The following is a 72089-nucleotide window of genomic DNA, read 5'->3' as shown; positions in this document are numbered from 1 at the left end:
ATGATAGCGTTTTTATCATATTAGTCTTTATTAAATCATGTATTTGCATATATAATAAAAAAGTTGTTATCCATAAAGTATTACACCTTTCCCATTATTTAACAGTGACTGATGAAGACATGCCCAAGCTCTACCACTGTACTCTGCTCTAGTGAGATGTGGATTTGGTAACCTTTTAGTGAATTGTTGCCTCATTTTGCTGGTTCCAGTGGCAATCCCCTGCAGTTAGCTTTTTCACATTAGCAATGACAATGGTGCTTCATGTATATTTCTGTTTGCACTGATTATGGTCTGGGTATTCATTCAGTCGGCTATCACGACAAGCAGAGATTCAACGAAGATTCACCACTGTAGTGGACTGTGACAATTCAGGGAGTCATTGCTATTAGATAATGATTCATAAACATATGCTTCTGTCTGAGGCGTAGGGCTCTGTTTTTAGTGGTGCTTCTAGTGATGATGGAAATGGTTGTTTTCGCGTGTCCTTAGATGGAATATCGATTGCCGGAACCAAACAAGCATTCACATTGTTACTATTGAAGGGAATATACCAACTCAATTAAATGATCAGAATGATAATTAATACAAGCAACATGCATTCAAAAACATGTCAGTTGTTTTTGGTTTACCCGAAAACAAAATCACAGGGGAACATGCGGTCAAAGTAGAAAAAATTGGACATCATTTTTGTCATCGATGCGTTAACACTGCCACTTAGAAAGAGGTCAAATGTAACATGTCATATATTTACGGTTACTCTGTCTCAGTAAAGTGTAGATTCTAGTACTTTTGTTAAGCCGGATTCGAGCACGAAATGTCAGCAAAGGGTGAAGCTGGAATATTTCTCTGTACAAAGTGAAATTGTATATTTGAAAGTTTAAGACCTTCCGCTTGCAATGCTGTCTAGTTTTTATTTGTCACTAACCGTCAACATGTATGGATCACAGGCAAACTGTAGCGCAAATGGGGTTGCGCAGCATAGAGAATATGACAAGTCGTCATGTATGCGAGCAAAGCCAGCAAAGGTTGGCAACGTGCTTTCCTCGCTTCGGATCGCAAAATATTTTTCATCGCCACCATCAAATTTACACTTCTATTTCCTCATTTGGTTGTGTTATCACATTTCCTACCCACTGTTTATTAATTCCTCATTAATATAATTACTGAAATCTTGTTTTATTTTAAGCGCCACTCGTGGTATTCAGATCGTTCTTCGCCTCCATTACCCTTGCCAGCTTCCGGTTCAAAGGGGTGACGGAACAAGAATAAGCAGAGATTAAAAGGAATACCATATTGCCTAATTTTATCATGAACCTGATGGGGTTTATTTGTCGTATCTGTTGTCGCAATTGTTCGAATTTTTGTAACATTTATTCCACATAAAAACACTTCTGGCGTAATGGGCGAATAAAGCAGGGGAGGTAACTGTACGTATTCCATATGGAATAATACCCCCTTCTCTTTCACTCCTGGAACCGGAAGTTCGAAGGGGGAATAGAGGCGAAGCACGGTCTGATCTGCCACGAGGTGCGCTTAAAATGTTGAATATAAAACGTTTCACGTGAGTAATTGTTCAACATGGGTTTGAAAATGTGAGAGCACAACCGAGTGAAGAAACAGGTGCATACTTTTGATGGTGGCGATATTTTATTTTGACATGAAAAATATTTTTCGAACTGAAGCGAGGAAAGTACGTTGGCAACCTTTGCTCGCTTCGCTCGCATGTAAGAAACTGGACATTTTCTCTATGCTGCGCAACCCATTTGCGCTATAGTTTGCTTGTGCATGGACCTAAATACATATACATGATATAGTAAGCACATAAAGCCTTTCTTCTATCTATGGTGCATAAATGTGAGAAAGGTAAGGGGCTTTTTAACCTTTACTGTACAAAATCAGACCATACACTTGCAGCTGTCGATATACCTGAAAGTTTCTTTCAAACACGTCCTTGTTATTTTGATATCTGAGAAGAGGATATGACTCGTAGGCATGAAGACCTGACCAGGAAGATATGGGAGAAGAAAAGATATGGTCAGGCAATATACTACTTCTAGCTGAAAGAGAAACTACTTCTTGCTGAAATCACAAATCTACGTCAATGTTATCTGCGAGGAAGCATATCATCCACATAGTGTTTTCTCATTAAATTTGATTTTCATATCTTCTGAATCTTTAAGGTCAGACGTGCAACTGTGCCAATGATCACTGTCGTTAGTGACAAGAAACAACAGCTTACTGCTGTATTACTCAGTCTTCACCTCAGGTTCGAGGACATATAGTGTCCATGAAGATCCGGGTTAGAACTGATCTTCAGTAACTCATGCTTGTCGTAAGAGGCAAGCAACCGGTTCGGGGAATCAAGCTCGTTGACTTCTTTGACACATGACATCGGTTCCCAATCGCGTAGATCGATGATCACGCTGATGATCACTAGACTGTATGACCCAGACTCGATTGTTTACAGAAGCCGCTATATAACGGCGTAAAACTATACTTACTCAACTTCCCTGCATAAAGAGTTTTCGATTTAATCACTAGGCAGCCTAGAGAAAATTATAAATGTCTTAACATTTGATGAGCTAGCTCTTGTTTGTTGTAATGCATCATTTTATCGACGCTGTAACGTTTGTACTATATATTGAATGCTAAATATTTATGTTGTTTTTCATGTTATCAGTGAGGATTTTACCACGTAGGAACACAATCTTGAACAATAGCTGAGTGTACACCCGCTCACTCCAGGAGAAGTAGTTTATGGTTTAATTTAACTTGACGAATTAAGGATGTTCATGACGATGATGAATGGCGGATGTTTCAAATCACATTATCGCGCAATGTGTAATGAGGTAACTGTATTCATAAATGTTTCATCACTTTCGAGGCGTTAAATGATGGATCTCGCTATGATAGGTACCCTCGAGGTCTCCTGCATATTCTAGTTTTAATTAGAACCAACAAACGGGCACTTATTCAAATTAAACAGGTTTACGTTATAAAAAACACCAATCAGGAGATTTTGGAGAGGACATGTAAAGACACCTGACCTAAGTCTCTGCATTCTCATTACCAAAGGCAACAAAGAGATCGCATCCACTGCACTGAGTAATATGATCAATCTTTTACGCTGCATTCGGTCGTCAGGCTTGCTGAATTGGTTGACACATGTCGTCGTATCCTAAATTCGTAGATCAGCGCTCATGATATTGATTAATGGATTGTGTGGTCCAGACTCGATTATTTTCTGATCGCCGCCATACAGCTGAAATATTGCTGAGCTAAAGATCTGTAATTTAGGAGAAGACTTCAACAATGCATATATTGACCTTAGATAACTCGCTCTAACTGATAATCTCTAAATTGAATAAAACTAACAACAAAAAGGAATAAAATGGACAAGGAAACCTAAAGAAATTCAATTCATGTTTGGTCCGTAAATTTCATTTCCAATGAATTCTGCTCAAACCGCGTCAACCAAGAGACGTCTCGTACAGTCAATATAAATGTCATTTTAACCACGTGCTTTGCAGCAAATACTCTTTTTCGTTCCTATTTGAAAGAGCTTTTCTGAAACAATAGTTGCGCATGACCAAATCGATGGACATGATTTGGTCACAGCAAGTTGCAATGGCCGGATGTCATACATTTTCTTCTCTTAGACTGAAGAGTTCCACAGAGGAAATGACGCCAGCCACACGCCCCTGACTTGGTGTGAGCTTCCCACGACTGGCGAGTCTATCAGTTGACTATGGTGGGTCTGCGTGTTACCAGGGAACCCAGAAAGTATCAAGTGTCATGGTGTTAAACTGTTCTTTTAATATCAAGTGGAGCTTGTTCGAGTTGTCGCATTGTGAAGGGATCTGTACATTGCAAAAGGGAATCTGACTTAAAGGTAAGTATGTATTTTTGATGTCACAATGTTTGAATTGTGTTCTGTCACTGTAAGACATTTGTTACAGATGTTTTGACGAATGTGTGAAAAGCTGACAGGAAGGCATGCCAACAAATCTCATAAAATCGCCGGATAAAGATGAGGGTGTAAATGATTTGAGTTGACGTACTTCAAAGATAACACCATCACCAGATATCATAAACGCCTAAAGTGTTATTGATGGATAACATGTGTTATCTTTGAACATGATCTGTAACAAAGTATAAAGTTATTTACGCAACATCCTCGACATTTGAAAGAGGTTTATTGTGTGTGAATTATTATGCATGAAATCAGTAGTTGCTCTGTTGTTTTAATGTCTCTTTAATGCCAACAAGTTTATATTGGCTTTAATTCTTGTAAAATGAAATCTCAATATTTTTTTTAAACATAGGGACGAATCGCTAAAAAATCACTGAAACTTTTCTATATATGACTATCCGCGCTGTATTTTTCAAAAGAGCAAACGCACGGATGGGTTTTGAATATATTATTTATTTGGATAAAAACACCCGTACCATACTGAACCAGGTATTTGAGCTGAAGAGAAGAACTCCTGCCACTTTCGAGAACAAAAGGATGGAGTGTGTGTACGTGCGTGTGTGTAAGTTTGCGTTTTAAGACTCAACATGATTAACAAATGCAACTGCAATATTTGCCATCAACCAATCTTTCATAACATTTTTGTGGGTTAACACTGAAAACAATGCGTGTTTTCTGCAGTGACACATGCAATGCATACAGTATCTGACCAGACTATCATTCCTCTACTGGAAATACTCACTCATCAATGTAATAACGGCATTCGTTAGTCGTAACCATAGTTATATGAAGTTTGTAAATAACCGAGTCTGGACTAGACTCAGAGTGAGACCATTAAAACCTATTCTAATCAGGATCTTCACGCCACCACAACACCCATATTATAATGCCATGTTAAGCAAGTTTTCATTTTTTACAAAACCGGAATAACAACGCCTATGCTACAATGAATCTTGTCTTCTTTTGTTAGATACTTTGTGAATAGTACCTTCTGTAAAACTGACAGATTGCTTTCATGGTAGAAGTGTCGTAACTATTACACGTATAGCAATGAATCACTTTAGCCAATTTTCCTGAGCTTATATCCAACTGTCATTACAAAAGCAGGAAAACATATTGCATGTTAGAGATCAGTTTGCTTTCAAAACATACTTATGTGCTAAGTTTGGCCAAAGGCATTAATGAATTCATGCCAGGGAGATGTTACTAATCTACAGAGGGGGGAATCAATTGAACAAACATACCCTTTGGACCGACTGACAATAGACATCGGGTCGCAACAGACATAAGCTTGGCTGAGTCTCGGTTGATCTTTACTGATTAGTTGTAAGCACATCAGTTTCTCACTTCTCTGCAGTTGACATTTTGCAGGGTCTTTGGGAATCCAGCGTTTATGATCAATCGGCCTTGCAGCGCCAGTGTTTAATAGGTGGAGTATGTTTTCATTTATCGTGTTATATTTCTATATCTTTGCCGTAAGTTTATGACGGTCATAACCTAAGTCATTTCATATTCAACAGATGTACACTTTCCATTGACAAGCTATTAGCATATTAGAAATGCTTGTAAACTTGTAAAGTTGAAGCGAAAACATATGAGCTATTGCTTGATTCTGAATATGAATCACACAGCCCCACAAGGAGATACAGTTTCGTCAGTGAATATTTGCCCACTTAACACACATCTCTACTTCCTAAAATATCTCTGGGAATTTGACATAGCATCCTCTCAATGGAAATGTGTTTGACAAATAAAGTCATGTGTGTATTTAGTCGCCATGGTGATGTGGAGGCGAAGTGATTTTAACTATTACAAAGCAGACAGTCGGACGGACAAATTAAGCAGAGATGATCTATTGAGTGTCTGTATTCAAAACAAGTATTCTAAACGATTTTACACCGTTACTTTCAAATCCCGTAAGCTCTATCGTTCACACACACACACACACACACACACACACAAACGCACAGAGAGAGAGAGAGAGAGAGGGAGGGAGAGAGAGAAAGAGGGAGGGAGACACAGAGAGAGGGAGATAGAGGGAGGGAGAGGTACAGACTCAGATGGATATTCCGACATCATTGTGTGTATGATCTTATCGTTTTCTTTCTTTTAAAGGGGTTATCTAATGTGATAAAATCTATCAACCACATTGACTTGATGAAGGAGTAAGAATAAACTACGAACCGTCGTGTCCATCAAAATGTTTATGTGGCAATGTATTGGTCAAACGTTGGGCACGTTACAGAGTTTATTTTAACGCGGCAGGCAAGTGACGTCTCGGGAAGCATTATGGCGTCATTGCATTATCACACTGTTAAGCTTGCGTGCCGACTTTGAGGGCTTTATTCTAAAACGTCGATCAGCATTTCAGTTTCCTTGAATGCACGAGCATGGCTTTAGGTATGTTCAAGCAACATCAAGACGGGGACCAGAAATGGGATTCACAGACTACCCACGTGGGGAATCGAAGCCGGATTTCGGCGTGACGGGCGAACGCTCTGACCATTAGGCTACCCACAGTAGATCTGGTCTAACAGCTCACATTTATCAGAGAGAGGGGTAGGAGCGCCATAAACAACAACCTAGTTGTGACACCAGCTCCACAAGCTCCACCTCGTCATCTTCATGCTACAGCAACTCAAGAAACACCACGAAACCTCAAGAACCCAAAGGAGCAATCTATAAGACTCACAGTAACTAGGGGCAAACCTCGTTGGTAAAACATCCCGTACTAACTAAACGGGAACCAAGCAACACAACACTTCTACGATCAGACAGTGAATCAGTCATCTTGGATCGTATCATTAATGGTCCCAACATCAAACTGGAAGCAGGCGCGGAGTTAGCCATTTTTCTTGTAAAACAGACAGGCTATGAAGCTGTATATTTAAATAGTATTGAGGGTTTGCCCAACCGTTTTAGCAACAATCATTAGTAAACCCAGGCTTTTTTCATTATGGTTGCTCTTGGGAAACGGGCAAATATTCTGAAGAACCGCCTCGGCTTGACTAAACTAAAAACTAAACGTGTTTGATTCCTGCCTTCGGTGAATTCATCAAGGAAGAATTGTTTGTAACCGCTTAAATAATTTAATCCGTTTAATTGTTTTCCTCATCGTTTTGATGTACGACATACCAGACTCCTCAGACCTTTTTCAGCTTCGGAAGAGATGACTTTCCGTTGGGGGGAACACTGGAATCGTTTCATCTTTACGTCAGCCCGGTTTGAGAATGAGATAATAACTTTAACTTTTAGACAAAATGAGTGTTCCACATACATTCCATGGCGACAAGCATACGGTGTCCTCTTAAATAAAATGGCCAGGTGGTAAAGAAATTGTGACTGACATATAATTTGATGCGGCTGAGTGTTTATCATATTAACGATCATTAAGTGTCTGCATCTAATGTCCCTCATCACGACTTCTCGAGATGAAGATCGCTACACAGAAAGACACGGGTATATCACGCCAAGAGAAGTGAGGGCTTGCTGAAGTTGTGTTACAGTGAATAAACTAATAAACTATAAACTTAAACTAATTCCCACCTAATTTCTATGTATTCCATCACACAGCACAGTACCTTTTGTGGCAATCCAGTGATCGACATCATGAGCATCGATCTACGCATTTGGGAGACGATGGCATGTGTCAACAAAGTCAGCGAACCTGGATTTGTCTGGTCCAGACTCGATTATTTACAGACCATCCCATACAGCTGGAATATTGCTGAGTGCGGCGTTTAACCACAGACCAACCAACCAAACTCAATTATTTACAAATCGTAATTTCTTGTAGTATGCCCTGAAACAAGGGCTCGATTTTCCCGCTCGCTGTTAATTAGGCACTTATAAAAAAATCAACATTCCTCAACAACTCAAGTTAAGGAAAACGATGTGAATTCATCAGTAAATGAACCGTCAGGGGCTTGACGTTAATCATTTCGTTAAATTTTAACACAAGATTCCGGCCTGCTTTTATTTCGTGAAGTCTAAAGGTAATACCGTCATATAGATGAAACATTGCTGAACGGCGTAAAACTAAACCCACTCACTCTAAGGTAATTATTTACAGAGAACCACTGCCCCAGGTCCCCTCAGTCATTTAGTATTTCAGGTTGTAAGCGTGTATCGTGTATGGTAGCCATTAGTTATTACACGTATATGGGATTAAACACTGCTTAGAAAGCGTACATGTGTTATTGTTATTAGTAATTTCATTTTCATTCTACACGGAACTTGCACGCCTCGAAATAACTAAAATAATACTTAATGAAAACGTCCTTCTTAGCAAAAAAATCCGTTTAGTCCACATATACAGAGTCTAGGTCCATGTGGTATCAGTGCATTATTACCTTGAATTAGAAATCAAATTAGAAACCTTGACGGTTCATTTACTGATGAATGCACACTCGTTTTGCCTTGGCGTTTACTGGTTCGTTTAGTCCTGAGTTGTTGAGGAATGTTGAAAAACATGCTTTTTCTTATTAACGTCGAACGGGAAAATCGAGCTCATGAAAAATCTGTGTCCGGGTGTGGCGTAATTTAAAGAAATCGTACAAAACACTTAATCGTTTGCCGGAACACTTCATAGCTTCACGGGTACTCCAGACATTTTACATCTTTTTTTCCAATTAAAATACTTTACAATCGCCCCCACTGGTGTCAGTTCTCAAAAACAAAACATAAGACAAGACACGAGGAATGTGAATCGCTTCAGGTGCCGCAATTCGCTGTGCCCTTGGGCACGCCGTTAACCGGGTGGGTGGGTTGGTTGGTTTGTTTGTTGTTTAACGCCGGTCTCGGAAACACGTGCGCGTGCGTGCGTGCGTGCGTGTGTGTGTGACTCCCATGACTGGTCTGATGCAATATACATTTGTCATCGTTCGCATGTTGATACGTAAACCAGTAAGCATTGACTCAAATTATGTTATGCTGTAGTTGAAAGGAACCTTTGTGAAACACGTCATGTGTTTCCAACGAAACTTAACATGAATTAACCAAATTGTAAAATTGATGGCTACTTTGGAACAAATGTGCTCTGCATGCCTTTTATAGTATATAAGTGACGTGTAACGTTTTTCCAGTGTGCTTTAAACGAATGAAGATTCAGAGGCTGGTGTCCCCACGACAACCCTTTCTCTGTATCTGCAATCGAAAAAACGTTTTCTTGATGTTAGGGGAGTAGCAAGTCCATTTTAAAAAAAAATTTGGCTACGCCCATGGATGTAATTTTGTTGTTTTGTCGTTATGTTTTAACATATGAATGAAGATCACGTGATCACGAGTCGATAAACCAATGACTGTATCGATACGGTATCGATCTTAGATGTTATAGATTGTAAAAGCAATGCCGCCTACGTGTGTAAACGTCATGGTTAGTGCGTTCTGGTGCTTCACCCACTCAGATCGATTGGATTTGATTTCCGTTTCTTGAATGAACTCGTCAGATGAGCAATAATAATGTTATCAATGGAACAAGGTTCAATCACGCTGATTGCGACAACTGTTGTACCACAGTCAAAGTCGTACACCTGCTTAGTTTAGCCCGACAAGAGATTTCCTCAAATGCTGACGTTATGGTATGAGAGTTGACATCGATTAATGGTGTTTTATACAAAGAGGCTGTTGTCCTTTTAGCAAGATAACAATCGATTACTCCGGTAGGTGTCCTTGGACCACTGAGTTTCAAACGTCTTTCTCTGTCATTCCTTTATACAGACTCCAAGATGTTGTTACACTCCTTTAAAAGGTTACCGGCAATTTGTAGAGAATGAAAGCAAATGTTTGGTGAAGTTTCCTGAAAAAAGGAAGTGTTTTTTAATCAATGCACTTCTATGTGCAATCGACTCTACGTTTAGCAGGGATGTGGAAAGGGTTGTGAGGCTTCTATGATGTATGAAAAGTTTGAGGTTAGAACACTTATTAGGCACGGTACCATCCGTTCTGCCCGTCTTGCTGATCCATGCATATATGCACATAAACCGGAATTTCAGTTGTACCGCAAATGAAATCAAAGCTAATTTAGCCAGTGAATTGAACTTAAGCGTTAGATAAAGGGATAAACCGATGGTGTGCTATATTGTCAAATAGGAACATTCCTCAATCGATTTGCCAAGCTGGGCTAGAAATTTAAGAGAACAGTGATATCACCCATCTGTTTCATAGTAAAATCCTTTCACATATCTAAAAATTCAGAATATTTATATCCTTATGTCCTATATATGTTTCCAGTAGTCAACGCGTTTTGCTACGGATCTCTTTCATTTCGTGTCCAAGTTGTTGATTATTTTACCAATGTTATTTTATGGAGGTGTAAATGAAACTTCCACAGGATCCTTTGATTTTGACTGTAGCAAAGATGGTTCCTCACACCACTACGTTGGCCATGGTTTACCACTAGGCTCTCACTGATGTGGGCGATGGTATTATGTGTACCAGTTACCACCAATACCTTGTCATTTGTAGCAATCATTAATGCATCGCGCAGGCTGTCCAGTGTCACGATAATAGTGTTGGCAATGGTTTGTTATTAACATTCCTCGGGCGATCTTTAGCACTTAAATTGTTACGATGTCAGAGCTTCCGAAATATTTGAGACGATTCGTGATCTGAACTGTTAGAAATCTGGACTGATTTCAGCAAATGAAATCCAATGGTACGCCTACACAGTGGCGTGTAGGTTCCGTGAAGAGGAACCAAATTCACATTAACCGTCACATTAACAATATATGAATTTAAAGCAGTTAGGTTAAAACAATGAATTCAGTGTGGTAGCAAACTCAGTGGGCTTTAACTGAAGAGAATGATGAAACAACCACAAAGCGATAGTTACTGGAAGCGATTGTCCGAATTCGACGTGGGAGACGAAACAACAGAATGATTAGGAATTGCAGGAAAAAAGTGTGAATGATATCCACGGACTGAAAAATACTCAGTCTAAATTAAATAGAATGGAAGGACACACAACCAAGCTCATACGGAGAATATCAATATTCATAGAATACAATAACAACAGTCATATAAGATTTATTACTCGTTATACGACTAAGTACAAATAAAACAATAATAAAAATATATATACTGAGATTGAAAAGTGTCAGTATTGTCTCACTAGAAATTTTAAATTTGAAAATAAAGAAACTTTGAAACTTTGGTTTGAAAATGAACCAGTGTCGAAGAAGTGACTTTCAGTTTAACGTCTGTACTTTTCTTTTATATCCCTCAGGATAAACTTCAAACCTAAGGTTCCATGAAGTGAGTATGGCCAACGTTCCGGACAAACAATCTAAAAATAATAAGACTTTTATCCGGAAGGACTGATTTACCGTATGTTTATTCTGCCCTAACCACCAATGCTTATGCTGTGTTAAGGCTTGCCAAAGTGCTGGAATTTTGCTGAGTGCAGCGCTAAACAACAAAACTGCCACTGACAGTCCACGTATTTAAAAACTAAGTTCTTGAAAATAGTCAACATTTCCTAGTATTGCATTGTTAAAAGTCAAATTCATGAAAATAATCGATTATCTGGTCCAGTGAAGACGTTTGCTGTGAAGTGATTAAAACCAAAGTCGCTTTATTTTGTATGAACACATTTAAAAAATACCATGATTGTTATTTCCAAATGTTGCCTCCAGTGGGTGTATGTAAGTCCCAAAACATTCAAGATAAATCTATACTTACCATAGGTTTAAACGTAGTATGTTGAGTTGGCATACATCCAACTAGGGTTCAAGCAGATAGCAAAGAAACTGTACGTACCCTTGGTCCCCTGTATGGTGAACTACCTTTAGTGGCTGGTGATTTCCAAATCGGTTTTATATATATTGTTTATATAAAGTTTGGTTGATCTTAAAGTTAAATAATAGTTTTACTTCTCTATCTGTGATAATCTAGATATTTTACTGTCATTCGTCACCATTTTATTATTTGCATTACGAATATACAATTTGTTAAAGTCACGATATGCCTGAAATATTGCTGATGTGACCGTAAGTCTTAGCTCACTCACTCACTCTAAATGTTGCCAGAAAATGACTACAATGTTTTGTTTTTCTCGTTGTTTACCACCGCACTCGACAATATTCGCACTACATGGCGGTTCAAGATCCATACAGTTCTCCTCTAAGTTATTTTCTAAACTAGCACAAATATGAGAGATATGAATATTGTATCTATAACACTATACCTAAACTTTAGAATATTTAGTTAGGCACTCGATCGTCAGATCTACATGTCTTGATATGATTTCAAAGTTTCAGACAGTCGATTCTTAAGGGCTGTAGTATTGTCTGCGGCTATATCGAAATCAACCTCTTTTTCCTTCTTTCATGGTGCAAAAATTATTTTGATAGTAATCAATCATGCGGGTATAGACACGCAGCCTTTAGCTTGCGAATGATTAAAAACGTGCACAGCATTACAGCGTTCATCACCAATTCCCCAGACGCTGTGCCTGTCATCCGAAAGTATATAGATGTATGTGTTAATTTCCAAACATATCAACACGTCACGTTGTATTTACAGATGAACGAATGAGATTGATCCAAATGCTTCTCAGATGGTTTTATTAGCATAGTTAGACATGAGATGCTTTAGGGATAGTTGTCATGCTTGTTATCATGTAAGAAGTGGCATGTCTCATTTTGGGACATCGGTTTCCTTTGCAGGATGTTTTGCTTGCTTGATATTTTTGTATGTTTGTTGTTTAACACCCCCTTAACCAATATTCCAGCTGTATATGGGTGGTCTGTAAATAATCGAGTCTGGACCCGATAATCAAGTGATCAACAGCACGTGCACCAACCTACGCAATTGGGATACGATAACATGTATCAACGGAGTCAGCGATCCAGACACCAGATCCACCAGCAGTTTCTTCTTACGACAAGCATGGGTTGGTGAAGACCAGTTTTAACACGGATCTTCACGGGTTCGTAAATATACTACCCATAAAAGGTTTAGACTCACTAGTGTAAATGTAGCCACTTACTTCACTCCAAATGTCCCATACTGATTTCAGATATTGCTTACACATGAACATACATTGTGGAACAAATTCATTATGTTGAAACGATTATGGTCATGACTTCAATAAAAGATGAAATAGAAACAGATTTTTCACCAGCCTTTACACCAAAGCTCAGCTGGTAGCATGTACGCTATTTACATGTACGTTTTAGCAATTTGATGCATAATCCTAGTGCAATTCATCTGCATAAAGTTTGCATTTTGTTCGTGGACGTTAGTAGAAAAATGCATCTTCGATGTAACACAGTGAGCGTAAATAAAGTCAGCTAAGAACTTTACGCATCACCCTCTGTTAACATTTCTTTTGACACCCGTATTGATCTATATTGCTATAGCGCATGTAGTGCATGGCATGTTTACAGATTTGTTTGAGGAACTGCCATTGTAACAAGGTGTTTCAAAGTAAATCTCTTCGTGTCTGAGTGAAACTGCATACTTCTCACGTATTACAAAATATATATGCTGTAATCTTTTATGAGAGACATATCCTACGCATGATAATTCATATGGCAAAGGTGGTATGTATGTTTTTTCACTCTGAAAAAAACATAGTCCTCCCATTGCAAAGTTTATTTTAAATGACCAGGTATTTTCGGCCAAGTCAAGCAAAATGATCTAGACACAACAATTACAGACATTTCACCTCGACAGATAATACGTTGTCTGGTAAGTCTGACGTTGTCTCATCGATGATGTAAGAGCATACATTGTTTGATCGTGGTATTTTAACGTATGGTCTTTCATTAGCTTCCTACTCGTGTCGAGATGCTATTCTAGTCCACGTATCAGCGTTTGTATTTCTGGGATTGTCGCACTCACGAAAAGTTTCAAATCAATCAACGAAAGAATGTAAGAATGCGATAAAATAATGGATACTTAAAACTGTCCCGTTGTCGCATTATCGATCTGTTGTAAAAGAAATAGTATGTTATTAAAGGCGCGACAAATCGACAACGTGACGTATTGTAACTCAGGCTCGATTTCTCGAAAGAAACTTAAGGTTTTACTCCAATCTCAAATTGAGTTTCGCAATTTGAAACAGCTGAATTTTTAACTCAACTGCATTTTTGAAACATAAAAGCCGAAACAGCTTAAGAAATCTATCCACCAAACTCAAATTGTCCCCTATAGTTTGAGATTTTTGTCGGTTTCAGTTCATTCTGTGAAATACGTTTTCCCAAATTTGAGTAAAAACTCAGACTTAAGTCAAAACTCATACTTAAGTTTGTTTCGAGAAATCGGGGCTAGACGTGTTTGTAAGTTTTGACACTTCTTGCTCCTTATACGAGAGACAACACCCATTCTTGGATTCCATAAAACTGCTATTCGTAGGTGCTCGCTTATGGTGCCTGTGAAGATCCTTGGTTAGAATTAGTCCTCAGTAATCCATGCTTATCATGATAGACAACTAGCAGGTTCCATGGATCGGACTTGCTGATAGATCGATGTTCATGCTGTTGATCATTACTCTCGATTGTCTGGTCCAGACTCGATTATTTACAGCCCGCTGCCTTACAGCAGTAATATTACTGATTGATGCAACCACAACATCCAACAAACACTCCTCTGTAAAATACCTTTTGATCATGTACTGATACGTTAGTGTGTCTGTTTTATGCAGAGTTGTAGTATTTGATCTTCTAGAACTGTTCTTGTAAGCGACAGTGTACCAACAGATTGTGAAAAGTCCAACATTCCCGGTCCTGCATTCTTAACGTATTGACAGCAAATGCTTAGGTTTAATGACCATGACAAGCAAGAGTAATAATTAAGTATAATTAAGTATAATTAAGTATAATTAAGTATAATTAAGACTCTATACCGGAACGTCGTTCTAGCCAATAAACAAGAAGTTATTATCCATAAGGTCGTAACGCTTCATTATTAACTTGTTAAATTAGTAAGTAACGAATTAGTAAGTTTTCATATTTCATGTTCCTTAGACTGACTGAGGATAGTTTTACGCCGCTTTCATTAATATTCCAGCAATATCACGGCGAGGTCCATTGTATATACCTTAGATGTGTGAAGTTCAGGTAACGAAGAAACCAGAATTTAACAGACCACGCGTCACGTCTGTTATTAACAGATCTTGATTAATGATGTAATGAGGTGAGGGTGCGGTGTTGTGTTAAACTGTCGCTTTGATGCACATGCCATTTTAATTGCTGAGACATCACACCGGCTCCGATCCGACCTCTTCTTGCTTTTATCTTAAGAGTGGAAAATCTGGCAGGATTATAACCTGGGATCTCCAAAGGATCTCCTGACGTCATTTAACACAGGGCTACAACACATAGAGAATTGGTTAAGGTTGTACATTTAACTCTTTTAAGAATTACTTTCTCTGCAGTGCAAATGTAAAATACATTTTATTGATTGATGGATCATGCTTAATCGATTTCCACGTGACTTGAGGAGGTCAGCGTGATGCTCCGTGTGCCAAGAATACACATGCTCAATCTCAACGCATTTACACCTAAATTCCTTTCAAAAAGTGTTTGATTGTAATCATAGACAATGGAGACAAACGGTGACGAGGACAACACACAAGGTTTTGTCTGTGGAGAGTACTTAACTCAGAGCTGGAGAGCTGAAGTGACAGCGTTTGTCTTAACTATCACAGCGTGGTGTATCTTCACTGATTAATGGACAGTGAATGGTTGTCCAAGCCACATCAATACTGGAAAGGTGGATGTTTGTTTCGGATTAAACAAGGAGTCACAGACATAAAGAGATAAAGACACACAGAGGCAAGGAATCACAGACACAACTAGACACAGGAAACGTAGACAAAGACGCAAGTAGACTAAGACACAAGGAGACACAGGCACAAGAAGACTCAGAGACACAAACACAAGGAGACACAGAGGAAGGGAGACACAAACACATACACAAGGAGATACAGACACGAGTAGGCACAGGCACATATAAAAGGAGACACAGACACAAGGAAACAGACACAAGTAGATACAGGCACATACACAAGAAGATATAGATACACGGACACATATTAAGGAGACATGAGCAGACACAGACATAAGGAGACACGGACACAAGGAGAGTCAAACACTGATCGACACACGTAGACACAAACAAACGGAGACACAGAGAAAGGGAGATAAAGGCACAAGCAGACTCGGACATACACAAACATGCACAAGGAGACACATGCACACATACACAAAGAGACACAGTCCACACGCACACACGGACAAAGGGAGTCAGACACGAGCAGAGAGAAGAAGACATAGACACACACAGACACAAGGAGACACAGACACACGGAGACTCAGCCAAACAGAGACAGAAAAATAAGTAGACGCATTGATAGTAGAGATATTTTAAGTCTGCTGAAGATACATTTTCGCGTTTATATGTATGTTAATCTTTCTCTAAAATGTTCCCAATGAAATCAGTTCCTAAACAATAGATTCATTTATTGCTGTTGATTCCTGATTATGGTGCTCTTTTAGATCACCCTCAAATAGTTCATAAAACGTATCCGTCCTTCGATGAAACAAGACTACAACGTCGCAACGTTAGACGTATGTTCGTTCCCAAGACGTACGTTTCATTTACTAATAAAGGAGAACATCACACACGAGATATCATTCACGCTTTAATTTAACTGTTACTTTATTGTGGCGTCTTAATGAAATAATGGTTATACTTTGACTATTTGTAAAATCTCCCCCTTGATCTTTCTCTCCCAGTACTTTGAAATCGTTCATATGGGCCATTCTTAACGGTTTAGTGACTCTATCGTTAATGTAAAATTGACGTTTATTGAAAATATTGAAAATGTACGTTTATTCAAAGGAAGAAAATATCTTAATTCTGCATGGAAAATAATTCCTTTGGGCATTAATGGTTAAATTGTGAAAATATGATGAATGGAAAATTGAATGTCAGAAATGACACCAGGTGAAAACCAGACACGAAAACAGTAATACCTGCCCTATTTGGAGTACTCGTACTTCAAATACTTCGCGAAAATCAGTAAGTATTTAATCTTTGACGGCGCACAGTAGTACACGGTCCTGTGACGACTATATATATATATATATATATATATATATATATATATATATATATATATATATATATATATATATATATATACATACATACATACATACATACATACATACATACATACATACATACATACATACATACATACATACATACATACATATATATATATATATATATATATATATATATACACCAGAAACGTGAGTGAGTGAGGTTTGACGCCATTTGCTCCAGCAATGTCACGGCGGGGGACACCAGAAATGGGCTTCACACATTGTACCCATGTGGGAAATCGAACCCTGGTCTCCGGCGTGACGGGCCAACGCTTTAACCACCAGACTACTCCACCGCCCCTAAATCATACGACAATACAATGATATGACGGTATCTGGCGTTGTTTGGCACGCGAAGTTCAGTGTCCAACAAAAAATAGAGAGTGCTTTATATAGGAGTCAAACTCAACTCGAGAGAATAAAGTCATTACGCGTCCCTGGAAAATCTAGAGAGGACACTAAACTAAACTCAAATCTTGGGAATAAATTATTAAAAAATCAAACTCAGATCTAGAGCATGAAGTAAAGAGGATCCCGTCCAAGCCAAGAGAAAATATTAAACAGGCGTCCAACTCAAGGCTTAGGAATAAGTTAATTGAGAATCCAGCTCAGATCTAGAGCATGAAGTAACGAGGATCACGCTCAAACCTAGTAGAAAAAAAATTAAATATGCGTCCATCTCAAGTCTTGGGAATAAGAAAAGTAAGAAGGAATCCAACTCAAGTATAGAGCATAAAATAATGAGGAGTTCCATGCAAGTCTAGAGCATGCATTGATAAGGATATCAGCCCACGTTTAGAGCACAAGTTAATACGGAGTTCAACTCAGGTCTAGAATAAATCAAAAGTGCAGGCTGACTCATTTCTAAAATTTATGAACTTGTCTGGGCTCCTTCTGGATTCTGTTTCAATTGTTTTAGCGTTTTGGTTACTGAATACTGACTACATGAGGATGGAAGGATGTCAACTGTAATACGCTTCACGTGTAGAGAGATATCAGCACTTGCCAATACCATACCCGGTGTCATGGGTTTAGCTGCGTGGAAAGCGTAAATGAAAGTCATGCAATACCATGACTGATAATGCTGATAACATTGAGTTTTGACACATCTTCTATTTCGGAATAACCGTTTATCATCCTGGATTTCATTCGTCATTTTGAAATGTTGAAATACCACGGAAATAACCTTAAAGTGAGATGTTAAGGGATTCTTATCGCCTTCGTATGAGATTAATCAACAATGTTTCGGATACTAAAACCCACGCATATTCTTTCATTCCAATTTCATGCAAAACAAAACCGGTTACATGTCGCTAAGATGCTTCCGGAGGCTATGGACGAGACAAAAAACCGCTGTCCTTTAAGCCGTCACATCGCATTCGGTAACTGTACAAAACACAATAAAAAGATTATACAATAAAACATAATCCATTTGCAAATTGATCCTTGACGAATGACAACTTGGAAATCCTTTCAAACATCCACCACTCAATGAAAACCTTTTGAAATTGTTCTCCCCATATCACAATATTATTTTCATGTTGAATTACATAAAACTGCATTCATTGTACAACCAGGGTGATGGGATATTGACATACCTATCAATCTATACCCATGGGTGGATCATTCGTCTTCATACATGTAGCCTTGTATACAATGGTATCAACGCATGAGGCCAGATTAGAAGACAAACGATGTCGCGGTTATGACAGTCTTATAGCTATATATTTCTCCACAGGCGCATCAATCGTTGCAATACATTCAATTGTATTCCTATATTTTCTGTGGAACATCGTTTTGTTTTCCAGTCATGATCACAACTGACTGAGTGTCCATTTATTTTGTCCTCCAGTCTGTTTCAATTGCTGCATTCACGTCCTTCGTTACATATTGAAACGCATATCAATCATGATTATATACCCGGTCTGTGATGAATTGATGCCCAGTGTTAAGTGTTTCCACCGTGTTATCTTAGTTATCTATCTGCATATTGACAAAACATTTCAGTCTACATATGCACACAGGCCGGAGCCACATGATGACAATGGGTTAAAGTCACGTTTCCTGAAAGAGGTAACCCATTTCCGTTGCATCTCAGCTCTTACTGATTGAGGGATTATCGTGTTACGGTGCGGTGTTTCAGAGAGATCTTGAGTTAGTAATCTGGTTTGTAGGGGAAAGAGTGGCTTACGAATAGGGGTTGGGGAATGGGGTGGGGGATGGGAAGGGGTGGTGGCTGTGTTGGGGGTGTTTGATTGGTGGTTGATGCCCGTCACGAATGTGTTTCAATTCCTAAGCATGACTCGTTATGGGCAGCCATCTTGCTACAAGCCCTCAAACGCGTGGTCTGTCGAACCTCTTAAACATCAGTAAGTGAGTGAGTCAGTGAGTTATGTTTTACACTGTACTCAGTATTCCAGTTATATGATGGGAGTCTGTAAATACGGTGATCAACAGCATGAGCATCGATTTACACAATTGGGATATGATAACATGTGTCAACCAGATCAGCGAACCTGACCACCCGATCTCGTTAGTCGCCTCTTACGACATACATAGGCTGCCGAAAACTAATTATAACCTGAATCTCCACGAGTATTTTATACATCAAGACTATGATTAAATGCCAGTCGTGGGATAAATGGGGTAACTGAATGGTTTGATTTGAAAGAAGCAAGGCCCAGTTCCCCGAAGCTACAGCTACCGTAAGTCTAAGTAAAACATGGGAGTTACGGTCACCTAAGTGCTAAGGTCGCTTTGTGCAATCAAAAACTGCTACTCCATAGTGAGACCCGTGAAGGTCCCGGGGTAGAACAGGCCTTCAGCAACCCATGCTTGCCATAAAAGGTGACTGTGCTTGTCGTAAGAGGCGACTAACAGGATCGGGTGGTCAGGCTCGCTGATTTGGTTGACACAGGTCATCGGTTCCCAATTGCACAGATCGATGTTCATGTTGTTATCACTGGATTGTCTGGTCCAGACTCGATTATTTACAGACCGCCGCCATATAGCTGGAATATTGCTGAGTGTGGCGTAAAACTAAACTCACTCACTACTCCATAGTGAACGGTACGTAAATTTCGCATGTCCCTTCAAAATAATTAAATGACATATCCGGACCTAGGGCATCGTTTCAGCACCAATATTGAAATCATCATATTTTTAAAAAATGAAATAGTTCATTGAACACAACAAAACTATGAGGCTACATACTTTTCATAATCACAAGAGACCGTTGCGGAAAGCATGCCACTGTAGGATTCCGACCATATCAAGAGCATCCGTCTACTAAAATATCTTTATGAGACTCACGAAAACGTCACAAATACATGCAAAGACAAGTCAATTTTCCATCCAAATGGCAGGAGAATGCAGGGTGGTAGACTCAGAAAAGAACCAGTCATCGTCTTTGTCACTGATGTCACAGAACTGTTCTTACACTCAGGCCTGGATACTCGTCGTAAGAGGTACAAATATACAGTCGTGAATACACTAGATGGTGGGACGTCCTCACAGTGATATACACTGAAACTCACCACTTACTAGTACGTTTACAATAGATGGCAAAACCTTTGTCACAAAACCTTCAGGTAGACAAATTCTATCCAGATTTCACTCACGATATGTCGGCTAGGATTTTCGTGATGAAATATAGACAGTCTGAACGAGATTCTTTTCCCCTTTCTAAAAGCAGACATCACTTATCAGATGACTGGATACTTCCTAATGTTAATCGTTTCAAAATTGTGTAATCGTGAGTAACACTGAAATCATGTTGTTAAATTATCAGATCTCATCTGTGAGTCAGATTTAAATCTTGCGACTTGAACAGCGATATACTTTTGCAAAGAGGATCATGATAACTGTTTCGACATTATTGCTGAAAGAAATGATAAGCCCTTTCATGTATTATCTAATGTCACTAAATATATTATTATCATTCAGATTCCGAATGACTCAGTATCATTGTATTAAACATACCTTCTAGAACTTTAAACGTCCGTTTGTTTAAAATCTCAAATTTGGGAATAGTCCATTAAATCGCAGCCGCCCCAACATATTTGCTGTCTGTTATTTCCAGACCAACCACCTGAAAAACTTGTAAAGTTGAAATATGTTCAGGCCGATATCATTAACGGCGAACAGGAGTGGGTAACAACAGTAAGAGGAACAGTTGCAACTAGCGACAACTTTACTGGCAATGACAGTATAAGAGCGGGCGTGTCAAGATATGAAGGGTCGTTTCATGATACTTTTAGCTGTAGTACTGTCAAAGCCCTAGATATTGTCAGCCTGACACCACACCTTCCAAACCACTACACTCTGATATGTATGTGAGTGTGTGATTTTATTGAAACAAATATGTCATGGGTCTTTTTAAACAAATTGTGCTTTATACTAACAGAAAAAAAGAATGTCAAATATCTGCCAGAGAAATTACGCCGTGCTTATGCTGTTGATCACGGGATTGTTTGGTCCACATTAAATTATTTACAAGCCGCCGCCATATAGATGAATTTTGCTGTTAAACAACAACAACAAAAAAAACTACACCTTAATCTACTTCCCAGGTTGCATTCAGACTTTGGTTCAACGTTGGCCCAGTGTTTACAAATGTCTGCCAATGTTGGCCCATCTATGAATGCTATCTGAATTCATTCAGCGGAAAAGGGCGGTGGGGTGGTCTAGTGGTTAAAGCGTTCGCTCGTCACGCCGAAGACCCGGGTTAAATTCCCCACATGAGTACAATGTGTGAAACCCATTTTCTGATGTCCCCCACCGTGATATTGCTGGAATATTGCAAACAGCGGCGTAAAATTAAACTCACTCTCTCACTTATTCAGCCAAAGATGGTATGACGACTGTGCATGGTTGTACACGTTTGACACTGGATACGTTTTCTGCTGGAAACTAAGTCTTCCGCTGTCATGTTGTTTTACAGATAGTTTTTTTCTAACTCTAAATATTCAGCACAGATCGACAGATGAGACGGTTTCGCCGGCCCCGTCTATTCCTAATTCAGTTTGGTAAATCAGCGTGTAACCTTACCTACATCATCGTTTATAAAATGCTGCATTATTTTTTCTACATATCGTTAACGGAAAAGGGACGTCTTCGTCAAATTTCTCTGTTTGATTTTGCCAATCTGAGCAGAAATTCTGATCCACATGCATTAGGTAATGGATGGGCCAGACGGGGAGTACAGCTGATGCTGTGTGTGTTTAAATTTCTCTCTGTATTATTATTACGTGTATCTCAGACACAGTATCTGATACTGCATCACGCGGCACGTACTGCAATGGTCACCATTTGTGACGAGCACATACTGATCCTCAAATCTTGTGCTAGTACATATTTCAACGTTAGTTGTTATTTTACAACGTGATTGATAAACGGCATTAGCATGCATTTGACACTAAGCCACTTACATAATGATGTTATTCTTAAAGAGGTATAAAACTAAATATTACGTTGATATTGGCTATAAGTATAGCTATAAAGTATGGCGGAAAGTGCCTCCAAGCATGTCCATAAGAAAGCTCACGAATATTAAGTCGTTTGTGCACCTTCCCCTGTCAAAATTAAATCTGCTGTGGTTACATTGTTCAATCAGGTTTCTGCCACTATTGTACGAAGAATATGAGAGGGCGAGAGATGGCTAATTATTGGCATGACTGACTTTGGTATTTGCTGTAAAGGAATTGGTTGAGACATGAATGTCCAGTGCACAGTTTTTGTCATTTGGTCACAAAAATACAGGGAAACCAGTGAGGTAAAGGATCGCATGCGTTATGGACGACCAAGGTGAGCGTCTGATCAATGTAACAGATCTGCCGAAGTTATTTTATAAGGCGTTAAAGATATGTATAGTCAGACCTGGAATTCTTCGTTAATGCAGTCGTTCCAAACCACTTTTTACAGACTGAGTAGTTTTAAATCTGTTTAAACTATAGAGCAATACCTCTACTATATTAATCTCAGAAAATTCTTTGTTTCATTATCCATATTTAGATGCTCTTCGACTGATCTTATGACCAAGAAGGGCACATATAATAATATGCTAAGAGAAAACAGATGGCGCAAATTTTGTATGTTAAATGTAATGGAAGACGAGTTTCACTATTTGCTGGTATGTCCTTTCTACCGAAGCGTATTAGGGCCAGTGTGAAAAAAAATATTAATCTCATTATTTCCAACGTAGGAGATACTATCATCTACGTAGGAGTTAATAAGTCCTACTTAGGTGATAGTATCTCCTACATAGGACTTACTATCTCCTACGTAGGAGTTACTAAGTTAAGTCGTAGGACTTAGTATCTCCTGTTGGAGATGCTCGATAAATGTTACTATACATTATTCTGAAATGGTCAACTTAGTTCCCCAGACACGGAAACTATGACTGTTTCAGTCACAGTTTTAGAGTTTACAGCCATGTGTTTCATTTACGTTTAGAGTCTACAGTTATATGTTATATTTACCATTGGAGTCTACTATCATGTGTTTCATTTACTCTAAGAGTCTACTGTTTCCTTCACCATTAGACTCTTTCGTTCAACTATACTACCCATCAAACGTTTAGGCTCACTAGTGTAAATGTAGCCGCATACTTCAATCAACTGTTTTAAACTAGATTTTGCAAAATTTTCCATACTGTTTAGAGGTACTGTTTACACATGAACCGGTGTAAAATAAAACAAATTCGTAACGTTCACAAATTATTGTCACGCGTTAAAACAAATAATTAAACTCGGTGAAAAATGACAAATTCAAAACTTTACACCAAATGCACCAGTTCACATGCACGATATTTGCACATGCTTTTCAGCAATTTGATGAATCATCCTTGTGCAATTAATCTGCATAAGGTTTGCAGTTGTTTCCCCCAAGTTGGTGGAGAAATTCATCTTCGTTCTAACGATGTACACATATATAACATATAGTGGGTGTTTTAAGTGAGTCTAGACTTTTGATGGGTAGTATAATTGTTGCATATTACTTTCATGTGTTGGACCGACTGTTGTACTTTACTGCCTCGCGTTCAGTTTGCCCTATTGTTACGCGTTGCAGTTAGTTCAATGTTACATGTTGCACTTCGTTACATTTTTCTATTATGTGGTGGATATTTCAGAGGTCGTTGCACATTAGTCATAATGTGCCTGCAGAGATGAGTCTATCTTTGGCAATCTATGCATACTTATCTCCTTATCCTTATACAAGTAGCTAGAATGACAATCTTTTGCCTTTTGTAATTCCGTATTGCTTTACGCCGCATTCAACACTTTTCCACCCGAGTCAAGTCAACATGTAAACATTTACGAAAACAAACGAGCGTTTAACTCATCCAGCCTAGCCTCATATGAAGACAAGCAAAACTTTCGGAGGACGTATCATAACGAGAATTTCATATCAGAAACTTTTACCCCCTCCTCTGTGTGTGTGCGTGCGTGCGTGCGTGCGTGCGTGCGTGCGTGCGTGCGTGAGTTCATGTGTTCATCTGAGAGAGTGAGAGAGAATACCTATAGTTGCAATTAGATCAAGGTCCACGTCACCCAAACGTAACGCCCCTGTGTGTGTCTCATAAATATGCATTGACGTGCATTTCTAACTATCTAACCAAACATTTCTCAAACATTTCAAAATAACCACACTTCATAATCCGAACCTGTAAAAGGTTATATTAAGTACTACGTGGCAGACAGTATGTCCTACGTAGGAGATACTAAGTCCTACGTAGGAGATACTAAGTCCTACGTAGGAGATAATAAGTCCTAAGTAGGAGATATTAAGTCTTACGTAGGAGATAGTAAGTCCCACATAGGAGATACTAAGTCCTACGTAGTAGATACTAAGTCCTACGTAGGAGATACTAAGTCCTACGTAGTAGATACTAAGTCCTACGTAGGAGATACTAAGTTCCACATAGGAGATACTAAGTCCTACGTAGTAGATACTAAGTCCGACATAGTAGATACTAAGTCCTACGTTGGAGATATTAAGTCCTACGTGACACCAAAAACATTTTTCGCCGTGGCCCAAATACACTTCCGTACCTTTCTACCCTGATTTAAGGACAAAATATGTACCACAATATTACCATTCTATCCTACCATGTATAAATATAATTTTAATAAACTCAGTAATACAAATTGTATTAACTCGGTATGTATATCCACCATGCTTTGAACATAGAAAACAACGTTTCCAAACACCTTGATTGTATGCCAAACTTGTTACCATACTTTGTACTACAGACCAGTGGCGTGTTCAGTACTGGAATAATGAGAGACTGATAACAGGGCCAACCATTCACCATAAGCACCGTTCTGAGGCACCTCTGACTACCAGTTCGCCGAGTCACAACGAGAACAGTTTGGAAAAACCTAATGAGAGCCGTGTATAACTCTAGAAGTGTTATCAAACGCCCTCTACAGAGCGATCTCCACCAACAAACGAGTCTGGCTTTGTGTTTACCATGGCAACGCTATAATCTGAATTTACGAAGAATACAATGGTCTTATGAAAGAAGATCGATCCTTCTTAAAGTAACTGCTAGACCTTTGAGACCTTTGGGGAAGTGAAATATAGCAAAACACGTTTAACCAAGTGTTACTTTTGCCATCATGAGGTGGGGATGTGTTTCTCATGTGCGTGAACGTGACTTGGTAACACAAAGTGTTAATTTGCACCCAACATTCTCGTAATAATTCATGAACTGAATTATAAACTTCGTTCATCCAGACACTAACCCTTGCAATCTAGAATATTTTCATATTTACAAAAATGTATACTTGATATCACCTTTGTTGTGACTCAAAGTGGAATGCACCGCTTGTTTCATTTCATCTGATACTTAGATGTACAGCGAGGTCATTTCAGGAGCTACAAATTACCATACAGAGCTACGTCTTTTTAGTCTGTAGTTCTCATTAGGGTTTTAGGGTTAGACTTGATCTTCGGTACCATATGCTTGTCGTAAGAGACGACTGACAGAATCAGGTGGTCAGATTTGCTGAGTTGGTTGACACATGTCATCGTATCCCCATTTGTTTCGATGATCATCCTGTTGATCACTGGATTGACTGGTCCATTTTTGCCTATTTGCAGGTCATCGTCATTTAGTATTTCATTGGTTTAAATTAGATCATATTAGATCACAAGGAATCATAAAAAGTTAAGTGTTTTGTTACATTATTGAAATTATATTTTAATAATAAAAAAGCCCACTCATTCCTGAAATACAAATGTAAATATCGTGAATAGAAAGCCACCAGTCTCAACATCCGTCTCTGTCTTTGCGCTGTTCGGTCAGGGTTGTTGTAAAGTGAATAATGTATATATTTAAGCCGATTACCTATTTTCTGCTGGTTCCTGTACCTTCAAAGCAATAATCTATCATGATTCATGCTTTTGTCATTATGGTGCATTCTTATCATTAGCTTGGTACCAAAGATATTATTCAGCCGATAAGAAATACTGCTTGTGAGGTTCCCGAGAGGCATTCAGAAGTCGGTGTTCTAATAAACGACAAAATGCTATGGATGTCAACTTCTTGAATAGCCCAGAAACGTCGTGAAAACACTAAAGAAGAAGTTGACATCCATAACATTTTGTCGTATAATACGGTTTGTGTTCACAAGGCCCTTTCCACGTCCATTAGCAATCTCGAGAGTGGAAGCTGTCCAAACCGGCACTCACTGGGACAGTTTAGGCAATGTGCCGGATTATGGAGTTGATGATATATGTACAAGCCACGGATGGGACTGAGATTATATGCTCACAACTTGCCGGATTGGACAGATGCCGGTTTGGACAACTTCCACTGTATGTATTTGTTTCAGCAGTATAACATACGCATGTTTCTAAACAATCGAGGACCAGTCAATATAGCAATCATCACCACGTGAAACGATGACAAACAGACTACATGTATCAACTATACTGTTCGCAGTGCCACAAAACTGGCTCCTTTACTCATCCCTGCAATACACAGTCATGTCCAGTCAAGTCTCATTAATCCGACATCACCCGTTGCTTAGCAAACTGTCAGATTAAAAAGGATGTCGGATTATGCAATGAGACTTGATTTCATGTACATTTATTCAATGTGTTACCAACAAAAGCGTCTGATAAACCCGAATAAATGTGTCAGGTTAACGAGACTTTGCTGTATTAGTAAGGATGTATTAACAAACTGCAGTTGAACTGCATTAAAGGAAAAATATGAAATTATTGCAAAAATATGTGTTTCATTTGTCTGAAACATAGCACCCCGATGATTCTTTGTTAACCCCCAAGACTGTATGGTTGTGGTTAAATCTTGATGATTCTTCCTGTGTCATGCATATGATTTCAACATCAACCTTCACGTGTAGAAGTGTAACCGTTGCATTTTACTATGTGGTTCCAAGAGTAGCAAAGGTATGCCCGACTGAAAAATGTTACTGTTGTAATGTGTTCTTAACAGACGGAAGAGAATGAATTAATATTTAACGTCAAGATTTCAGCGATACCGTGACGATTAACAGAACAGAATTGGCATCAACAGTCAAAAGCATTTTAGCATCTGTTTGTTTTCATAACACGTAACTCATCACTCCTTGTGTATTTAATATGAACGCATCCACCTACACGATCGGAGCATATGTTACTATCAGAGCATTACGCAGATCAAAATAATTAAACCGTCCGCTCCTCAAACTTACACTTTGATATGCAAGCACATGCAGACATGTTAAAGAGTGTCTGACCTATAACATTATCACTGGCTTAGCGATGTGTCAGTCAATACAACAAGGTGATAATGGCAAAGCTGATAACACTCCAAAACCTAACGGTCGTCAAGCATCAGAAACTGTTCACAAGGTCCGTGCTATGTAATAATGACCTCGGTTCCTGCTCTAAAGTATTTAATGCAGAATCAATCTCCCGACCCTCGTCCTGATGACACGATCCACAGGCGACACACCCCTGCCGCAAACACAAAGGCATCTCCTGTCCTAGAACGGACGCACATGGCCATGTTTACAAACACTCGTCCCTATTAACATTATGTAGTATGACATTCTTGTGTTAAGGTGGGGTTCTCTGTGTGTAGTAGCTTCATATTAAGCAGGGTACCGTCCGCTGGCTCTGTCATGTGTGTTTTTGTTTGAAATATTTATCCTGGCAATAAACAAATGTTAACATTAAAACACCACCCGCCTTCGTGCTTCACTTGTGATCGGTAAACTATCACTTATGAAATAAAACGGGCCACGTATGCTGCACTAAGACCACTGTTTAAACCCTATTATTAGATTATATAGACTCTTATGTAGTTTAAAGGTGTATGTATAACGGTACGAAACTATGAATGAAACATGACCTTAGCAGAGATGAGAGTATGTCAAGTGTTAATAGTTTAATAAATATATTCAGATGAAAAATTATTACAGGATACTTATGTAGGACACATATCCATGCATCTAGTGCTTGCTCAAGGCGCTGGTATATGGTTCCCTCGATCATTGGATGTCAGTCTCAACGTCACTTTGTATTATCAATCTCAACTCCCTGGGATGTATACAACTCTTGATGCCATTAGGCGCACCGATTTTTTGTGGCACTCTCATCCTAACGAGGTGCCCAATTCACAGCTTGATGGACTAGGACACATAGTTACAGTACTTTGTTTACTGCACGTACCTGTACCCGCAACTAGGTGTATGCACATATTCATGTTGCCACCATCTGGTCATATACCAAATGGTGGGTTCATATTCGTGGGTTCTTTAAAGTGCATAGGGTTGTGTACTGTATACTAGGGGTTGTGACAACACTGAAAGTGTCTGCACACAATGTTGACTCCGAGGTTTTTACATCCGGTCACATCAATCTCGCTGGATACTTGTCCTGGCGCATTAACCAGGTCGCCCACCGCGCTTCATACCTAATTTTTTTATGAATGCTGAAATGGCTCCTACCAATTTTCACAGAAGTGACTTAATGACATCAGAACGTTTCACGGCGATCATTGTCACAAGGTAAAATATTTTTGAAGTCAGTTTAGATTTTTATTATATCTGAAAATATTCACTGTAAAATCAAGTTTTTAATAATTGAACAAATACCTCAGCAATAGACTCGACTTAAAATGATTACAGTAGGTAAGCCGCCTTTCTGCATACACGATAGCTTCATACTGTGTTGATACTGTTGATACTGCGACCTTTATCCGGAGTTATACAGGCAAATTCTCATCTAGTACTGCATGTCGTATGTCACCAGGACCTGACTTGACAAATAACTAGGTGTCTTAGATCCGGCTCATCTAAGGTCAGCCTTCAAAAGACTCATAAACCAGTGACTCCACAAACACGACGATATATTATACTCAGGCGTTAGACATAAAATTTGATCCATTAACAACGTGACCTTGGTGCAACCTTGACGCGGAATATGACAGGAAACTGATACTGGTTTGTTTGGTGTCATTGTGTAGCGACTCACTAGGTACTATTTTAGAATGTTGACGGCGTTTCATGACCGAACCAGTCTGGCTATGACAATACGGTGCTGGGAAAAGTGCGTTTGATCTTGAACACCAAATCAATTCAAAATTCATTATGTTTACAATGGTATTTGCTGCATGTGACAATACTATTCAGCGCGGGAAATAACTATTTCTTATTTATGGTAATTCGGATATATTTCAAAGGGTAAGCCATTTTCAGTACCATGCAGGTCTTGCTCTTTGAAGATCAGACATGCTACTTAAAAACGAAACCGTTACATTGTGATTTTAGAAGAACGCGTTAATATTAAATGTAGATAATCTAATGAACCTAATGGGAATGTGCAACATCTTGTCACTTGAACTACCAGGGCATGGATCCATTGCTGTAAGTAGATGCAGCATGACGTGCTCATTGCATTCATTTGATTGCTGTGTCCTTGATTGACGTGACCCTGAACATGTACAGAATGTAATATAAACCATCTAGACAAACGTTCATGGAATGTGCTTCTGCACATCCTCAGACAATTTGCAACCAATAACATGGTGTTGTTCGGTTTGATTAAGCAAGCATGTTGGTTGGTTGGTTTGTTGTTTAACGCCAAACACAATTATTTCTTACACGTCCTAAAATCTCGCCGTTTTGTGATCGGATCGACATGGCTTTTTCATTATTCGTGATCACGATGGAATATTAACATGCAACCTGGACGATCCTTACTACACAAACCTACTGCGATCCTCCACGCAATCGTTTCTGTCATACCACTGGAGTATCAAGGCAGAGATGAGTTTCCGATTTGGGGTGTGTCCGATTTTTAGGACCCATTTTCCGAAAAATCCAAGATGCCCTAAAAACGTAAAAGATTTCCAATTTTAACATCATATCACTTTTAAAGTATGCCCACTTAATTGGGCCAGTTTGGGCCCACGTCCAAGATGGCCGCTAAAAATGAAGGATTTCCAGTTCTAACACTACGCGACTTCCCCTCACTGGATTAAAGCCGAAAACCTTGCTCAGAAGTAGGGAACATCATGATAAAACAAATTTTTGGGGTGTGCTGGATTTTTTTTACCTACTTTCCGAAAACTCCAAGATGGCCGCCAAAAATCAAAGAGTGCTGAAATCCACCTAGAATGGTCGACGACTTTAAATAATTGTTCATTTGTTGCAATATGTGATAATGTTCGCCGTTCAAGGGAATGTTTCTAATACTTTCCAGAAATATAACAAACAAGAGTTTAGTAGTAAGAGATACAATCCATCATCCAGTTAATGAAAAAGTAACTGTTTTGATCAGTCACATAATATCATTTTGACAAACATTTATCTTTGTGATTCTGTAGTTACAGAGCGATGTGCATAGACATTGAGAAGATTTACAAATGTATTTCCTTGAGCACAGAGGTCGAGACTTGCAGCAACATTTGATAATGTTGATGCTACTGGTACCAGCAGAAAACCTATTTCAATTGACACTATTTCAAGCTCTTCCAAACCTACACTCTAGACAGTTACTGTCTAATTCCCACAGTAGCCTCAATGTGGAGAGAGTTAATGTGCCTCACGCGAACCATCAAGAGGAGGACAACATCGCCAGAGCTAAAGCAGAGTCTTGGATCAAGCACCACTGAGTAGCCTATCACGGAGCTGGAAGTCGGTCTCACATCCGTGTTTGCTGCTTGTAACTTTACATGGAACTTTCATCCACGGGTGTGTCAGATACTAAACGTGGCAGGTCTACCAATGATTTATGGTACTTAATGTATACACATGCACAAACTGTGTGATTTCACTACTGTGTCAGATATACAACCTATAAATGTTTATGACCGAATCAGCCTTCCATAGATTCTTGAACCTAAGATTGTCAAGATATGACAAGGAAAACGTTCTGCACTTGCAACTCCACTTCCCTACCATCTGAATCTTGAAAATCAAGTTTCACACATTTGGTTTCACCGGTCTGTTGTGAGATTCTCCTTTCACTTCAGTGTTAGAAAATAAGTCATAGTGAGGAGAATGCTAACTACCACTGAGAGATGGCAGGTGGTAGGCATGAAAAATGCTGGCATGTCATGCAGGGCAATTGCAATGCGAAAGGGTCATCATCACAGTGTCATCACCTGTTTAGTTGCCAAACATAATCAAAGCAATGATGTCAGTGATAGGCATAGATCTCGTGAACTTTGTGTGAGAGTGTACGTGCGCGCTAGGGTTCTTGATATACGGGCAAAAACGCTTAATTTAATTGCTCCGTCTAAAGTTAAAATAAATATCATTTGTTTAATTTGCGCCTATACACGAATTGATCTTCAGTGGTTCATGCATGCTGTATGAGGCTACTAACAGGATCGGAAGTTCTGACTCGCTGACTTGGTGGACACATATGGGTTACCAGCTGCGTAGAACGATGCTCATGGTAATGATCACCGGATTGCGGTGTTAAAAAAGACAACTATCCAACCAACCCTGCTCAGCGAATCAACTTGACAGACACTGCTGAGAACGGATTTTATTCAAGGAATCATATTTAACACTTTTAAAAGCATTTTTAAGCTGAAAATTTTTATCGCTATCCTTAAAGAGGCTATGCATAATCCAGACATCTAGTGAAAGAAATAAATGGTTCGCGCTCGCTGTTTATTGCAAAATAAAACACTCTAGTGAAAATAAATAACAACGGGCTCCCCACCTCATGGTTTATCTTATCGCAGTGTTCTAGTGTTCTATTGTATAATAAACAACACCCCCTCGTGGTTTATTTCCTATTTGATTTTCTCATCCGGTTGCGTTCTGAAATCATCCGTTTGTCAATGGCTACATTAGTCGTCGATTGTTTTTCACGCAACGTCTGTGTTGCGTCAGAACATTTAAGGTTGAACAAGTGCGTCTTCAAAACATACGGGTGCGTTACTTAAACATAACCGATAATGGATTGGTAAGAACATGTTGGATTGTAAATTAAGATAACGTTACTTTGTCCTGTAGAATATGGACGTGTTGATAAAGCTGATATCAGCAGAGCCCTCTTTTTTCAGTATTTGTTGGTCATTGGACAGACACGAATCCCGACATGATGTTGATGATGCAGTAGCATCGCCGAAGTAGCCACGCCGAATGACCACAACTGTGGTCATTATCATACTATAAAGACAGAGACGCATAACAGTGTCTACTGCTGAGATCAACCCTTTCATTTTCAAAATTATATTTTCTGTTTTATTTTCTATTTCTCTACATGTGTATATTACCAACACATTAAAAATTATAATCTAATCAAATCTAAAAATGCAGAATTCAGTTCATACCCTCCTGGTTCTTCGCCTGTGGACATATTTGAAAACACATAGTCATGTTGACTCCACTCACCGATCTGAGAACATCTACGCTACTCTGAACGGGTAGGTCTCAACACAACTTTGAAAAAACACTTCAGCAAATCACTGTGGAACAAAAATTTGATACTGATTAACAAGTGTATTGCTTTTCGGGGCCAGTACTTTTGATACGCCTAGTAGTGTCGCCTGCCATTCGTACCATTTCGTCACCGGGATTAATCCGCTCAAAATTAAGGGCAAAGGCAATCTGGGATGCTTCTGACCACCTTGGCTCGACAAAGAGCGGCAACTGTGCAAAGCGACTTACTGCGCTTTAGGTGCGATGGTACCCGTTACAATAGAACAGGGTTGGAATTTCTCAAGAAAACAGGACATAGCTGTTTCCCGTCGTTGTCGCTGTGTGGGTTAGGGGATTACACAGCAGTATTACGCTCGGATATGCGCGCTTCCTACTACCCCTCACCAGATCGATACATCTGGCGCGACACCGCAGGATTGTCTTCATAACTCTGTTGTCACAATTTACTTGTGTTCTCACTAATGAGATTGTTATATGTAAACACGAAGGTCAGCCTCGATTATCTGCCAATACAGATTCCATGTCACGTTAAAGGTAGTGCAGTAGTGAAGCAAGTCCCGCTTAAACAGTAGCACCCGCCACTGAAGCTCTTTCAGCGTTAGTGGTTCTTTTTGCTACCATTACTTATGGATTGTGAAAATTTGGTCATAGTATATTGAATTTTCTTGCTTCTGATTTGTCCCATTCACCATACAAATAGTGGCGACAAAAGCCTGTCCACATACATAAGAAATCTCTGCTAAAACCTATGTATGAAAAACATGGCCCGTCTGACCGCCCGAGACAGGCCAGATTTCTGAAGGACCGTCCGACGGTCTAGTGCAAATTTTAGATGTTCCATACATCTGAGTTATTGTTAGTATAGTTCCAGCTTTGTGAAGGTGACCTGTATGAAATCGAATGATTGATGTCATGAACATCGCCCCATATCCATGAAAAACAATCTACCAAGTGATCGAGCCTGATCCTGTAGGTCTAGTTTGACTGAAGGAGATATGTGCACAGGCTTATTGGAACCTACTGTTATATTTTTACGTATGGATGTCCATTAAGACAACGTGTACCACATATGGTTAATATATTAACCTTAACATGATTGAATCCGACAAGGGGAGATAACTCAGGACAGACAATAGTTTGGTTACATTTGTATTCCTCAAACAGCGTACCTTCCTGAGCACTTTCACAGAAGGTTCGGTGGTTCGATCTCGTCATAGAAAATAGATGGTACTTTTTCTTACCCTGCCTGGATTGTAGAAGTTAGAGGATAAAAGTTGGTTCAGCGTTAGCATGCGGTGGCTTGGTGCAGCATGCATGCACACGGTGAGACATGGTATCTCACTGGCATTAGTCTGGACGAGTACATTTTAAAGCAGACAGACAGACAGACAGAGAGACACAAGACACGCACACACAAACGCACTCACACACACAGACACATGTCGTTTTCTTGAATATTCGTGACCGAGACATTAAATCCCATATCACCTCACTTGATATTTTTATCAGTTCGGCTTGGCTCAGATTCAGAATTGAGCGTTGAGGTTGGAAGAATGACTTGCAACCCGGAAAACATAGGAAGGTCCCCATAACCCTGAGTCACCCACTTGAAGCATGTGTAACCTGTCTGTAACCTGTCTGTAACCTGTCTGTAAGCAATACATGATATCAGGGACGTCTATATAAGTCAGCGGACATAAATTACAATGGCCTCTTTGTGGGCAGTCAATAAATCAATTAAATAATTATTCAAGGGAAGTATTTGTTTAGTAAAACTTGATAACCCCAGACATGTTTCTCCTTGTCCTGCCTCGCTCTTATCTCGATCTGCTCTGACGTTTTCTTCTTAAATTTAGAGGGAAGAAAAGAGAGGGTTTAAGAGGATACATTTCCAGGAAATGAACTGACTCTCTGAAATAGCATTTGCCTAAAATTATGCGTTGCATACAGTGTTGACCTCTAGTTTACTGGTCCTTTGAAAATATTTTTTTTCACGGACCAACATCTCGTTTAAAGAAAGTGATAAACCCCATTCATCCATAAAAGATTTTTGTTAAAAGCTGAGTCATTTGTACACTTTCCATTGGTTGTTTTGTTGTTTATCGCAATACTTTGCCGCATTCCAGCTATATGGCGGCGGTCTGTAAATAATAGAGTCTGCACCTGACAATCCATAGATCAATATCATGAGCTTTCATCTATACGTAATTGAGGTACGATGACATGTTTCTAACTGTCGGTGATCAACCAAATCACCAAGGCTGATATCCAGATCGAACAGCCTTAAGTAGCATTGGTTGTTAGGAACCAGAAATCTTAACGAGGAAAATCTAGACTAAAATTCGATGAACTATGTGGAAACAATTATTTCAGCTTCACAAACGGCATCCACAGAGGTGAACGGAACGTTCAAGGTACATATGTTTCAGCTTATAACATCTGCAAAACAGTATTTCTCACTAGTATGAAGGTTGAAACTGAAGTTCAAATTAACATCTACACTTCTTAGGTCTAGCTTGAATCTGGATTCTTCAACGGCCTTCGGTAATTGTGTCAAATTTGTCAAATCAGAGGTTCTTTGAAGGTAAGTGGGACAAAATATGTTCTTATAAGTTCTCAAGAACCTCATCTCATAGTTTTGTTAGTGAGCGCACTGTGTGTTGTGTTGATGCTGTTCAAAAGTGGACGCGAAAATACGCAGTTGCAAGTGAAAGACTGACTTTTCAGCCCGATCTATAAAGGTATGCTTTCTGTCCAAACTGGGATTGCCACCATGAGAGTTCCAGGCATCAATAAGCCAATGACATACGACATCTGTGTGTAGAGCATGTCACAATGAATATGTTTACAATAACATTAGTCAGATGGTGTTGAACCTTATCTGTAAACGTAATTCACGTTAACAGGCGTTGAAGCGAAAGCGTCACTTGCGGGGCGATAAGCCTCGATTCGCCTTATTTAAGAGGTTAGCGGTTGCGTGGGCGTATGGAATGTTTAATCGCCACACTGCAAACAGTTGGGTGGTACTTTCGTCGATGACGACCCTCCCCGACTGTCAAGACTTTGATATAAAGAGCTAATAAATAGTCTACACATTTCGACTTTCATTTAATCACCGCAGAGATTTGTATAAAGCTTTTGGGATGAACTATACCCGGCGACAGATTAACAGAGAAAATTGTGTGTGAGAAACGTTAACACGCAAAGATACAAGCTGCGCATGGGTAAGTAAATTGTCGTGTTTCTAGAGTACTTTTTAAACATCTTTACTTTATATAATTATATTTAAGCAATCTGCATAAACTGAACTTAACCTATTGCTCTTTGCTTCTCTATTTAACTTGTTAGTAGATCTATGAAAATGCATAATAATTATAATTCACAGCTTTTATTCAACTTTTTCTGCCCTTTATGTATTTGCGATATTATTTCCCTATCTTATATGCTAAATTTAGTTCGAGTTTCTGAGAGCGATAAAACTGACGCCATGTCCAAAAGGTACATATATAACATTAACAAGTACTTACATCCACTATGATTTAATGATAACCTTTTTCGCAAACTTTGGGATGGTAAATTAGGAACTAGTGAGGCATTCCAAAGACAATGTTCTATAGACATGTCAATACCAAGGACTGAATAGAATTCTCATCATAGGGCAAGTAATAGTCTCCAAATACAGGAACGGACAAAATAAACTCACACCGCCACATATGAATAGCTTACTAGAGGACTTATAATGATGATTAAAAGGAGGTTTTGATCTGGAGTGGTGAGGTGGAACTGATTCTCTAAATCTACTTTCTTGTTCAAACTTGCCATTTGTACACAAGGTCTAAAAGCAGGCATTCCCCAGTGTGAACTCATTCTATGTGTGTTTAAAGCAGTCAACTGTGGGAGTCATTTATATCTTCAAGTTCAGTTTGCAGACAAGTATGTATGCAGTACTGGAATCAAACCCGTTTGTCCGGAAATGTTAGATCTTTCGTTTGTCGAGCATACCCATACCGAGCGAAGTACACTGTGAGTGAATGAATAATGTTTTACCATCATTTCCCCAATATCAGGGCACGGTTTCACACATGCAGTACAACGCAAACAGTGCATTGGAACCTTCAAGGTCTTGCCATGTCCTTGGTGAATGAAAAATGTTCGATCACAGGCAGTTTCCAATGAAAACATTGGCGCGAGCCAACAACGCTCTATCATTCCCGTCCACTCAGATATCCAACCAAGTTTGACAATTCGTGTTTCCATGCATTTGTGTTCTGAAGCAATGATTGACCGTCCAACTATTTAAGAACAGGGCCATTGTGAAAGTACAAAAGTCATTATAAATATTATCAAAACAATGAACAGAGGAGTGCAATCCTTTGTACTGGAATATATTTTTACAATTCCCCCTCGCACGCTTTGTTTCAAAAAGGATCATCAATCAACTCTATTATTGATCTCCCCCGAATGTTGTCGCTCCTGGATGAATGTTAGCATTAGGTATTTGACTATATGGCAGCAACCTCACATTGTCATGGGTATAAAAGAGTGACGGAACAAAGTCTTTTCATAGTGATTCATAAACACTTGTTTATTATATACGTGTGGTCGGGTCGGAATTGTAGAATGAACTACGGATAATGGAAAGGATTTTGTTGTTTTTAATGTAAAAATAACATCAGTTTTTAGCTTGAGGTATACACAGTATCACGCCTCCTCCTTCCTTAACATACAATGTGAAGAGGCATGAAACGTTTTATGGATGACAAGTTGTTTGTATCTAACGGTTTCAGTGCACAATGTCATTTTCATCAGTGATGAAAAGTGTCAAAGGTAGCCGTGGAACGGTTAAAAAAACAAAACAGAAAAGTCTTTGAGAATTCTTTGAACGCTCATAGCCGGTGTTTTTTTCCACCTTTTAAAGTCCCACCAACGACTTGATACAATTTTAGCGCAAATAGATTTTTCAGGTATTAGTCGCGACATTTTGTGTATGTGCCTGAACTTTGGTGTGTGTTCATGTGTATAGAGCTCAAGTCACAAGTCATTTGACGTTCAGCAACGTTGGGTGCGAGAGTCCTTGAATGTGTGAGCAGCAGCTCGTTTAGCAGGTTTACTTCAGAGGGTTTCTAGTCCTGCCCCACAAGTGCATGTGATCTCACCTTAAGCTTTGTTGAAAATTGCCTCTGTTCACCCAGCAGAAAATGGGTACCCGATAGGATAAGCCATATGACTAGAAACCTTCTTGGCAGCTTGAGATATCCGAGCTAATAATAATCAGATTTGAGCAACCTCAACGAATGGGAAAAATAGCACATAACAAATGCATTATTATTATAATTACTTTCTGCAAATTTGGCATGCTTGAGTTACTGGCATTCGTGAATTAATAATATATTCGTATTCTCTGAATTGGAAAAAAACCACAACATTTACAAGGTGCACAACATTAAAACCTACTCCTATTATTTCTATTTTTCATCTGGTTTGTCATTGCAAGAAGATTTGTGTCCATGCGTTTTGTCATATGGTTATATGTGTATATTGTATCATTTCTTTTTCAATGTTTTATCGCCTTTTACACAGCAGTATGTTCATATGTTTCATGCAAACTATCGGCGATGGGAATAAGGCACTTATACACAGTTACACGTTGCTGTCTCTTTTATAAAATGAGCAGATATCTGTGCAAGTAAAACCTCAGTCATACACCAGCATGCTGTAGGTACGTATGAACATAACTTAGTGAGATGAACGAACGCCTGAAACAAGGATTTTCAGTTGTATATCCACAGAACGCTCCTCGTTGTTCACCACACCAACTTCTGAATGTCACTCAAAGAAAACATTTCAGCTTTATCACTTTTCATCAGATGAAAGTAGGTTTAAGAGTGTATGATGAGAATAGTGCCTGATGTCATTTCGAAAGAGCCGAGATACATTCACCTTTTAACATTTGATATTATCACCTTTTGCTAGTGATTCATAAGCACATGTTTAGGATAAAGTCGAAATCGTACAACAGATGCTGATGTATTCACCAATTCATTATCATTATGGTAAAAGGAATTCTCCTTGAATTCTTATCCTGGAAAATCGATTATTGAATCTGAAAACTAATTACATTACATCGATGTATAATATTGACATTAAACGACTGAAATCCTACAGGACATAAAATGCCTGGTGGCCTTTGAACGAATACTAAAGTAACTCATAGACTTCATTATTAGCTTCTGACAGCTAAGCAGACAAGGAACTGAACACAAGGGTGTTGTGTCTGGTATTTAAAGCCATCTGCAATGCAAGTAACACTAACGGGAAATCTCTGATGGTAAAGTCATGTACAATGCAACTAACACTAACGGAAATCGGTGATCAGTAAAGTCAACATCAACGGAAATCGGTGATCGGTAAAGTTATCTGCAATGCAACTAACAGTAATACGCAACGGAACAAGAGGCGGACAGTCCGACTTTGTGACACAGTTTCTCGCATGATTAAGTACAATTATGTGTGTTTTACTTAATGCTAAACATATGACAGTTGCATAGTTGCCATTAGAATGCAATACTTTAAATGGGTATTGCTGACTGAGGACTTTCACAAAATACATAAACAGCACCAGTAAAATATTAAAAACATCAGTTCGCAAGAAACGTGAATTACCCGTGACCATCCGGGTTAGAACGGGTTTTCAGCAACTCATGCATGTCTTGAGACACTAATAACGGGATCACGTGGTGGGGATCAATGACTTTGTTGACATATGACCACGTACTCCGATTGCTTGGGTCGATGCTTCTGAAGCTGATCACCGGATTGTCTGGTCCTCGATTATTTATAGACCGCTGCCATCTAGCTGGACCGTTTCTGAGGGCATCTTTTAAAAACACCAAAAACAAGCCCCCCGCCCCGCCCCCTCTTTCCCTACCCCCCCCTTCCCCACCATCCCAAACCGTTAAATGTTACCATATTATAATTATAATTATGAAATGTGCGTGATTTAATTGAACATGACGCAATTACTAGGATTAATTCTGCCTAAGTGCCAAGGGCATCAGGAATATTAAGTAATTAAAAGGGTTTTATATTCATGAAATACAGCAGTTTTTCATCAGTGTTAAAAATGTAACGTCGATCATTCCATATTGGTCGGCATTTCACTGATGTATTTATTCTGCTGATCATTTTTAAAGGACTTTCTGTTGTCAAATATCTCAGCTTTTTCGACAGTAAGGTAACCTAGTGGTTGATGCATTGTCTCGTCACGGCTCAGGGCCGGTTCGATTCCCTTCATGTGTAAAAATCCCATTTCGGGTATCTGACGCCTTTGATACAGCAAAAAGCGTCGTAAATCCATTATCACCCTCTCACACACTTAGTCGTATATTGTTTGGTACTAATTCTTCTTTTACAACAACTCAGTGGCATTATTTTTGATACATCAATCTAAAAAGAGTCACAACCCTTGTTATACTGTGTTGTTGAGAGGTGTTGTTTTGACTCTCTGAATATTTATGTACAGACCTAAATGTGAAAAAGATGACGCGGTTTCTAGCTCATTTGGGAAAATCGCTGGAACAGAATTGGTTATTTGCTGCCAATCTGGCAGTAATCCCATTCGCGTAAAGATCAGCAAGGCGGACATCGCTTTTAACAAGGATTCCAGGTTTGAACAACTGTCCAGATAGATATATAACTGTATCAACGGCCACCGAAAGGAGTGGAGTTGATACTGAAGGTCATTGAGTTGGATAATGGTGTGCATAGCTGAAAAATAACAATTTCGAAATAATGGAAATTGGACCTTCCCGGTGTTGCTTAGATTCAAGAAAATCCTCCAGTTTCTTGAATTTCACAAGGTAATAATTCACTTGTCGCAAATACTTTCGTGGAAATCAGCCAAGCACCATAGTTTCGAAGTTATAGTGACTGTCATAGACACGAAGATTTCGAAACTACGCACGTGTCTGCCGACCAAGACTAACAATGAATACACACACACACACACACACACACACACACACACACACACACACACACACACACACACACACACACAGAGGTATGTATGTATGTATGTATGTGTGTGTGTGTGTGTGTGTGTATTGTTAATATTTGGCAATAGTTGAGAAAATATTGAATCAGTTACATAGAGCATAACATTGTTGAGCATCTATGTATTTCTAAAACTATAACACACAAGAAAGTAAGAAGTACATGGAAAAAGGTCACCTCATGCGAGCTTATGTAACAAAACATATGTTTCATAGGAGTAGGAATCATATTTGAAGACACGCATTCAGCATTGTTTAACGTGCACTTGCCGATGGCATAAGCGCTATTGATCCAAGAAATCCCTGTAGGTGTCATATCACTCTTCGATGCTACTTTGTTGAAGTGATCTTGGAAAGACTCTACCGCTATAACAATTTAAAAAGCCATGTATATGGCGGTTTCGTTGCTATTTAAATCACAATATCCTTACTTGGTTGTAATAGATAATTGTCAATCTTTGAAACAAGGATTTAGTTGTACATTTTCTGGATCCAATAAGGCAGCTCTATTTGGAATCCAACGCAAAAAGGAATGGATATATCTTCAGATTTTAGATCAAGGCGAAGTTTAAAGTTCTGATGCATGGTTTGTGGAAATTTCTGTAATTGATCAAGAAATGTATCGATGCCTTCAGATAATTCGATTGTCTGTCCTGTATATCTGGAAACAGACAATCTTAAGCTTCTGAGTACATCTATTTTCAGTAGATACATTGTATTCATGGATTCATCCCGAAGCAACAAAATAGGTTAGGATCATTTATAATTTAGGGTATCGTCTTGAAAATACCTTCCATTTTAGGTTTCTGGTCTTCTGTTCGAAAGACGTAAAGTATTGTATTGACTTTAAGACACCCGACAACGCTCCTTAACCTTACATTTAAATGCATATATTTAATTTAAAAAGTAGTTCCTGGGTGAACATTCTTATTGAAAAGTAAATAATGATATGGTATACCAAGTATATAGGAAAATATCAGCAAGTGAACAAGATATATCTACCACGACATTACAACATACCTGTGCCCTCACATCTACATACAAAAAATAATGAAAAATGGATATTGCTAAGTTTGACATCTCGTGGACATAAGGCAGGACTCGTTTGTTCTATCGCTGTATTTTCCTTTCCAGTTTGTACATTCTGCCAATGACGTCATCACATAGTTCACATACTGCTGAAATGACGTGGCAAACCATTTGCAAATACGTGAGAATCTCTAAAAGCACTCGATTGTACGCTTCCGTCAAAATCATGAGCATGTATTAACGAAAGACATTAAACAAGCTCATGTCATTTTAGCCTATTTTAGTATACCCTGCAAAGACTTCAATAAGAATTTAAATGTTGTGATATGAAATCATGGAAGACTGCTTAGTGAAAATAAGTTATTGAGGACTACACAATAAATTGTCCAAAAGAAGAGCTCCATAAAGCCCACGTATTTCTTTTCGAAAATGGCAGCGTCAAGAACCAAGATATTATATTTGCCATTACATCCACGTGACATTGTCATGCACATGAATACAGTATTGTTTCTTTCCTCAGGGACTGTATTTAAAGCTTTTAGATGGATGATGCATTCTTTGAAATAATCCTAGCGTTCAAACAAAGGATGGAATAGAGGACTTAAAAATTTAATAGACACATTTGGGAACATTTCTGAAGAGACCAGTACAAAACATCACAATGCACCAACCATTTTAAAATGATGTTTGCAATTGACTCTTCGATTTTGGAATAGAAGTTGCCTTCATGTTGATTATGTCTGAATGACGATGTATTGAATATTTTTTAGCCATTGTTGCTGCCAGATTACATTGGCGAGGTTTGAAATATACAATGAAATGCCAAAGGGTTTTCTTCCAAAGTTTGCTGAAATTCATTTTGTAGTCATTCTGTCGAACAAATTTACATATAAGTGTTTGTTTCACATTTTTCTCAACGTCAGATAACACGGCCTGTCAGGTTCTCATGATGTCTATTGCTATTGCTCATTGGATTGTCTGGTCCAACCTCATCTTTTTACACACGGCTAGACTATAGTTAGAATATTGCTAGGTGCGGTATGATGGCACTAAAACTTCAGGGGGTGATAGAACCCCTTCTGTAGCCGCCGCAGCAGCAGCAACTCTATCAAACAATCTTCCACACTCTCCATCGACCCCCTACCCCCACCCCCCACCCAACCCCCGACACACACACCCGACGAGTCCCAGTCATGTAAAACTGACAAACCTGGACACAAGATCGGTACCAACCGCGATCCGAACCCACGATACAGGATTCGGACAAACACGAGAGATGCAAATTTGCAGAAAAAAAATGAATTACTTGTTAACACGTTGATTTTTTATGTCCACTCCTACGTAGAAGTATGTGAGATGCATTGTGAAAGTATGTTTAACGGATGTTCCACTTGTTGCTCGAATGCTCGACATCTTTAGTATGAGACTGGCTTCCAGCCGAAGTAATGTAATGTAGAGTGAATTAAATTAAATCCCGAAAGTGTGACTCTATTGTCGGTTCATTTCATAGCCATTCACCTCTTCACACGATTACCTATATAAGAAATCGCATCTATTTTGACTTGACGAAATCTGTTTCCTATTTCCTGCCTGTGTGTTGGTTCATGTGCGTGCATATACTAGAATATTCTTCTTAAAATGTAGTAGATAATGAGGTATAAATGTAAATATGAAGCATTCGAATAAAGATAATTGGTGACGAGAACAACCAAAAATATCCAATAGTATGTAGATGCCGCGCGCTGCCACCAACTAAGACGCCATACCTCGGAACTTGGCAATGTTCTACAACAGGACGAGGATAGTCTCCCTCAAATCGCATTTGAGAGATGCATACGATGAATGCTTTGTTAAAAGTATTAGTGTTTGCCAAGGTTTGTGAGTGCGGTGTAAAAGTAAACTCACTGACTCACTCTTGCTCAGATCTAACTTTTGTGTATCGAGTTGTTACATGACGTATCTAACGAATCACATAACGGTGATGAGAAGGACAATTGTACGTCACGTCTTGGTTACTGAATATCATTTCTAAACCGGATCTTCGAGGGCCTATTGGTAATGACTAACTGAGTGAGTGAGTTTGGTTTTACGCTGGCGGGGAACACCACAAATGGACATCACACATTGCACCCATGTGAGGATTTCGAACCCGGGTCTTCGGCCTGACGTATCGAAGATGTAGTATTGCAAAGAATTATTGTTGAACGAAAAACACATCAGCGGAGGTATAACACGTGAGCTCTCGGTTACCTTAACAAATGTCATGACAGAGATAGGGTAGTTATTGTCCAGAGCTATTTTGAAACGTTTGAAGATGTCAATTTATATATAATATCAAATGATTTAATTTCCATCTCCATTCGAGAATGTCACAATGAAATGGCTTCTTTCATGGAGTGAACTCCAAATTAAATTTCAACCATTTTTCTTCATATTCACATGTACTTCAAACGTTTGTGTTTTTCTGGTTTCCACTGTGAGCTTAACGCTTCCTCGATTTCTAATGAAGACTATTTGTTGTTGGCAACCACCTCTTTTGACTGTTTCACCTGTGAAATGTTGTTTCTTTCACATGAGCAAATGTAAGGCCTGAAATGTTTTCCCCAGGGCAATATATTAATGAGATAAATAGTTCACTGTTGCCGCCGTGAAAGAAACAGATGCCGGTCAAACTTGCGAATATGTCAAGACTTGCGAGTAAGTCAAGACACTGGTGGTTGAGGCTGTGGTTTAACGCGACATTTAAGAGCACCTCAGATGGATCACGACGGGTAGGTTTGATCACCCTTGTCTGATGTAGACTTTAGACCTGTACTGTGTACCAACCTTTCGTGAAACCCATGAGAAAAGTCATAACAAACCAAGAAACATATTAAAGACTAAGCGCTTAGGGATGCAAAGATGTTTCACTGAATACACCTTTGACACCTTCCTGAAGCGTGGTTCTAAACGGCGGGGCAGTGGTTAAATCGTTCTCTCGTCACACCGAAGACTCGGGTTCGATCCGCCACAATGGTTGGAAAATATTTCTGGAATAGTGCTAAAAGTGGCCTTAAACCATACCCACTCATTCAAAGACTTCTTGCAAGGCTTAGGAACACAAATATGTTCTCTGAATACTGAATACTTAGGTGCAATGGACCTTTTGGCTCCCTAGGCCCAAATGTTGGTTCCAACTCATTCAAAGATTGGTTCATTCATTCAAAGACTTCCTGCAAGGCTTAGGAACACAAATATGTTCTCTGAATACTGAATACTTAGGTGCAATTGACCTTTTGGCTCCCTAGGCCCAAATGTTGGTTCCAACTCATTCAAAGATTGGTTCACTCATTCAAAGATTTCCTGCAAGGCTTAGGAACACAAATATGTTCTCTGAATACTGAATACTTAGGTGCAATGGACCTTTTGGCTCCCTAGGCCCAAATGTTGGTTCCAACTCATTCAAAGATTGGTTCACTCATTCAAAGACTTCCTGCAAGGCTTAGGAACACAAATATGTTCTCTGAATACTGAATACTTAGGTGCAATTGACCTTTTGGCTCCCTAGGCCCAAATGTTGGTTCCAACTCATTCAAAGATTGGTTCACTCATTCAAAGACTTCCTGCAAGGCTTAGGAACACAAATATGTTCTCTGAATACTGAATACTTAGGTGCAATGGACCTTTTGGCTCCCTAGGCCCAAATGTTGGTTCCAACTCATTCAAAGATTGGTTCACTCATTCAAAGACTTCCTGCAAGGCTTAGGAATGTTCTCTGAATACTGAATACTTAGGTGCAATGGACCTTTTGGCTCCCTAGGCCCAAATGTTGGTTCCAACTCATTCAAAGATTGGTTCACTCATTCAAAGATTTCCTGCAAGGCTTAGGAACACAAATATGTTCTCAGAATATAGAATACTTAGGTGCATTTGACCTCTTGGTTCCCTAGGCCCAAATGTTGGTTCTCAACACACAAAAAGCCAACCTCAGAGGCATCTGTGATCAAATCTAATTCAGGCAAACCAATTGTTAATGGTATTTGCATCAGTTTACACTGTCTTTTGGCTGATTTATAGCTCGATACGCCTTAAAGCTTGCGCTAAAGTTACATTTATGCAGATAGTCAAAATGTCCAACAGTCTGTTCAGTGCAAGCAATCTTGAGACAACTATGAACATCCGAACGTATTGCAAACATATTTAGTTGCTCTCATCTGTATTTCAGTGACATTCCTATCGATTAAAATATTGAACAAGAAATTTTAAATAGATATGCAGTAAATCTCTAAAGCGCATTTAGAATGCATAAGAAAAGCAAATTTTATGGCTGTCAACTTCTTTATTCTGAAAAACACGAAGTTTTGGTGTGTATGCGTGTTCCTACGTGTGATGACTTTTGGGAGTGTATGGTAGCTCCTTTATATTATTCACAATATAGAAGCTGGCATCCATAAATCTTGCTTGTCTTAAATATTCATCACTAATCAAGATAAACTGTATATATGCATTGAATAGACGTAGATAGAACACAATACCTTAAGTCTAACCCGATCAGTCAGGTGACCTAATCAATTAATGTCCTATCAGCAATGAACGTCATGCTGTTAGGGTATGTCTGCTTTTATCCAATTAATATTTATCGACTTTTACGAATCCACATATGAGCATACACGCATGACCATTGCCTTCAACCACCCATAACGTATTGGAGCTTAGCGACTCTTTAATTGTATGCTCCATTTCTATATATAATGCTATTGATTCATTGAGCATTTGAAAATATGTAACAATGAAGTTTCTGTAACAGGTCGAGAACAATATATAGGGTTCAACTGTCCACACCATGTTTGGATCAAACACTAAAATCAATTGTTTCTTTTTTTCATCTCAGACCGTAACTGACATTGTGCTCGTGAAAATCTTCATCCTTCGACATCCCAGAAGTTTAATGACGGAGCTGAAAATCCTGGAAAAGTATTCCTTGGGATAATCTGCTATCGAGTAAATACAAGCACGATAGTGTGGGAAGGGAATAGATCACCGCCAAGCGACGCTATCGTACAGGTCCATTTGTCAGTAGGAGACTCAAGTTAGTGCTAGACGGTTTGACTGGGTAAAGCAATGTCGCCCAATGGTTATAGATCAACTTACGCAGTGCCTTTGGTCTCAATGAACAACTTACTTACACCAATAGTGCCTTCTTCGTCGCTTCGTGGATTCACGGTTGGTACTCATTTTATATATCTATCACTTAAACACTTCTTGATTTTGTTCACCCACACAGTTCATGTGAAATGCGAAAGAAATTAGTCACTTGTATGCTCATGCTCTTGTTTCATCTTGACTGTCTAGACCGATTATTGACAGCAATATTAGTTGCCGTGTGGTTATTCCACAGGTGTCAATGGACAATAGGCACTGGGAGTAATTGTTTACTTTCCCGAACTGAAATAATGTATCAACGCTATAGAAACTTGACAGTATTTAAAATTGTTATTTTACGGTATTTTATTTTATTGTATTTCATTTATTTATCATTATTTTGTATGTGTGAGAGAATATGCGTGTGTGCGTGCTTGCTTGCGTGCGTGCGTGCGTGTGTGCGTGTGTGTGATTCGAAATGATCTTAAAGTTATATTTTGGATATGTTCAACTCACCTGTCAAATGGACATCTTTAATTTTTTTCTTTAAGTCACATGAAAATATTGTAGGAGGATATTACCTAAATATAACCTCACTCCTTCGCTAATTAAAACTAACAGTATTGATAAGTTAGTTAGTTTTAAGGTCAAGTTTTCAAAAGAACCCACCGAATGGGTACGGTTTCATTGTGTTACTGGTAGTTTAATATCCGGCTCAAAACACAATAAGCTACAATTACCAAGCAATTACCATTGCTGTCGTGAGCCTACCTACAATCTAACGTTCTGTTGTTCACTTTAAGATGCTACATAGGTTTACCCCTTTGTTATTTGATTGCACTGAACCTTTTTGTCTTCTTTTGTATACCCCAGAGCTTCATTTTCTAATTATACTTGGTATTAGCACCTGAACGTGGTGCAGGGTTGGCAAATTAACCGTCTAACGTCTTTAAAAAAATGACAACGGAGTTTTGAATAGTGTGCAATACTAAAGTAAAATTGAAAGAAATCGAAACATGAACCACACGCAAATCATGATCAAATAGATCCCGAGACATAAATAACATACCATATCAAGTTTATTTTTCTCGTCATGCTATCTTAATATCATTATCATGTCAGATCTCAAAACGTTTTCGTTAAAGCTATCGATGCCTTTGTGAGATGTGTCGTCATCTGTGAGAAGGCGCGATCCCTTGGTATCACTGGTACCTGTCTTACGTTAGAACATCCGCATCTCAGGTGAACCATCTGATAACCCTACAGGCAAATCGTTCAAGGAAATACTAGACTTGGTTTCAAAGACATCAGTATTTAGGTACTGCCAAGCAATAATCACAAATATACCATATGTTACATTAGAGCTCTTTGCTAAAAGTGTGTATTCATATTTAGTGAAGAGCGTTGAACTACTTTAAACGTATTTCAGTGACCTAAAGTTGTCATTTTAAGAGCAAATTTATATAACTAATTATTTTATCATCTGACAAAGAGTCAAATATGCTGGTTTGTCGCATGAATGGGTACTAATACTCATTCAATTCAGAATGAAAAGATGGAAAGGTTGACATACTGAATCCAAATTCTTCGTGAAGGCCCCACTGATTCAATACCAAGCACAACCAAGTACCAAGAGACACTGTTGCACCAACAGGCTCATGATTATTCAATTCTAGCAATTTGATAGAGGTAATCGACTATCCACTGCATTGTTCATTATAAGGATAATGAAATGTCACATTTACTCCATGACGTCTTTAAACAGTATGAAATCTTCGGTGACGTCTTTTCACACAATGCTTGAACCATGGGTTGTCGACGTGGCTTTAGTTGTTCAGATGTACTCAGTTTCAACAAATGATAATACTTGTTATACACTGGCATTGATTGCTGAACGCTTTAAACCATGCAAAACCCGGATGATCAGGTGATGATCATATAGTCTAGATGATCATAGTGTCTATGAGCGGTACGCATAGTATATAGAAGTACAGATTCCAATGAGCTATTAAACCATGCAAATAACTCTACAGGTTACCATTTGATACAAGATGAAGCTAAAACACTCCCACAGGGCACTGTCTTCCAGAAATATTAAGTTTCGTTGAAATGAGCATGTTGTATATGATTCATACAGTGAGTCACTTTGGCTCCATCAATTCCATTTAGATGTAGGCAACTATATCGTTATCAGAATCGGGTTCAAAGCAATTATATATTGGCAAATAGCCTAACAGTATTTGTCATAAGAGGATAAACACATAAAACTATATGAAAGCATTGATAAATTAAATGTTTATTCAAATGTCTAAAATAGCTGTTGTACGGGGATGGATGTTTTTTTCAATAGAGTCCTGGGGTAATGTAGGACTCTTTCCTATATGTTAACAAATACACTTGACATGTTTAATCGTTGCAGATGTAATCCTTGGTTTATAGTATGAATTCATCCATTAAATCTATTTCCTTTTTAATGGTTCTTTTCATGTAAAGTAGGGAATTGTGAGTAGTCTGGTGGTTAAAGCGTTCGCTCGTCACGCCGAAGATACTGGTTCGATTCCCCACATGGACACAATGTGTGAAGCCTATTCCTGGTGTCCATCGGATATTGCTGGAATATACCTAAAGGAAGCGTAAAACTAAACTCACTCCCTCAATTATGTAAGCAACAGGTTTACTGCTGCAAAGTATTTAAGTCACATGAAATGAGAAAAAACTGTCAGGCACAGATACATTATTGCCCAGGAATACAGGTAAAACGACCTCTTTGTGAGTTCTGATTAAAGTAATAATTCTTGAGCAAACGAACTCTTTGTGCCAGAGGCAAAATCGTCGACAGTACAATGTCTGATATTGGATTCAGTCTGTCGTCAACTTTTACTATACGCGGAGTAAACAGTATTTTAATCCCATTATGGCATCTGAGACTGAAGAAGGCATTGGGCCTTTAGGGTCTAATACGCTTACCAATTGATGAACGCTTGAACATAGTGCTACCGGTGTGATGAACACATCTGAAACCAATACTCAAGCAAAGCTAACACTTATTGATATAACTGCAATAAAAGATCAAAGCACCGACACAAACTCCCTTATTAAGCAAATTCTCTATAGGTTTGAACTCCCCATATCCTCATGTACAACAAAAATTCCAAATGTCAATGTGTACGTATTACATGCTTAATTATACATTAATGTGGATGGTTTTCATTTGTCGATTACAACTGGTTATTCCTGTGCCAGGATATAATTATAAACATCCCAGTAGCTTCATTTTACAACATCTTTCTCGACTTCCTCTCAAGACAAAGGTTCAAGAGACTTTAAAGAATCGCTGTAATTTACCTTCGTAATACCTTGGTTGTATTCTGTTATAGATGAATATGAATATTTCCTTCCTGTGGAATTATATAACAAAGCTTTAGAATGGGATTGGATCCCATAAATTAAATTAATCCTTTAGAATGTCGCTGCGAAATCGATATTACACAAATAAGTTATTAATTTAATTTCATCCATAGATGTGACTTAAAAAAACACACACTTTCTTACATTTTCGCAAAACAGACTGTGTGCGACCATCTTCATGACGCCATGGTATATCAATCAGATTTACTCGCTATGAAACTGGGCCTAGAGTTTCGAAGCTACTCCTAGCAGTAGTCGTAAGTGACATACGTTAACATTGAGTTACGACATTCTTAGCTCTAAGAGAGCTTCGAAAAGGTCTTTTTAATAGAAACATGATGTAGCACTGAAGTCAACACGTTCAACCCTGTTAAAAAAACAATGCCACAATCTGAGAGCAGTACAGGCTTTTCCATGAGTCCCAAACATCACATTCACTGAAAAACTGTCAAACAAAACCAGAACTAGGGAGTCAACGAAATCCTATTTATAGGCCCCTTTTGAGATTCTTCTCCTGGACTGAATGACATAAATGTAACGTGGAAAGCACGATATGCTTCTGAACAAGCGCTAGACTTACTAATCAGGGTAAAATGATCCAAACAGTTCTTAGAGCTTCCATAGGACACTTGATTCCAAAAGCCTTGAAACAGATACGTGCAAGAAACTATTATTAAACTATTATTAAATTACGATGATGTGAAATTCAGCTGTATCCTAACTACAGAAGTGTAATACAATGACAAACACGTTCAAAAATTCATTACACAACAGTAACAAGTGAATGAGTACTATCAACGTCATTTAATGATTAGTCCTGAATATGGCACCTAAGTAGGTCACAGTCCTCCGCGAGACCGTAATACTTCCGGTCAACAGCAATGTACCCTTGGTCCGGTCTAGTAAAGTCTAATTCTTGAATACTCGCTTCTTTGCGTAGCCGTCAGTTTGCCGGAATGACACGAGGAGTTACGAATGATTTTGTCGTAAATATGGTACCAGAAATAAGCTGTGCCCCGTCTCGCACGTCGCAAGTTGGCAGTGGGACCCGGGAACCAGGAGAAGCGCCTCGCGAGATTTACAGACCCTCTATCTGTCGAAACAAATTGAATCCAATGAGAGTTAATGGCAAATTAATGACGACATTTTGGAATGTATGTATCACTGACAAAAATACCACTCATACCAGTAATTACAGTAAGGAGTATTTGAGGGACGCATCGCTATGTCACTCATGCGATGAAGATATTTCTAAAGTTTATTCATCCGTGAAAAAAAAAATGTTTTGATTGACACCCATTGCTAATGTACGTTTTGTGGGTTACTAAGAGACGTGTGATCGCCTTTCAGTGAACACCTGGTGATGCAAAAGATTCTGCTTTTAGGAGTTATTTCTTTTGATTTCAGAAATAATTTTGTCACTCTTGTCGTAATTAGTATATCCTTCAAGTACTTATATGCTCTTCCAAACAAGTAGGGGAACCTGAACCTTGCAGTCTGGTAGAAAGAAAACCCATTGAGGAACATTACAACGATATTCATCTTGTGTATACAGCATCATTTCACGGTATCACCACAAGCAAACACAATGCATGGGAAGCACGTACACAACGTGGGAGCCTCCTGCACGTGCATGGGGCGTCATTATGAATCTTGACGTTTTTCAGGCAGGTTGATAGATCACTGTAGACCATTTTTCCCATAATTTTCTTGCACCTGTTCATGGTCGGATCTTTCAAGGTCAAATCACACACTACTGACTGAAAATTGTAAACCTGAAATTTTCATGTCATACTCCAGTCACCTAACAAGGGGGATAACTGAACGAACATCTTTGCTTGGAATGAAATCCATGTGGTGACATCCATTATTATTGTATCAGCATTGATTCAATCCCATATGTCTCCCAATTTCGACAACCGTACATTGAAAGTACAGTCCTACATTTTTAGGTGTATATGTCAAGGGAAATACTGAATGCGTGACAAAAGGTATTTCGAGAAGGGATTTTCAGTACTAACAGAAGTATATTATCCAGAGAGGATCACACGTATCCACAGAGGTATATCATCGAGTGATGATCGCAAATATTAACAGAAGTATATTACCCAGAGATGATCACAAGTATTCACAGAGGTATATCATCGAGAGATGATCGCAAATATTAACAGAAGTATATTACCCAGAGAGGATCACAAGTATCACAGAGGTATATCATCGAGAGATGATCGCAAATATTAACAGAAGTATATTATCCAGAGGCACTGATGTTAAGTACTGATAGAAGTACATTACAAGGTTGTATAACAGAGGTTTATTACCGAGAGTTGACACCAGATATTTGCAAAAGTATATCACAGAGAGTCGATCGTCAAATATTTTCAGATGTGAATCATTCAGTGGTGGTATCAAATATTTACAGATTGCTGAAGTATATCATTTAAATGTGCAGTAAGATACTGTGTATCATTCACAAGTGATATAAACTATTTACAGATGTATATCATTCTAATGTGGTATAAAATATTTACAGAATTATATCGTTCACTGGTGGTATACAGATGTGCATTATTCAGAGGTTGTATCGAATATTTACGGAAGAATATCATTCAAAGATGGTATAATGTACTTACAAATGTGTATTATTGAGAGCTGGTATCGAATATTAAAAAAATACCACTACATAAGAAAAAAGAAAAGAGGTATAAAGTACCTACATAAGTGTATTATTTAGTGGTGATATCGAATATTTACAGAAGAATATTCAAAAGAGGTACATGTATAAAGTACCTACATATGTGCATTATTCAGAGATGGTATCGAATATATCAATAAGTAAAAATTTAAAAGTTTTCAAATCTAAATTTTCCTACGTTGTTTATAATGTCGACAACCGACACACATTTGTTTCTGTAAGTAATGTCTCACTGGTCATCAGACGTCTGGGTTTGAATCTAGAAAACAATCTCTAAAGAAACCAACCGACTTCAGGGTTGTGATTATTGCTTCGCTTAAGTTGATGTTGATGACTTCTACCATGCTGCTTTTCACCAACCGGATATGTGAACCCGGCACAACTGAACCCTGAAGATGACGTTTTAGTATGCTGAATATTATTCGAGGGGTGTCTGCTTGTCTTTTCTGTGTTTCCTATCACTCAGGGTCAATTGCTCTGCCGACGTGAAAAAAAAGATAATTTTCTTGTATGTCATTCAATTTTCAAAGCCCTGAGGCTTTTTACCTTTTACTCATACAATAACTAGGTCCCCCTGATCTTTCTTGCAAAAGAAACGCAAGTTGAAAAAAAGCCACAGTTGCGTTTCTTTTGCTCTTCACTATATATTCACTGCAAACATGTTTCCAAAGTAAAGCAAGTGAGACATATGAAAACGGATGGCGGGAGGTAGCAAACTGATATTACCTGACTACATGTCAGTGAAATTTTCAACCACATCAATACCTCTTTAATAGTATTTAATATTTTAAGAATTCAGTTTCATTCTCTGAACATGACCAACCCCCACTGTTTTGCCCTTGGGCTTCCATATCATTTATTACCTACCATCAGCTGAAAGAAACATTGTCACGACGCTTCAGAAATGTTTCACTCCAAACATATCACAATTTAGGTCCTTTAATAGGGACTTCCTAAAGAGTTTAGCATTGGAGTAACATTCAGTTCAGTCTTCTGGTTCGTTACACCAAGAATATCCGCATTATCCGCCCCATTGCAATCGCAAATATCGTTCTGGCCTCAGGTACTTTTGTTGAAGAATGTTCGATAAGTTCATCGCTTCAGTGACACTAATCTTAGGTTTCTTCACCACCGAGACCAGCAGTCGACGTCTTTCAGTTCCGCTGCATTCTGTCGTAACAGAAATGGTTCGTCAAAACTACCGGTTTCATCCACAAACTGGGCTATGGTAGATGCGTATTTCTATGTTGAATGCAAATGTTGCAAATTAAAATATCATATTTGCTCGGATAGGTTGTGTGGGAGCTTGATTTGCTTAAAAGAACAAGGCAGATTGCTACTTTTAGGCTTGATTCTTCTCATATTTCGTCTATTGAGACTCCAGTTGATAGGGACGTCTTCCTGCAAGGGCAGGTAACTCATGTAAGCACTTAATTTCCCTAGTTTTACACGCCCTTTTCTTGTGTTCCTGTCACGTATCTTCCCGCTACGATGGCTCGCCATGAAACATCTCGTTAACAATGTTGCGTCGCATGGCAGTGCGTGGTTGACAAAATCATTCTCACATACATTCTGGGATATTTTCTGGTGGTCAGATTCGCTGAGTTGGTTGAAACATGCCGTTGGCTGCCAATTGCGCAGATCGATGCTCATGCTGTTGATCATTGGATTGTCTGGTCCAGACTCGATTAGTAACTTTTCGACGCCATATTGCTACGAGCGGCGTAAAACTAATTCATTCACTCTCTGATTTACTCTCTCACGACAATTAAATGCTGTTGAGAAATGGCAACCACAATTGCTGGTTTCACCAGTGGTTAAACGAAGAAGAACGCCACAGTAAGAAAATATTCCGTAAGATCATTCAAAGATGGTGATAGGTTTCATAAAGGATTATATAGACCTGAAACATTGTAAACTTAAAAAGTTAAGATTAGAAGTGCTTGTCAAATACAGCCGTTAGATATCATATGGAAATTCATGCTGCAGGATATGGAATATCTTAGGCTGTATAAAAACTGTTAAATGTTTCGCGGGCACATTCTTGTTCAAAAGGGCGGTAGGACATTTTTTTAAAAAAAATGATAGAAAAAAGGTGACGAGAGAGGAACACATATTTTTCTCTCTGAAATACAGCTTTGGAACTTTAGCTCGTGTAAATGAGTGGTAGAATCAGTCACACTAGTTCTTACAAACACTCATTCTTATAGTGGACACATGGACGCGGCCAAGTCAATATTATTTGTTTTAAATGGCAGTAAAACATTGTTACGCGCACAAGTAAAAGTGACGCGCCGATGCCCGAGAAACATTTCATTTTTTTGTTCAGCCTTAGATATCAATTATTTGAAATTTCACCCTCCCTGAAACCTGTAATTTGTCACCAACACTTCCACTTTAACCAGTGTGTTTCATGTCACAGCCAGGGGAGTTTCTTGGGGTTTTATTGCATCAGTAAAATCGATGTCCTGGATCTCCAGTAACGTTTGTTTAAGGATGACCGTACAAAACATTAACATACGATCATCTCACGTCATAATGTTTTCCTGGGCCTTAGTTTTCGAAGCAGTTTTCGTGCTAAGATAGTTATTAACAACTGCTTGCTCAAAGCAATTAAGATTAACTTACGACTATCTTAGCGTTAAGAGAGCTGCGCACATCACGGCCCTGTATCATTTTCGACAGCAGGGTAGCCTGATGATTAAAGCGTCCGCCCATTACGCTGAAAACCCGGGTTCGATTTCCTTTTTCAGGTCCCTTCACCCCCATATCGCTGGAATATTGCTAAAAGCGACGTAAAACCATTTTCACTCCTGCAAGATTTCCTGCAAGACTTAAAAACGCAACGATGTGCCCAGCGATGTCCCATGGTACCTCTGAACGGAAGGGTAGCCTAGTGGTTAAAGCGCTCGCTCTTCATTTTGGTTCGATTAATCATATGGATAAATTTGTGAATCCAATTTTGGTGTCATATTACCAAATAGTACTGAAAATGACGTAAATCCATATCCACTCAGTGACTATTCCGGCCATATTATCAGGTGGTGGGGTAGCCTAGTAGTTAAAGCGTTCCCTCGTCGCATCGGAGACCTGGGTTCGATTCTCCACGTGCGTGGGACACATTGTGGAGTCCTCACATTGATATTGATGGAATATTGATGGAATATTGATGGAATAAGTGGCGTAGAACTACAACCACATCTACACGCATAATGAATTCTCGTTGTTAACCATTCTTCTTTTGTTGCAGGGGATGCCTACAAAGCACGTGCATGGTGTGCAGCAAGTGTTTCTCCTCATAACGACATGCATGATCCTTCTGCTGTTGGCCGTCCCAACTTCCGGTTTTTGTGATGAGAGATGCGAAAAGGCTAATCCAAACTTACACAGAATTAAAGGAATTTGGTCCAACTCATTCAGGAGGCAAAGTGAGTAAAACGCAAATGCGTCAACCTTTACCGTTAACGCTTTTTCAGGAAAATGACGGTGGTCTGTAAATAAGCAAGTTGATTGGTTTGTTGTTTAATGCCGCATTCGGCAATATCCCAGCTATATATCCCAGCGGTCCGTAAATACTCGAGGTCCATAAATACTAGATAGTCCAGTGACAGATATCATGAGCATCGATTTACGCAATTGAGATTCACTGACAAGAATCAAACAAGTTAGCGAGCCTGACCACGAGCGGATGTCGTCAGTCATCTCTGCCAACCAGCGTGGGAAGAGGAAGATCAATTCCAATCCGGATCAGTAACATTAGAACTGTCACAGACATCGTACTGACCGTTAACTTCTACATAATTACCCATTTCCGAGTGCCTAGTATAAGCCATTCTGCTATGATAATTGCACTGGACACATGCGTCGAAAAAGCTCCGTTTCAGTAGTGACGTCACCACCACCCCGTGACGTCATGTTTCTGTATGACTAAGCTTGTATGCAATATCTGTTGATCATGACCTCCGATTATGTGTCATAAAAGAATGGCAATATTACACCGTTGGTGATCGAGGATGGCATTTCGAGTAACCAACTGGCGTCAATAAAAAGTCTCAGACTGCCTCTCAAATCAGTTTGTGATATCCACCAACTACTCATAATTCGTAGCTGGGATACCAGTTCATTTGATTTTATTGAACTAACACACTGAATTTGTGTTTCTTGCAGCATTAAACTTTAACGAATTTATCCAGTTCTTGATATCTGCATCCGGGAACAATCAGCGGTTATCTCCCCTTAGAGACAATCTGGTTCGAATGATTAGAGAGTACACGGACTGTGTCATGGCGTGTGAACACGCCTTCAGCAAGCGAAGTAACACACACAGCAACTTAAAAAGCCGAAAGTCGCAACTCTGTAAGTGTTTAATTATTTCAGTTCTGCTTCTTGCGCTCTGCCAAACTTAATGTCCAAAAATATTAAGCGACTTGACGTTTAGATTTATTCTTGAGAGTATCAGCACCAACTCACTAAAACACAATTGTTTTGATCTCGTTCCGATTGAACAACACCTGACCTCAGGTCCTGACGAAACCGCCTCCTTATGCGAAAATGGCGTTCGAAATTCCAGCAGTTTTGAACACAGAATGCCAGTGCAAAAGAATACCAAGTCTTGCCTATCCTCAGAAGCAAATTTCCCATTTCCCAGATCAATGAAAATCGGTAATTATACCAGGTGTTAGTGAAAGGGCAAGCACGTCCTGCCATAAAGTTGAGGCACAATTAGATCGAAGTCAAAAATATGTTCAGCGGTTACTCGAATCCAGTATTAGGGTGAGTGAGTTTAATTTCACATCTACATGACATCTATTTATATGATTTCCTTTTTTTATTGCAGGTAACGTTCTTTTCCGTGCTCAAAAACAGGCTCAAACCGTCATTTCCAAACACATCTACAAGCACTGTTTCTCTAGAGTGCCGTAGATAACCGTCTCCAGGAATTAAACATGGCTCAGAAACCAACCAACAGTGCAAGCCCCACAATGCCGAGGACCATGGCCAACATCATTATGCAATGCAAATACCTATCAAGCTGTTACCTCGAGACAAATAAGAAGATCAAAACTGTCCAACGCGGTTGTTGTCCTGATTTTCGTTCCACAAAGCGGCCTTAGTGTTGTGTCAGTCTTCAGTCGCTGCTACCGAATGGAAATCGATGCACTAAGATCGGTTTGTGGAAACGGGCCTGACCATGCGGCTTATTGTTAACGTTTACGACTCTGTCTCTTTGTGGCTTGTTGATGACAAATCAATCTAGAACCGTCAACCGTATGGTTCTCTGCCACTATGTCACTGAGTTATTAATGCAACTGATCAAGATAAAAGTTAAAATTTCAGTCATGGCTCATTCAGTACATAGGAATAAAACAATCCAAATACCCGTTACGTTCATACTCTGATCTTGGCCATATAATTCCATCCTTGGTTAAAAACATTTCTCTAATCTAGAAGTATGTTTCAACATTCACCCACATGAAAATCAATCATTTCAGCATTAATTTTTCAAACGGATATTAAAAAAAAGTACAATAGTTTGCTGTGCTTAAATGTTGTTTCCAAATCAGAAACTCAAAGGGATTCTGTTTCATATCCCGTTCATAGGCATAAACATGAAAATCTGAGACCCCAATGCACCTTGATTTATGTACATGAACAAAAACTAATCTCTCCTTGTTTTCCGATTTGGCAACATTTGGCAACATCATGCATTTCCCATGTTAAGGCTACAGTTGAGGTAGCCTGCTGTTTACATACCACTGCAATCTGCTGTAAAGATGAATGGGCAACAATATTTCAGATTCAAGAACAGCTTTATGGTTAGAGGAGTCGCAATTAAAGCCATCTGGTATTGCCATAAGAATCATTCAGTCCAGTAAGGACGATATTCAATGGGATCATTATTAACGTTATATTAATACCTCAACCAAAATTGAATGTTTGGACTACGTGAATAAAAAATAAATTACAGGAAATTACCCTTGGACCTTCTGAGTACTGCAAATCCTCTCTTTAGTCAGCGTTGGGCAGTTGTTTTGGGAAACATCATTAAGTCATGTCCTAATCTCTTACACGTCATTGTTGTTTGGATTCGCGTGTTATTGTTAGAAATGCGCATAAGAATAATGGCTAATACTGATACATGACAATGACAACCAGATATATTCTCGAAGAAAGGGACCCCCCTCACTATAAGCAGGCGTGTATAAGAGTAAGAAATATTAATTTCACCATGTGCTAAGATACCGTATGACTAAAATTTCCTGTTGGTCGTTAAGGGTTTATATACTGTTGGATGGCAACCAGACGTATTCTCGAAGGAAAGGACTACCCTCACTGTAAGTAGACTTGTATAAGAGCAAGAAATGTTAATTTCACCATGTGCTAAGATACCGTATGACTAAAATTTCCTGTTGGTCGTTAAGGGTTTATATACTGTTGGATGGCAACCAGACGTATTCTCGAAGGAAAGGACTACCCTCACTGTAAGTAGACTTGTATAAGAGCAAGAAATGTTAATTTCACCATGTGCTAAGATACCGTATGACTAAAATTTCCTGTTGGTCGTTAAGGGTTTATATACTGTTGGATGGCAACCAGACGTATTCTCGAAGGAAAGGACTACCCTCACTGTAAGTAGACTTGTATAAGAGCAAGAAATGTTAATTTCACCATGTGCTAAGATACAGTATCACTAAAATTTCCTGTTGGTCGTTAAGGGTTTATATACTGCTGCATGACAACCAGACATATTCTTAAAGGAAAGAGGCTACCCTCACTGTAAGTAGACTTGTATAAGAGCAAGAGATATTAATTCCAGGATGTGCTAAGATACAGTGTGCTTGTATTTTCCTGTTGGTCGTTAAGGATTTATATGGATGTGATGAATGACCATTGGTGTTGATTTCTTCTTCCTTTATGACCATTACAAAACACGTGTTTGATAATTAAGGGATAATTAGGGCTCGTTATGAGAGCATCAGGTGTCTTTGAAGAAAACGTGTCATACTTGAATTTCTTTCTTTAGAAATCCAACAACTCTCTTCTAAAACATCCTTCAAACTATTCTGAGTATTTGTAATGAACTGTTCATGAGAAACAAAGGCTGTTAAATAGACACGTGAGCATGTTACGAGTAACATCATTAGGACTAGAATGCTATAATCTGTTTGAGAAGCATTGATTAATCGGATTATATTTTGCAGTTCTGAACACTTTTCAGGTAGGATGGAAAATATTTATGTGATAATAGGATGCTGATCGTATGTTTTTATCAGAGATGTTCTATACGTTCAGACAAAGAGGTTAATCGCATTTCTGATTTTTTAACAGATGGTTCAAGTTTCAACTGTAGACAAAAGTGCAAAATGATGAATCTGTACGATGGTAAATATTGTACAAACTTGTGATTGTTCTGTTTTCCTTTATCACATCCAGAGCGTGGAACTATGTTCGTGGATATCTCTGGTGTCTAGTGGTTACAGCCTCTGCCAAAATAGTGCCAGGTTGGATACTCGATCTGCGGTCAAAACGACGTCAATGGATGGTACTTGTCCTTACCCTACCTGCATGTGGCATTGATTACTATGTACATGAACTGAGTGAGTGAGTGAGTTTAGTTTTACGCCGCACTCAGCAATATTCCAGCTGAGTCGAGTCTGGACCAGACTATCCTACGATCAGCGGCATGAACTCCGATCTACCAATTGGGATACAATGACATGTGTCAACCACGTTTGCGAGCATGATCACCGGATCCCTTAATCGCTTCTTACGACTAGCATGGGTTGCTGAAAATCAGTTCTTATATTGATTTTCAGTGTTCATCACTCATTGTATCCACATCAAGAACATAAGGAGAAGGCTACCCCCAAGGAATACTGTAGAGAACGGCAGCATATACTCACATGTGTTAAACTAATATTAGCACGAGAGAAAATAACTAATATTCTCTTAACAATAATATAGATATAGAAAAGATTATACACCAGATGGCTGGATCTGAGTGAGTTATCAATGTGACCGAGTGAATGAGTTTAGATTTACGCCGCACATGGGGAACATAAAGAGAGGACTACGCCTACAGTAATTGAATATTGTAGAGAACGACAGCATACACTCACATGTGTAAAACTAATATTAGAACGCAAGATGCTAACCGGTAGTCTCTTAACAATGTAGACATAAGTAATCGAGCCTGGACCAGATAATCCAGTGGTCAACAGCATGAGCACAGATCTACGCAACTGGGAACCGATGGCATGTGTCAACCAAGTCAGCGAGCCTTACCATCCGATCCCGTGAGTCACCTCTTTGGTCAACCATAGTCGCATTTCGAGGCAAGCATGGGTCGCTGAAGACCTATTCTACACCTGATCGTCACGGGTAGTTGTTAAATGAAACTGCGGCACTGTACCACAAAGAATAGGTTCTATAAAAATGAGCATGAATTTTCAGACAGGTGTGGTGGCCCTGTGGCCCTGGGGAACCTCGGTATGTTTTCCTCAGCCTATCACGATTCGCTGGTCCAAATCCAACAATGCCCTGTTTATGTCGCATTGCCTTTAGTTTGCCAGTGCTCATGACTCTCATTTCTATATTACTGTCAAACCTCCTAATCCTCCTGCACTTCGTCTTTAACTGACATATAGCATTGTAACACGTAATAATGTACAGGGCAAAATATAACCCACGTTGCTTACTTAAGTAAAGTTAATTTGTGTTACGGCGGTTCCGTATCAGAAGTCTTGTCCTTTCCAATTAGCTCAGTGTGGGTAGGTGACCGCGTTAAGCAGGATCATTATGGCTTCAGAGTTTCTGTGGCTTCAGTCTCGATAAACACTGAAAACGGACTACATGTGGAGTCCACTTAAAGTGTGCCTCCCACGGCAGAACGTTTTTGTACAGTCTCAAGATCCAAACACCAGGGGGAAAATAATAGTTTGTGATGAGCACGGTGGGTGGAATCTAAAATCAAAATTGTTTGCTAGTGGTTTAACACTCTGCAACATAGTCTGTAAATCATCGAAACTGAACGGGGAAGTTCATTGATGAACGGTATGAGGATCGATCTCGGCAACTGCGACACGATGGTATGTGTGAGCCAAGTCAGATAGACCGACCAAGCGATCCTCTCCCGACAAGCATGGGGTACTGAAAACAAATTGTTATCCGGATCTTCACGGGTTGAAGAATCGATGTATATTGTTCTCAGTTTAGTTGCCGGTCTTCCATCCTGGACACAGGCACAGATTTTGATTTTGCTGTTGCTGAGCGCCGCATTCAGCAGTGTGTCAGCTGTTTGGCGACGGATCAGGATGTTCCCAGCTTGGAAACGATAACACCAAACACGTAATGCCTTTACGACATCTATGGGTTGCTGAAGATTAGTTCTAAACCGGATTCATTCACTGATGTCACCTCTAAGACAGCATTCCTTGTAAGACACTAAACTTTGAAAACACCTTTGAACACGAAAAACATATAACAACCTCCGCCAAAATAACACCGGATGGTCAGGCTCGCTGACTTGGCTGATAGATGTCAGCGTGTCTCAAATGTATGGATCGATGCTCACATTGTTGACCACTTGGAATTCGATATTGACATAATCTGATTCAAAGTTTTACATTCTGACATAAGATATGTGGACATACGACACACTCCTACATATATAAAATAAACAGTTAGACGTCAGCCTTTCGTTGCAGTTCAAGAATCTATAAATAGAAAAACGTTATGTAAGTGTCATGTCATTACTGATATCAGTATGCTCTGTCAGTTAACTATACCTGCAAGATATCATTAATTCGCAGTTAATGCACACCCATACTGTGGCAAATCTGGACACTTAACCAGAATCGATTTCCCCTAGTCTGCGGTTCACTTGTGCAAACACCATACGTCTTCTCGCACAGTAGACGCATTGTGTGCCATCTATTAACATTCCGACAGCGGCAAACACTAGGGAAATTAGACAAACAACTCATTGAAAGCCATGCAGATCGTGGCTACTGGCTTTTCGCGTTATCTCACACGTTAATTCATGTGGAGTACTTTATTTATGTTCAATTATGTCCGCGTCTGAATGCATTTAATCTTTGAAACTAAAATAATTTCGTACAATATGTTACATTTTTAAATTGTTGACAGTCAATTATATGTTATATGCTTTAAGGAAAAGCAATGTTCCTACCCATAGATATTACAAGTGTACCTGCATGCATGTGTTTATGAGTCACTATAAACTCATGACGATACCAGGCGCTCGTGAAAAGATGAGCATAACTCGACCAAATGGTACAACCCGTGCACATGCAAGGTAATTGCTCAGTACAACAGAAACACTGGAACACATGGATCAAAGGGAAATATCTTCTGTAGACATTGCTATAATCTGAATATTTGGATGTTTCAACTTCTTAAACTGATTTAAAGTTACAACGAGTGTATTATCGCAAAACATTACAGCATATGGTATGTGCAGCTGAAGGAAAGGTACTGAAATAGATACAATAACTAGTGAGTAAATTCCTCCAAAGCCACGTCAACAATATTCAAGCTACAGTGTATATCACGATGGTCTGGAAATATTGGAGTCGAGTGTGGGTGTGCGGGTGATTGAAGGAATGAGCAACCATCAACCAGTTGTACACTGTAACACACGTTCTTACAGATTATACTTTCTCAGTAAAGTATAGATTCAGGCTATTCTATTGGGTTGAGTCCTATCTGGGATTCGACCCTACACCAGGGTCACCATTCAGCCACCGCGACGTCTATAAACCTGGGCCCACTTGCACAAGGGGACCTTAGTGCTACGACTGTCTTAAGCCTATGTTGGAGAATGGGAGTCACAATCATTGTTGCTCTAAGATCGCTTTGTGAGCCCTGGAAGTTGGACAACTGGTGGTCCACGGGCTTTTGTAACTCCCCAGGATGTGTGTAAATTGGCACGGCTCCCTCTTTTGGAAAGTGGTCAAAGAACGTTTATAGAACGTTTGCTGTTATGAGGCTCATCCGACGTTGTAGGTTTGAAACCCGGATGTGACTCAACCCAACAAACGTACTAGAATTTGTACTTTACTGAGAACCTGTAATCCCAAATTCAATGTGTGTAACATCCGGCCAACGTTTTGGTATTTTTAGTATGCTTTTCTCCATCCGTTGAGGTATCGCTCAATCTGCATTGAGTTAGTCATTGGTTCAAATTAACACAAGGAGGAATGAAAGAATGAAGAAATCTTACCACGAGTGTCCTCATTCGTTGCTGCTATACCTGAACGACAATGAGGATTGTCATATACTGTAAAAGGATTCGTATTTTCAACATATGACACATTTAATCATAAAGGTCTTTGAAAATGGCTGTAGATTTTGTTACAGCTCTTAAAAGCTGCTCAGGGGAGGTATGTTCCCCTGATTATGCAGACAGGTACTCATTTGAAGAATGTATTGCATGGAAAGTGAGTGAGTGAGTTTGAGTTTACACCGTTTTTAGCAATATTCCAGCAATATCGCTGCGCTAACGGGATCGCGTGGTCAGGTTGGCTAACGTAGTTGACACATGGCATGATATTGAGATTGCGAAGATCAATGCTCATGTTTTGATCACTGGATTGTTTGGTCCAGACTCGATTATTTGCTTAGAGTGGATCCGGAGTTAAGCATTCAACCATTCAACCAAGTCAACTATACCCTCTCCCCCCCAAAAAAAAATGTGAAAGAAAGAAACGCATAGGCGATTTGTGCTTTTAAAATCTATTAATTACTTATTATGTTCAAAGCATAGGAAACAACCTTTACAAATGTGTTGATAACATCAAAAAATCAATATTACTTGAAAATGGTGATTTTGATGACATTTCTTCGAAGGATTAAGAAGGCATCGCAACAGAAATCTTCTTTTAGTTGCAACTATGCAGCAAAGAGCATGCACTGCCTAGCTATTAAAATCCAGATTACTTTCGGAAATTGGGAGTCGTTTTCAAGGAGTTTCAAGGTCAAATCACTACACCACGTCTTGACACGGAACAACGTTATTGAAAGAATGCATACTGGAGATTACCAATCTTCTGTTGCCAAGCGTCTGGATGTTAATTTGAGCAAGATGTCACTCCTTTCAACTCGTTGCAACCAAACAGATACACCAAATGACCGTCCCCGTACAGGTAGATATCGAGTTACCACTATAGCCCAAGATCGGTACATCCGGGTACTACATTAGCGTGATCGTACTGCCACGGGTGAGAGCACAGCAGCCAGGGTGCCTGGACTTCGAAGGATATCCGGTCAAACTGTACGGGACAGGTCGAAAGAGATTGGTGTGAGAGCCCAGAGACCCGACGTCGGGGCCGTGCTACGTCGTCACCATCGAGCTCAACGTCACCGTTATCTAATCTATCTAGTCTATTTGGTTGTATAGACATTACCCTCTTCCAAACTGGTGTAAAAATCCATGCACCAAACACTATTTGTGGACGAGTGGACGAGTTTCGTAACAGATTTCTGGTCTATGCGTTTCTTTTGGGGGATAGTATATCATGGAAGGATGCATAACAGCCATATGAATCAATGCTAAACTAACAACTGACAGCAACAACTAAACGTGATAACAAATTCAGTTCAACATGAAGCTAATGTAACAGTCAATAACTTAATCTATTTTGGCATAACTTTTGCAATGACTTAAACATATTATTTCTTGCTTAATATAGCTTTCGAAAAACAGATGATAGTTTTACCCTTGTTTGATTTTTAAAAAAAACGTGAAGTAATTTGTATTAATGGTCATTTGTTTCTATGATTTGAAGAAGAAATGAGTAGACCTCATCATGATTAAGTCCTTCTTTACAGAGACGTGTAAATTCCGTTGTATCGGTAATATGTTAGATGGGTAAGCGAAAATATCGCATTACCGTACAATATGCATTATTGCGCCAAAGGGAATTCAGAGACATGTATCAAAAGACTATTTATCTGTGACTGACTTTAACCAAGCAGTCACAATCTAGCATTTATTCAATATTATTTGAGTCAGTATGTTTGTAGCTAAACATAAGTTGCTTGCCTTTGTCATCACGTATTTCTTGCTTATTTAGACTGATCTCGTATCTATTCCCAGCGCAGGACAGTCACAATAAACTAAGGCTTAGCATTATTAGTGACACTACAACACCGAGTACAAACTCCAGTAGAAGGTCGCGTCAGCTAACCTATTGAACTGACCAATCAGAACACAGTTTACATAATCGTGAAAGTTAACATTCGCACATACCGTTTGTACTTTTGCCACGAAAACGTTTGTACTTGAACGATCCCCAAGGCTATTTACCGCACGATCGCTTCCGAGTGATACACATGAAAGACGCTGTTATTCACAACAGTGAGTAAACAGTCGCTGAAAATATCGCTTTGTCATTATTCCAGGATGTGACCCTCCGGAAATACAAGGTAACCAGTCATCTAGTAACCAAGGCATCAGAAAGCCCTAAGCGTAGACACTGCAGGTTAAATATCTGTGTTTTAAGCGGATTTTCGTTTGTTGAGAGATTAGTGTCAGCGACCGGGAAAAGGAAAATCCATTTTGTAAGTACCATCGAACCATAATAGTAGCCGTTTTCTGATTGGTGAAATCCGTTTGACAGTCTCGCGTTTGATTGGACAGACACAGTTTAGCCGACGCGACCTTCTACAAGGTTTTGTTAGACTCAGTATAGCAGAGTTACGAACAGCACTGAACCTATATTTACTTAGACTGCAACGCAAGAGGACCACACAGTTGGTATTAACTGACCAAAAAATATTCGTATTTCTTAATGAACCTGCCCTTTAACGGACCTCATTAACGTTATGACAGTAAGAAAAATAACATAGTATTGACAATTGGATGTTGTATGTAGATCTAAGCTGTGTACAGACTCGCTCGTCTCGCTGAAGACCCGGGTTCGATTCTCCACATGGTACAATGTGTAGAGTACATTTCTGGATACTGCTGGAATATTGCCAAAAGCGGCATAAAACTAAACTCAGTCACTCACTCATGAATATAATGTTACGGAGTAGCATATTGAGGCATATATCTGAACCCGATCTGCGAGTGAGTACTATGGTTTTACGTGGCGTTCGACAATATTCCAATAATATCACGCTGGGACACAACATATGTACCCATGAGGGGAATCAACCCCATGTTTTGACGCTTTAACCACTAGTCTATCCCACCATCCCGTGAACCTGGATAGCACGTGTTGTATATACTCCCAGGTGAAAACTGAATGTGCCCAAGAGACGACTTATTTTGAAAAGGCTCTAAATTTGCCGAATTCTGTTAAAATAATTTGAATTGTGTCATGATACTTCCATTCATAAACAAATCAATAAAAACCGTGTTTTGAGCAAACGTAAACTTTCTGACCCCATCAGCGAGGTAGTGCTTTTGAGTTTACGACAAAAAAATCCACTTTTCATTCTTTTATTCTCAGCTTATGTATACGACACCTGCATATTGAATGCTGTGAAATTCGTTTTATGAAACTGGCAACAGTGTGGAGATTTACTGGTTTCCAGAATTAAAATACGTCGTGCTTCCTGTTATTGATAACAAGATATTAATCGTCTGAAGAAAGTTTTATTAAAACAAAGCCGAAAAGTGTTAACTGGAAACTTAAACAGTGACAGAAGTATGGCTCGACAACTCAATTAGCACTGCCAATAGCATGGCTACCATTTGCTTTGATGCTGGCTCTGAAAGAGCACACAACTTGGAAACAGACTGCGGGGTGTTGTTCCTAATCACCCAATCTGCGAAATTTATGTACGTGTAAATTGTGAATGATGACCTAAATATCACGACCTCTGGAATATGTGTTACTTCGCGTTCGGTTTACAGTTTTACAGGCTGCGCAAACGTCATACATACAAAACAAATTATAAATTGTAATGTAAATGGGTCCTACAAGGTTGTTGCTATGGGTTCCCCTTATTCTCGAAACGTTCGTAACCCTAAGAATTATGTTAACCAATGTGTTAAGAATGAGCTTAAGTTGTTCGTAAAGCTACGAACGTTTCGGGAATAGCTATTTGGATCTTACATAGCGCATTTCAGCTGTCCTAAACCAGGTCAGGTGCATGCAGCACGCTCTTCATTTGTCTTACCACCAACGTGAGCGCAAACTTATCCTATTGACTGGAGATAGAAATTCTTGATCGATAAACAATTCCTATGTCACGCCTTTCAAATGATGAACATGTAGTTACCATGCTGCAGACTGGTAGTGCCATGAGATGCAGCTGACAGATATTTCAACAAGCTGAGGACACGTGTGCATCAGCGTGTACGACGGGTAGGGCATTTGATCGCATACCTGGACAATCAAAGTCGCGTAATAATTTTACAGCTGCGTAGCGTACTTTTTGCTTGTAAGTCCAATAGGTTGTAAAGCCATACATTTAGATAGCACTGAGGGCTTATTCAAACTTTTCAGTGCCAGTCATGTGTAAGCCCTGGCTTACACTCCTATTTTACGACCGCAGCGTCAAACAGTAACGAACTCTTTAAGGTTCACGTAACTTCCCAGTCCAGCTTCGTGTCCGATGTCCTCATTTTCGGTCGATTGCAACACAGATAAACCGTAACGAACGTCTATGCTGGGCACAACTGCCGCTGCAGATGACCAAATTTCCAGCAAAATGCGATTTCTGAAGTCACTGAGTGGCAATCAAGATCACTTGTCATCAATCCCATCGAACACATATGGAAGTCTTCACGCCCAATTGCGTAGATCAATGCTCGTACTGTTGATCACTGGTTTGTCTGCTCCAGACTCGATTATTTAATGACCGCCGCCATATAGCTGGAATATTGCTGATTGGAGCGTAACACTAATTTCACTCAAACGTTTCGTTTAGTGTAATATTAAATACACTTCTCACACTTTGAAAATATGTCATAAATTCATTACTTTACGTAAACGTAGATTTAAAATTGAATTTGTATCCATTTAAAACTGGAAACACAATAATATCTTAACCCGTCTTTAGGCAAACTGACTCTGTATTCTAACCTTATGCACTTGATACATGAATAATCATAAACATTGTTTTCATGGCACTGGTCAACCATTTTGCAAAGCATCGAACGGGTCATTGATAAACAGACAACATCTGTCAATAGCAGGTATGGGATGCACAGGATGCAATGACATACTGAAACCAAGGATCCATGCTTACAATAAGCTTACATATTTAAACCAAATTTGACCCCACATCGCAGGTTTCTGTGGAATCCATGATTTGATCCTTAACAAAGTTTGAATAGTATATCAACTGACGACCAATATGAGTAAACATAGCTGGTAAGGTGAAATGCGTTGAGAAGTCATGTGACGCGTATAGAGTGTGCGTGTGCTTGTACGTTCTAGCCTGAACATATTACTATTTTTTATTTTGATTTGATTTCGAGTTTGATTCCCACTAGGTGTACAGTATGTGAAGCCCATTTCTTTTGTCCGTCGCCGTGATATTGCTGCAATATCGGTAAGAGCGATGTAGAAGCTAAACGTACTCGCTCCGTATCATCGGTCAGCGTCTTTTAGTATGGGGATCCGGAGAGAAGATCCTCGGAGCAGAGAAGTGAGGCGGCACACAGCTGTCATTTCAATATTTCAAGTTCATGTTAGATCGGGACCGTTGGTGTAGCCCTGTGGTTCAAGTGTCCGCTCATCACGATGAAGACCCGGGTTCGATTCCCCACATTTGCACAGTATGTGAAACCCATTTCTGGTGTCCCCTGCCTTGACCTTGCTGAAATATCACCAAAAGCGGCGTAAAATCATATTCACCCACTCACTTTTCTTCGTTTCAACACATATGTATACAATTTGTCTATAAACTCATCTAAATGACACCTGTAATTTCTTCACAAGTATGTGAAGCTTTATTTCAACATACACATTTACAGTTACAAATAATTAACAAGGAGTAATTAGTTCATGAAATTAGATATATTTTCATTAATGGCAACAGACAAAGTACTTAGCAGGCATGAACCAACAGTAAACTAACTTTGTTCGTTTGTAAAACATGAAATCAGACATACGAAGCCCTACCTTTCAAGATGCCAAATTCCTCGTGACGGGAGATTGACAAATCAAGTTTGTTAAGGCATTTTTACTTAAAAGTGACATACAGGGAGAATTACATGCATTTGTATGGTCCTTCACAGACTTAGCAGACTTAAAGTCAGCGAGGACACTAAGACCAAAGGACATTAGTCTCTGAAATCCTACTTTGATTAAATACATCTAAAAATGTCCCAGCAATACCAAACCCGACATGACATCTTTTCGTTCATTAGAAGAGTCAGTTTTTCGGTTATTGCGATTCTTTTGTTTATGAATCACTATCAACATCAAGGATACCAGATCCAAAGTTATAGAAATATGATGACGTCTAGTCATATCAACAAAATGCTACATGATGCACAAAAGTGACATCTTTAGTTTAGCGTAAGGATGTGGAATTCTTCCTCTTTTTGTCTGTAACAGGCGTGGTTGAAATATATTTGTTATGTTTGAAACAAGAGCAACTAATAGGCACTTATAGCATTTTACTTTTCTATTGGGATAAATAGAAAACTCGAGTCCTCCCGACAGAGAAAAAGTAAGTGAATGTGCGACAATATATTCACGTCCAACGGAAACGTTTGAGCTGTGTGTGTGACACAGAGAGGTGTGGGGTATATATACTGCTGGGTATGCATATACCAGTAGCCAATGCCAATCCAATGCATACGAGGCAGAGTAATATGAACCCCATAATCCAATGCATACGAGGCAGAGTAATATGAACCCCATAATCCAATGCATACATATATATATATATGGGGTTCATATTACTCTGCCTCGTATGCATTGGATTGGCATTTGCTAGTGGTATGCTCACAGAATGGAAGATCTACTTTTTTAATGGTATTAATGGTATACATTACAACAGTGAACACGTTCAGTCGCGTCCGCGTACCTCTCCCACGCAAATCATCTCTTCATGATCTGGAACAATCCTCGATTACCAATTCCTTCAGGGATTGGAACTGATGCTATCAGTGTTGTTCTAACGGGTGGATGAACGTAAATTTAAGGCTCCACTGAAACACGTGTTGGATCAATGTTCGGCTTGATTCTACCAGAGATGTAATGAAAATATACATGCCTAAATCTCACTCGAAAAAACAAACTGATTCCATTCGCTAGCTTCATTCGTGGCGATACTCATCTGTCAGGATTAAACGTAACACGTTGTTTTTACCAAACTTCTTCGTGAAATGGCGTTGTTCCATATTGGAAATCAACATTGGCATCCTAAAATAATTCTTGAAAAAAATGCACTGCAAACAATCAGATCACTCATGTGAACTAGGAACATAATTTGTAACTCTGGTGAAATATTTTGTTCTGCTCGAGTCGAGTGAATCCAATATATATCAAATCAGTGTCGCATTTTTAAAACACGAGCGCAATCTCGACTGCAAACACAGACTGCATAGAGGAGGAAGAGGACGTGGAACTGTTTTCACAGTGTTAGGTTCTCCGTGTAGAACATAAAGGTCTTGTAGACAACATTGGACAAATGTATTTCTTCACTTACTTGTAATTGTTTGTAAACCAAGCGATACATGATAAACAACGCTGAAGTTCTGTACACGGTTTACAAAGTTTATTAATGGGCAAAAGAAAGGCATCCTCGATATCTCTAGAGTATACGTTCCGATCAGTC

The 72089-nt window shown here is 39.1% G+C and overlaps 1 protein-coding gene across 1 annotated transcript; it reads left to right on the top strand.

Moving 5' to 3' along the window:
* Positions 1–36110: 36110 nt before the first annotated feature.
* LOC137299177 (uncharacterized) lies at positions 36111–60721 on the top strand. Its single transcript, XM_067831738.1, has 5 exons — positions 36111–36235; positions 46965–47296; positions 56569–56746; positions 57486–57674; positions 58156–60721. Exons 2-5 carry the CDS (start codon positions 47195–47197, stop codon positions 58239–58241), a joined length of 555 nt encoding a protein of 184 aa, XP_067687839.1. The 5' UTR covers positions 36111–36235; positions 46965–47194; the 3' UTR covers positions 58242–60721.
* Positions 60722–72089: the final 11368 nt, after the last annotated feature.

Source organism: Haliotis asinina, chromosome 10 (genome assembly GCF_037392515.1).
Source record: "Haliotis asinina isolate JCU_RB_2024 chromosome 10, JCU_Hal_asi_v2, whole genome shotgun sequence".
Classification (NCBI taxonomy): Eukaryota; Metazoa; Mollusca; class Gastropoda; order Lepetellida; family Haliotidae; genus Haliotis; species Haliotis asinina.
The sequence above is the reverse complement of the archived record's forward strand: the minus strand, read 5'-3'. Positions and strand labels throughout refer to the sequence as shown.

Bases quoted from the DNA above. Each gene is read 5' to 3' on its own strand.
- LOC137299177 (XM_067831738.1), top strand. From the start codon at position 47,195: ATGTCGCCCAATGGTTATAGATCAACTTACGCAGTGCCTTTGGTCTCA. The intron at 56,747-57,485 runs GTGAGTAAAACG...TGTTTCTTGCAG, and splicing joins CAACTCATTCAGGAGGCAAA to CATTAAACTTTAACGAATTT. The intron at 57,675-58,155 runs GTAAGTGTTTAA...TTTTTATTGCAG, and splicing joins AAGCCGAAAGTCGCAACTCT to GTAACGTTCTTTTCCGTGCT.